Source organism: Cryptotermes secundus, unplaced genomic scaffold (genome assembly GCF_002891405.2).
Source record: "Cryptotermes secundus unplaced genomic scaffold, Csec_1.0 scaffold2359, whole genome shotgun sequence".
In the NCBI taxonomy this organism is placed as follows: Eukaryota; Metazoa; Arthropoda; class Insecta; order Blattodea; family Kalotermitidae; genus Cryptotermes; species Cryptotermes secundus.
This window is the reverse complement of record NW_019743196.1, coordinates 17,781-89,869: the sequence shown is the minus strand read 5'-3', so window position 1 is coordinate 89,869 and position 72,089 is coordinate 17,781. Positions and strand designations below refer to the sequence as shown.

General features: G+C 40.0%; 3 protein-coding genes and 1 long non-coding RNA gene across 5 annotated transcripts in view; all 4 read left to right on the top strand.

Annotated features, from left to right (window-relative positions):
• Positions 1 to 14,779: 14,779 nt before the first annotated feature.
• LOC111874100 (zinc finger protein OZF) lies at positions 14,780 to 22,646 on the top strand. Its single transcript, XM_023869323.2, has 4 exons — positions 14,780 to 15,001; positions 15,354 to 15,506; positions 19,112 to 19,269; positions 20,307 to 22,646. The coding sequence occupies exons 1-4, from the start codon at positions 14,813 to 14,815 to the stop codon at positions 21,091 to 21,093; spliced, it is 1,287 nt and encodes a 428-aa protein (XP_023725091.1). The 5' UTR covers positions 14,780 to 14,812; the 3' UTR covers positions 21,094 to 22,646.
• Positions 22,647 to 37,695: 15,049 nt separating this feature from the next.
• Positions 37,696 to 53,394, top strand: LOC111874099 (cytochrome P450 315a1, mitochondrial). The gene is made up of 7 exons (XM_023869322.2): positions 37,696 to 38,103; positions 46,998 to 47,185; positions 47,955 to 48,158; positions 49,436 to 49,572; positions 50,391 to 50,618; positions 51,575 to 51,787; positions 52,988 to 53,394. The coding sequence occupies exons 1-7, from the start codon at positions 37,766 to 37,768 to the stop codon at positions 53,096 to 53,098; spliced, it is 1,419 nt and encodes a 472-aa protein (XP_023725090.1). The 5' UTR covers positions 37,696 to 37,765; the 3' UTR covers positions 53,099 to 53,394.
• Positions 53,395 to 60,521: 7,127 nt separating this feature from the next.
• LOC111874101 lies at positions 60,522 to 67,668 on the top strand. The gene is made up of 2 exons (XR_002844478.2): positions 60,522 to 60,807; positions 62,885 to 67,668. It is a non-coding gene; the product is annotated as an uncharacterized LOC111874101 (long non-coding RNA).
• A 1,938-nt stretch (positions 67,669 to 69,606) lies between these two features.
• LOC111874102 (myeloid differentiation primary response protein MyD88) overlaps positions 69,607 to 72,089 on the top strand; it is a 13,638-nt gene continuing 11,155 nt past the window's right edge. The window contains exons 1-2 of one of the 2 annotated variants that reach the window (XM_023869324.2): positions 69,607 to 69,887; positions 70,032 to 70,161. In XM_023869324.2, coding sequence (XP_023725092.1) covers positions 70,034 to 70,161 — 128 coding nt within the window. In that variant the 5' untranslated portion in view covers positions 69,607 to 69,887; positions 70,032 to 70,033. Of the gene's footprint in view, positions 69,888 to 70,031; positions 70,162 to 70,493; positions 70,517 to 72,089 lie in introns of those variants that run through there. The other variant, XM_023869325.2, reaches the window with a different exon arrangement.

The window sequence follows — 72,089 nt, the reverse complement described above, 5'->3', positions numbered from 1 at the left end:
TAGTACTTTGGTTTCCCCTGCCAATCTTCATTCCACCAATTGCTCCACAATCACCCTCACCTATCGTCTGGGGCTGGTACAATAGGCCAGAAGTGGCCGCAGTACAAGGGACTTAGCCCCACCCCACTAACAATAAAAATATCCCGAGTGTTATGCAGATTGTCATCAATCTTAAGAAGAGGTTTGACCGGCAATTAACTTGTAAAATTAAATAAGTAAGATCCGATTCAGCCTGTAACTCAGAATCTTCCAGATAATTATGCAATGCAGCAGAATAACGTTTAAAATATTTAACAATTTAACACTGCATGTGAGAGAACAGGGTATTTTATTTATTGACCATGAATTTGGAGATATGCTGTAAATAAAATATATAGTCCGGGTTTTATGAGTGTTAGTTGCTAATGAAACATTGAGCCCAGTGGATAATATTTTACATGAAAGAGTATTTTGAAAGAGATATATATTGTTTAAAACAATTTAAACGGATTTTTAATTCGAACTAAATAAAACATAATGAACGATAGATTTTATGTTTAGTTGAAAATTTAAGGACTATGGAATTTCACTACATTAATTTACACGCTCATCGCAAGGATCGGTTGGTAGAAGAGGAAAAAATTCTTCTTTCACTCATTCACTCATGGAGTTGAGCCCTTCTTGAGAAGCTGCCTCTTGTGCAGCTACTCAAGAACTTCCCAGCATTTTGTGGAACCGTGTTCACAAGAGCCCTCCACTGGTTCCTATAATGAGCCAGATCAATCCAACCCATCCCAGCCTATCTCTCTAAGATCAATTTTAATATTGTCCACCCACATACGTATTGGTCTTTCTAGTGGTCTCTTTCCTTCTGGCTTTCCCACCAATATCCTATATGCATGCCTCTTCTCCCTCATTCGTGCTACATGCCCTGTCCATCTCATCCTCCTTGACTTGATCATTCTAATTATACTTGGAGAAGAGTACAAATTATGGAGCTCCTCATTATGCTGTTTTTTTAAACAACTCCTTTACTTACCTAATTTAGTCATCTTATGCAGGTTGCGTTGCTCAGTCAATTTTTCGTGAAATATTTGATCTTAATTAAATACTTTCATCACTTAACTAATGGCATATGCTTCAATAACCCTACATACAATTTATCATGGAATACCAAGACCTCTACTCTGTTTCTGCGCATGCAATAAGCTCGCTGTGGGAGGTGGAACTGAGTACAAGTATAGAAATTAAGCTTCTGTGTTGACATACAGCAGCGGGTTGGGGTAACATTCTGCAACACAGGCGTCCGCCTTCATAACACGCGACACACGGTAAAAGTAAAGGGAAGAAACAATCACCTGCTTTCCTTTAATACGACATGAACCGCACAGAAAACGACGAGTCCAACTACTGTTATACTGTTGCGTGTATTCGTTGCCACGGTAACATGTTTACCAGGCCGCACCATAGCTCAAGCGGTTAGTCGCTGGCTTCCCATCGCGGAGGCCCGGGTTCGATCCTGGGTCTGGTCAAGTGGGATTTGTGGTGGACAAAGGGGCGCTGGGGCAGGTTTGCTCCTAGTACTTCGGTTTCCTCTGCCAATCTTCATTCCACCAATTTCTCTACAATCACCCTCACCTATCATCTGGGGCTGGTACAATAGGCCAGAAGTGGCCGCAGTACAAGGGACTTAGTCCCACCCCACTAGCAATAAAAAAGAAACATGTTATGAAACCGTTGCGTAGCAACGATAAGGGGATACACACAGAGACACAAGGAATATTGGTAGGGATTTATGAAGCACGCAGTTGAGATGGGCTCAGGTTCCATATTACATAACCAAGTTTCGTAAAGATTGGTTTACCCATTTAGAAATTTATAAGGGCACAGACAGCATGGTGATCGCATAAGCCTACTTTTGTTCCTTTAAAATAAGATAAGTAAGCTAAAAATAGACTTAATGCAGAATCATTCATGTCCATCCAAGTCACTGAGAAGCCTGATTAATTTTATTAAAAGATAAATTACACTAAATGCTTACAAGGTCCACTTTAATTTCTCCCTCACTATACTTCCCCATTTTGGGTTTATTAATATTTATAGAAAGGTCTCATAAAACGAACCACGGGCCGCCAGTTGCAGACCTCTGACACACAGTGATCATTTATAAGATTACACATGCAAAATGTTGTATTATGAAAAGTGTATATGGGTTGTGGATTTCAGACTGTTCAATATAGAATATAGATAACAAAGGGTGGACGTCCAACAGCCATTGCACGGCGAACAAGAGCGATCCATTGTGGGCTGCCCATTATTTACCCTATCAGTTAGGCTTCACCTTTAATAAATCGTATTATTTTGCTAATTGGGACATCCTGATAGGCACTAGAGTTCAATGAATGGTCTTTGAAATGACGGTACCTGAATTCATATCATCCTACTGACATGTTTATTATTATTTCATGTATTCAGTATTAGTAGCAACGATTGGGATCGAACCCATAATCTTTGAATAATAATCGCATGTCGGGGTGTTAAGTGCAACACCACTAACATAACAACACTCACTAACTCATGGAGCTGAACCCTTCTTGAGGAGAAGCCAAATCTGCAGCTATTCAAGAACTTCCCAACATTCTATGGAACCATATGGCTCATTACCGTGATCAAAAGAGCCCTCCACTCGTCCCTATCCTGAGCCAGATCAATCCAATCCATACCATCCCATCCTATCTCTCTAAGATCCATTTTAATATTGTCTGCTCACCTACATCTTGTTCTTCCTAGTGGTCTCTTTCCTTCTGGCTCTCCCACCAATATCCTATGCGCATTTCTCTTGGACACCATTCGTGCTACATACCCTGCCTATCTCATCAACATAACACTAATATTAAAATATAAAAACAACAAAATATATTTGTCAGCATGAAAGCGTATTACCCAAAAATTATGATCTGGGATATGACACCGTGGAGTTTAATATAAAGGTAGCAACGTTTCGGAGGAATTCACTGCCTCCATCTTCACAGTAAAATCAATGAACCGAATGGGAAAATGGTAGGTAATACTGTGAGACGAGTATTTGCACCGGAGTTGTTAGCGGATCATTATGGAAAAATATTAAATGCCGCTTTCCTCCCTAAGCTCACTTCTACCCTAAAGAAGGAGGCAACAGTTTCCTCCGAAATATTCTTTTTTCCTATGTACCGTATGGTACAGCATCGTAACCCACAAATGGTGTCAGAAGTGGGATTCATATTTAAAAACTTGATTTATTACACATCTTTATTAGAAATGTTCCTGTAATACCCAAGAACTTAAAATTCTGTCTTGACTCGTGTTTCTCGGTACAGTAGCTAACATCCAAAGACTTAAAGAAATAATTAATGATCTCTGTGATAGTTATATTCCTCGTTTTGTTGCAGTCATCTTGAAATTTCTTTAATATTGCAGTATTTCGCTCAGACGGCCTCGTAAAACACTTGCCTGTAATTCCGTGTCAGCGAGATCACTCGTTCAAAAGATTATAATATATTGAAACAGGGAGCAAAGAGGCAATGAAAGATTTTAACATGTAGGATATTATTTCACTCGCTCCATGCATTATTTATACTGTCATTATAGGTGCACGCTCTGGCCTTGCAGATGTAGGGCAATAGGTCATGACCAAACTATGGCGTCGGCAGAAAAGCTGTATCAGCCTACACGACTCAGTATTGATACAGGAGTTGTTTGTAGTAACATACGTGTACAAGAAGGCCGCGCCATAGCTCAAGCGGTTAGTCGCTGGCTTCCCACCGCGGCGGCCCGGGTTCGATCCCGGGTCTGGTCAAGTGAGATTTGTGGTGGACACAGTGGCGCTGGGGAGGGTTTTCTCCAAGTACTTTAGTTTCCCCTGCCACTCTTCATTCCACTAAATTCTCCATCATCATAATCACCCGGGGCAGGCTACAATAGGCCAATAAGTGGCCGGCGTGCCGAGTGGACCCAGTTGGACTCCACTCCACCCCCCCCACTAAGCGAATTTAATTTAATATACAAGACTGAAAATGGCATACTCTGTGATGTATTATACAACAGTCTTAACGGCGTTCTTTGCGACTTATTAATCCCAATTTATAATTTGTTTATGAAATTCAGTTCATGATATTTTTCGCACATGAAAAATTTAATTTGCATCCTTAAGAAACGTCCCCTTGTGAGTCAGTGTTGTTGAAATTTGGGTAGATCATATTTGCCGAAAGTATATGGGATGACATTTTTGGCTTATGTAAAATAGGCTTTATAATCTTCATATTACTGAAATTAAAATTTTAGGAATCCAAAATTGTGAATAGATTTCTCTTATCAAATTTGTCCAAAATTTGATTAGTGGTTTAAAATGTACATAAAGAAGAGCACACACGATATTTTGTGAAGTGACCTTTAATATCGATCGATATGTTTTTGAATCGACCTATCGCAGTGGCCGCGCGGTATTAGGCATGAACCGTCTTCGCCCTCTCGAACATTGGGATCGTAGGTTTGAACCCCACTTAAGACATGAATGTCCGTGCGCCTTTAATCTGTGTTTATGTTGTTCTGTAGGTAGCCGTCTTGCGACTCGTTGATCCCTTATTCAAAGAGTCCTACCGACTGTGTATAGGATTAAGAAACGGAAAATCGACGAAGATCCAAATATCTGTAGAGACACAGAGAAAAAGAGAGATAGTTTTGAATCTGAAAATGGTGATTACTTTTTCAAATTTTTTTAGTTTAACATTTAAAAAATCAGACAATTTATACTTTGCTATTAAGTCACAGAAAAACATGACTTCCACACAATTCTTTGTTATTTCGTAAAAATTTAACACTTTCTTAAGTCTGTTTTTGAAATAAAGTAAAGACAGAATTGGTCTATGCTTCAATAATTAAGCACTATGACATGATGACATGTGGGGAAGTGGAGGCATAGCTCCACAGTTCTTGACCTCGGCTCTAGTTGGAGATGAGTGATCAGCTTCACGTCCTGTCCGATTTCCGCCCGGAAAAAGAGCCCCCGATACACTGAGCGAACCCCAGAGTCAGAGTGGACACTATGGAGTAGACAAGAATCTCCTCCTATCTGAAATTTTACCCTGGCAGTCCGGCCCGTTGCCCCTCACTAAACCGACTGAGCTGTCATGGCTACTAAGTCTGACATAAACATGTATAAACAGTTGCTGTTTCTTTCTCCTTAAAAAGAAGGTACAAAGGTAAAGCTATCCGTGTAACAGGCCGTGAAGGCCTATAAGGTTGTGAGACATCGAGGCTTCCACATTTTCTAAACAATCAGCTCACAGATGGCGGTGATGTCAGCCTTACGCGCCGGCCACCAATTTTCACTGACTCTACAACCCCTTTGGATCCTGGCCTCTGATTTTCAGTTTCATGATCATTTCTACAGACAATAGGACTCCTTGTGTGAGTGATCAGCCCGTCGCAAGACCTGTACCTAAATACAGGACAGCACAAACACAGAATAAACACATACACATACCATGGATTTGATAAGCGATTTTAGTCTTTAAAACACAGACGGCACTTTTGACAGCTCTTTGATAATAAGCTTATAGCGGATATCGGGCCAGACTACTTTTGGTTTAGTGCTTGCCTTAAATGTCAAGTATCAGGTTAGCAAAGCTCTCTGCCGTCGTGTCAGAACAGCTGAAATTTCGAGGAAAAGTTAACATGTTGCCGCAATCTGCCCACACAGCAAGAATGGGCCCATGTCGGGTCCCGACTATCTCCATAACCGAAACTTGCGACATGTCGAAGAATGTCGTCTTCTGGGATGTGGCGCCGTGTAGATCTTGGGTGACCCGACGTTTAAGAGGAACTTCGGTTCACACAATATCTACACAGCGCCACATCCCAGAAGACGACATTCTTCATAGTCACCGCTGTGGAAACCTCAAATCTTTCATTATGACATATCGCTTAGTAAGTAGTCTTAATCAAATATTTACTATAATGAGCTTAATTATAATGAAAGGTTAGATTTCTGCAGTGTTCTCCAGAATTTTCCTTTCGCCTCGTGACATGAAACATGTTAACTGCAAATACTAAATGTAGTAGAGTTGCAAGAGGTTCTGAAAATAACAAATCGCCTACTCTCCATTGACACGACAGGTGATCCATAGAAAACGACGCGTCCAACAATTGTACTGTTGCGTGTATTCGTTGCCGCGCTAACTTCTTTACCGAGCCGTTGCCTAGCAACGGTAGGAGGATATACATGTAGACACACAGACTGATGGGAGAGATTTATGAAGTAGGAAGTTAAGATGGGCTCAGGTGACATGATAAATATATACCAAGTTTCGTAGAGAGTGGTTGAGCCATTCGAAATTTGACAAGGAAAGTAGTCTAAAAACACAACACGAGCAAAGTAATTCTGACGTTCTTATGAGTAAGTTATAATAGTGTCGTATCATGAACCGCATGTTTGTTCAAATTATTATTAATTTCTTGTCTAATTAATAACACTTAACCGCCCCCGACAATATAGCTTCTAATTATCGATTCATTTTATTAATAATGAATTGAAACATATGTGGATGAAGCAGCTCTGGTGTAATCTGAGATACTACCTTGGAATCTGCTTAAAAAAGACTGAGGGAAACTAAGAAGAACCTCAGCAAGGAAAGCCAGTATCTTTACCTACACTCGAACCGGTCACTTCCCGAATACAAACCAAAAGAACTACAGATGGAGCCAACCTTCTTGGGTGATTTACTAAATGGATAATTACGCGGCACAACACATAACACCGTCCAGTAAATAGACAGGTCCAGTAATAAGGACAATATTCCTGTGAGCAGGTCACCTGTTTCTTTCTCGGAATCTTGAAACATTTAATTACGGCGAAATCCGCAGAATTGCAGTGCCTCTGTATATAGGGGAATTGCAGTCTGTGAAACACTCCAAAAAAAAAAAAAGTAATCTCAAGTTATCCCAGTCATTTCAGAATATTACAGAAGGAATCTGTTGAAATTGCTGTCTTCATATTCGTTGTACAATTCTGTTTTATAGTAGGCGCCCCGCTCCCCATACTCAAAATCGAAATCTAACCTCTAACATTGAAAAAAATTCAAACATAGTCTTCAAGTTGTTCTTCTAGATAATAAATTTCCATGGAAATTACATTTCGTGACAGATTATAATTAACAGCTGAGTCAGTATAGAGACAGGTTGGCAGGTGTTCGTTTCCCGACAGGGGCAAGATAGTTCTCTCTATTCCACGTCGTCCAGATCGCCTCTGGGGCCCATCGAGTCTCCTATCCAATGGGTACATTGGTTGTTTCACCGTGGGTAAAGCGGCCGTAGAGCGAAGCTGACCATTCACCTCCTTCTAGCTCCGAGGTCAAGAATAATAGAGCTTATACCTCAGCGCACCACACTCCTTCACGACATAGTGCTTAATTAATTAAGCTAAGGACAACTGTACCTTGCTCTATTGTATATATTTGGATTATTTCCAGCTAATGAGAACGATACACACAAGTATCAGCATAAATTTATTTTCACCGAAAGAAAGCCTATAAAGAAATGTTTAAAATGCACCTTTTTTAAAATTATGCGGCCCCAGACGCGCCACCCCAGGGGACATTTCGAGACCACAGAAATGCTTTATAAATCTTCACTGGAAACATTTTACTCATCCCTGAAACTTATTACCATCGTCCCTTGTTGCTTCCTCTCTTGTTCGCTGTTCTATCATTCCACTTAATTTTCTTTCGTTCCTTTATGGGAGAACGAATCCCCAACAACGCTGCTGACGGGTAAAAAATGTAAAGTCATTATTGATACCGTCAAAATCTTCTGAGGAATCTAGGCTCCGGAATATAGTTATGGGATTAATAGATTACGGTTAAATAATTGCATTATATCCAATTCAAGTTTACTTCTATCCTGTTCTTAAAATTGAATTTTAGAAGAACGGGAAATAACTAAATTAGAGAAACTGTAATGATATACTGATACATATTATATTAAAACCTTTTAAAATGTTGAATCCGAGATTAATTCAATATAGAATGTCAGACTTGGTTAAGAAATGTTGTTAGCACAATTAAGTATTTTTATTGCCAGTGGGGTGGGACTAAGTCCCTCGTACTGCGGCCACTTCTGGCCTGTTGTACCAGCCACAGATGATAGGCGAGGGTAATTGTGGAGCAATTGGTGGAATGAAGATTGGCAGGGGAAACCGAAGTACTCGGAGAAAACCTATCCCAGCGCCACTTTGTCCACCACAAATCCCACTTGACCAGACCCGGGATCGAACCCGGTCCGCCGCGGTGGGAAGCCAGCAACTAACCGCTTGAACTATGGCGCGGCCCTACAATTAAGTATTAATACTCAGCTTCTGAAATGGCCTCCAGCTCTTACTTATAGTGTGAGCTGTTTGCACTGAGCTTCTCCCTGAACCAGCACAAGATTCGTTTATACACGTGTAACTGATGGTGATCACAGCAATTGTTGAATTTAAACCCGAATTCGTAACGGAAATACATTCCCTTCATTGCTGCTGGGGAAAATGCATTCGTTAGGTAGCAGCCCAATCACTACGTTCCGCTAGTTACTACTGAAATACGCATTTAACTAAATTTAAAAATTAACCAAAATTGTATTTTAAAACTTATTTCCATTGTTTTCCTATTTTCTTATCCTGTATTGACTACTCTAACAATAGTAGTCCATATTTATTTTCTTCTGTGTTTAGCAATTTAAATATAATATTGTGGCATGTAGACTCATTGCTAGGCAACGACAGTGAAAAAAACAGCTAGAAAACGGCCGTTACTAGACAACGGTCCGTAAACAGCAACAGAAGAACGGTGTTTTTTTCTGTTTTTCTAGATGTTATAAATAGGACAGTTAATTAGTGAGAGTCAGTTAGTGTGGTGTAGTCAGTAAGTTCAGTCTGTAAGGATGAGTTGCTGTAGCTGAGGCACGGAGACAGTTCGGGAACCCAGAGGAAGGGGGTAGGTCCGCCGTTGGAAGCCGTTACCAAATAACAACTGGTGAAGACAATATATTCAATATAAAATTGTACTTCTGATATTTCTAACTAAATTGATTTATAAATTACTATTAACTTTCTGACAGTTCCTTAAAACATAATAGAAAATATTCTGTATGATGTTTCAAACAAAAATTATTAATAATCACTGCCCTAGCCTGACTCCTTGTACTTAATGGAGAGCCGTCACTTTTTCTAACATTTCTTTCAGGCCCCCATACAATTTCACTCTTCAACGAGGCCTTTAATTTTATTTAAAATTTCTCCAAATTTAAATCCACAGTCTCATATTTATAATTTTCAAACATTATCAAATTCTGAAATATAGTAAAACTTCTTTATAACAAAGGATCTGGAATATCGCAGTCGGTACAGCTTCTGGCTACGAGCTGCACGGCAGAAGGGTCTGATTTCGAGTACCGGTAGGGGCAGAATTTTCTCCACTCCACTTCGTTCAGACTGGTTTTGGTGCCCACTCAGCCTCTTATCCAAAGAGTACCGGGGGGTATTTCTCCGGGTGTAAAGCGGCCAAGGCGTGAAGCTGACCTCTCACCTCCAACTAGTGCCTAGGTGAAGAACACCTAGATCTATCCCTCCACTCCCCCCATACACCTTAATATCTTAGTGCTTAATTACTTAAGGAAATGGACGACTTTACCTTTAAAACAACATTCTCTTTTATGTAACATAGCCACGGTAAATCTATCTATCTATGGTTCTGTCTTCCTTTGTTGGGCCTTGACCGCTTTTCCAGTTTCTTAATCCTACACACAGTCGGTAGGACTCCTTGGACGGGGGATCAGCCCGTCGTAAGGCCGCTACCTACACACAGAACACAAGTACAGAATAAACGCACAGACATGCATGCCTTGAGTTGGATTCGAACTCACGGCCCCAGTTTTCGAGAAGGCGAAGAAGGTCCATTCCTTAGACCGTGCCGCTACTGTGGTCGGCAACTACGTCAAATACCACGATTTAATTTTCAAAGAGCCTCGTACTTTTGGTGAACCGATTTCGTTACATTGCCCTCCCTGAACGAGCGTGCAAATGCTGTAAGTTGAAACACTCCAAACGCACAGCCGCCTTGTGTTTGAGAACCATGAAATGCCTGATGAGGGTGAAGGTTGGGGAAGGGAGGGCTGTGGCCAAACTCCCAGACATGTCCCAAAACTTCAGCCATACCGCAACATGATTGAATCATGTCAGTTTAGTTTCTGGGTCGCTTTATTTCTATTACAGTGTTGGCGGAAGACAAGCAGACCGAGTGAAGCTAGGAGTGGAGTTGGAAACCAGAGAACGGACACAGCGCGTTTGGTCATCAAATGTAGCATACAAAGGCATGGCTACTGCTGTATTTCTTTTAAGTTTCAGACCTAAATTCTGAATTACAACTAGTGTTCCTTATCTTTGTGACGAAATAATTTGTTATGATTAACCCTTTAAAACAGGAGACGTTTATGGAGGTAGGCCTAGGCCCACTGGGGCTGTAGTGTCAAGGGGAAAAAGAACAATTTTAAGGCCCAGTGATTACCATACACGTATATACCCACCTGCGTCATCATTCTGCCCACACGGTGTATCTGTATGTTTCATATGGTTCTCACAATAAGCAGCGATTATTTCCCTAAACAGCATTAAGAGTAAAGGCTTTGTGGTGGAGACGTAAAGTGTTTTCTTTGAGGTACGAACTGAATTTATATATATTGATTACATGAAATTCAGTCTTTATCTAATTTATACGTAGCCCTCCCATTGGTAACGTCAAAATTTCGCCCTAATGTTAGCCCTCCCAATGTTATATTAAATTTCGCTATAATGCATCCCTTATAGCGGCATATAAAGATTAATTCCGATCATATGCATTTCCTCTACAAGAAAGACAAGCGGGCACTGCCTGGGATCCTCAAACCTGGAAAAATATTTTATTGTTCCCCCCCCCCTCCCACAATGTAGTGTATCTCACTACCTCGCCACTTTTCTCTTCTTCTTCTTATCCCTCTCGCTCTCGTCATATTTGAGGGTTAATTAAACGAAGTTCTGAAAGGGGGTTGGAGAAAACTGCATAATGACCCCGTTCCATACCCACTACTGCTCAGAAAATCTGGTAGCGTCGCGAATCACACCCAGGACCTCTGGATCTGTAGCCAGGAACTCTGACCACTAGACAACAGAGGCGGTCCTTTTCAACGAATAGGAGATGAATTATAGTTGAAGTTGCCATAAACCATCTTTTCTAGCCCCCGAATTAGAGTAAGTATCTTTAAACTGTGATTAATTATAAGCATCCTTCGATTATTAAGAATATAACCAGGGAGCATGCGCGTATATTTTATTTGTATGCATTTCTGATAATCGTAGTTAATCAGATATTTTAAATTTGTGATATATATGTAACAGAACTTGTTTCGTTGCTTTTTCCACTGAAATCGCCTGCGGATTATCTGGTGGACCGCAGCGGACCTCATTTTCAGGGTAGAAGTCTGTCTGTAGATGGCAGTAGCAGATTTCTCAGGAACGCCGTTAACCATGTAGCACAGCACATGACGTCACAAACTAAAACACCTTAATCTTAGTAGAAAATTCATAAACATGAATGTAATGTGACGTATATACTCATTGCTAGGCAACGGCTCTGTAAACACATTCCAACAACATGCGCGCACGCGACAATAGGACGCCCTTTGCTAGGTAAACGGACCAACAAACACGTATTATTTACAATAGAATGCGGTATTTTCCATGGAATCTGCCTCGAGACTATATAACGAAGATCTCAAGCAGCTAGAATTAGAATTGGGTCTAGTTCTGGAGATGGCAGTCCAATGTGATTGAGAAGAAATGGCAAGAGAGGAATTAGTCTGTGAAAAGAAGACTTCATGTGTGAGTTGAAATACATCCGTTGTCAGGATACGACTAGTGAGGACTGAGAACCCTAGTGCATGTGGAACGGTGGTGTGGAAGTGTGTAGAATAGCGATAGCGCTGTAGTTCCCATAGTCCTGAGTTCTGTGAATGTATAAGGTACAATAAAGCCAATTATCCAATACAAAATCGTTTTGACAAGTCATCCCCACACGTGACAGTATTCATGAGATTGGTGTAATACATGAGCAACTTTATTCCGTTTATTTTAAGGAAATCAAAAGGGGAAAAGTATCCTTTCGCTGGTCATTAATAAAAATTATGGCTTCATTGCCCTGCAAACAAATGTATGTTTTCGTTTACCGAATTAAACTCGGCAATGAACACTTAAAACTGTCAGGTACCCAAGAGCAGTTGCACATTGCTCACTCTGTTAGCACAGAGCTGTCCAAGTGCCTTATAATTAGTTTCATCCACTGATATAAACACGTACAAATAGCCCATATTACAATACTTTGTCATAATAGCATTTAGTAGTCTGTCCATATACTGTTTCCAACTGGTGTGTGACGTCACTACCTGATGGTATCAAATTGTATTACACAACAGTTAAACCATTTCACATCATGTACAGTTTCTAACGTAAATAATCCTCTGTTTTTCGATGTTATTTGAGTGTTTATAATTTCATTGGTTGAAGGGGAATGAAGTTTCATAAAACTCGTAAGTAGACTAATAAAAAGTAAAAGTATCCCTGTAACAGTGGAGGCCCATAGGGTTGTGAGATGTTGAGGTTCACACATTTTTTAAACAATCGGCTCATATATGGCAGCAAGGTTGTCAGCTCTACACTCCGGCTGCCCTTTACCCCCAAGAATATTCCAAAAATATTTCCTTATACTCATTTATGTTAGAGGCTGAGTCGACCCCAGGGCCATAGTGCGGCTGGAAGGATTAGGTCAATTGAAAAAAATCCAATGACATCATCCGGACTCGAACCCGCGACCTTCCATCATAAAACTAGTACAGAGAGTCTGTTGGATGAATGCGTGCATATAAATAAAGTATGAATCCCGTGTATTAAATCATTCAGGGCCAGAGAACAAACACGGAGAAAATGGCTGAACATCCATATTCTGTTGGAGATTGCAAACCGTTATTGAGAATATCTTTAAACCTTCTTTTTAGTTCCTTGGAGTGGGGTGAGACTGGGTCCACTTGGTACGTCGGCCACTAATTGGCCTGTTGTACCAGCCCCGGATGATAGATGATGAGTGTGGAGCAGTCGGTGGAATGAGAACTGGCAGGGGAAACCGAAGTAGTCGGAGAAAACCTGCCCCAGTGCCACTTTGTCCACCACTAATTCCATATAACCTGACCCGGCCTCGAATTCGGGCCGTCGCGGTGGGAAGCAGGCAACTAACCGCCTGAGCTATGGCACGGCCCTCTTTAAACATTTCTATCACAAATTTAATCTAAACAACATTTAAACAAAAACCGCGTTACGCCTACATTACAAAGACCAGCTGATGTCTACTAACTTAATTTTGATTGAAATTAGTAAATTTAGAATGGGACTACCACTTTAGATTAAATAGTAATTGAAATACAACTCTTTAAATCCCTCTTTAGGCGCTCTCGAAGGAACTGCGAAAAACACCTATTAGCTTCGTAATGTCTGTCTGTCTGTCTGTCTCTCTCTTTCCGTCTCTCCGTCAGTCCTTCCGTCCTTTTGTCTGTCCTTCCGTCCTTTTGTCTGTCCGTATGAAACAACTCGGCTCCCACTGGTGGGATTTTCTGAACACTTCATATCAAGGAGTTTTATTGAAATCTGTCGGCATGACTCTGTTTTGGTTTAAATCGGGCAAAAGTGAGAGGCTTTTGACGCGAAGATCCAAAGGCATTTTTTAGTATCTCGCTCTCCCCCCCCCACTACTGTACTGACGTGAGTACAGTGGGGTTGCCATGGAAGCGAAGCCATGGACTTACCATTTAGTAATTTCACAGATGAAATATCTTGAAGCCCCACAAATGTCGCATTTCCAGTTCTGTTCATAATCTGGGTTTCCTGCTGAAAATAAAAATCCCAGAGGGAAATTAAATATTTTGAACCAAAATCGTCACTAGATCGTGGCTATTTGAGTTGTGACTCTGCATAGAATGGTGAAATGTTTCGGAGACGTTTCGGACGTTTCGGAGAAACCTACAACCTTCATTTTCAGGCTAGAAGAACTTCTAGCTCGAAGATGGAATACACGGTTTCATAACCCAGAAGACGCCAAAACCTCAAACCTCATACAAAATCAATGTATGGATTTTGGCGCTGCAATAACATTAGCAATTAGGTTATGGGCTGTATAACCCAGGAGCCCAGGAGTCTGCGTTCGATTGCCGTGAGGAGCGAAGGATTTATCTCATCTCCACAGCTTTCAGACTTGCTCTAGGGACCGCCAAACTTATCCGATAGCTCTCGGGGTGCCCCTTCCCCAGAAGTAAAAAATCCGGGACGTGAAGCTGAACACTCAACTGTATCCACTACAAGATGAGATTTGGTATAAATGGAGCTGTACCTGCACACCACCTTAATCAATTAAATACATTCTGAGTTGTATTTAGAATCGTATGGTTAAGTATTAGGTGTGACATAATTTTTAAAGGTATAATTTGTAGATAAATTTATTCAAGAATCCCGTATATTAAAATTCAGATGCCTGATACTCCTAAGCATATATGGATGTGTGCTACAGGATGACTGAAGCATGGAAATAAACATTATTTGATACGACCTGTGGTACCTGTCCAGAAAGAGTTATGATACGGAAGTGGAAAAGAATTTTTTCACTCCTCTAGGGAAGTTTGATTTCTCTCGCTTCTCGTTGTGGCCAGCCTGTACTGTAACAGACATGGTGGACATGGAATGAAGTGAATGTGTACAATTATTGTTTTGACGTTGTTTAATATATGTTTTAGAAAAATGGGCAGTCCCAACCTGCATAAAATATGCCGGTTATGTATGTCACAAACGGGAGTGATGGTACAAATCTTTGAAACACCTGAAACAAAAGAGCAATCTGTCCCGTTGCCAGTCAGAATAATGATGTGTGTTTCTATTAAGGTTAGTTTACTAGCTGATGAATATGTGTTTTGCTGTAATATGTTTCGACGAATAATGTTCATACTCGTTTAAGTGGCGGATGAGCTAAGAGGTTTTTATTAATTATTCATATTATTAATCTTGTACTGTAGTAATTAATTAAACTGTTATGAACTGTCAAACAACCTAATATGACTTGGGTTTTCATGAAAGAAAACTGGGATCATAAACTTATTCCTTAGTTAAGTGCATGTAATTGTTTGAATGTATAAAATGTAATAAATGTTGTAATAAGCTGGAATACCTTGTTTATGAAACAAAAAAATATATATATATAATTGGTTCATCTGTTAAATCTGATTGCTTTAATCAGGTAATGGCAGGCGATGGCCTCCCTTCGAGGATATGCCGTCAATGTATTCGTCAACTGGACAGGTGGTATGCTTTCAAACAGAAATGTGAGAATTCAGATGTTGCACTGCGTCAGTTTGCCATAAAACTAAAGCCTGAATTGGTCTCTGTAAAGGTGAGGATTGCTTGTAAAATATTACTTACTGCTAAACGGAAGTTATAATCCATTTCAAAGGTATACTGAAAATTCTGAGTTCAAAAGTGTATTGAAAGTCACTGTTGAGAAGTCTGATACATTCTGATGTACTTCTGTAGGTATGCTGTACATTGTCAAAGCATAAAAGCTTACTGCCAATCCTCATTATTTCTTTAAACTGTATTTATGCTCTACATGTAACATGGTATAAAGTAAAAACGTAAAGCTATCCCTGTACCAGGCCGCGAAGGCCCGTAGGGTTGTGAGACATTGAGGGTCCCACATTATCTAGACAATCGGCTCAAGAATGGCAGTAAGGTTGTCAGCCTTACGCGCCGGCCGCGCTTTAGTCCCCAGGAAAATTATTTAATTAATTCCTGGTACTCATTTCTGTTAGAGTCTGAGTTGATCCCAGGGCCATAATGTAGCTGGAAGGGTTAGGTCAATTGAAAAAAATTCAATGACCTCATCAGAACTTGAACCCACGACCTTCCAGATTGTAGCATAGTGCCTCAACCACTACGCTACCGCGCACCCCCCTACATGGTATAAGTAAGTAAAGTAAAGCTATCCCTGTAACAGGCCGTGAAGGCCCATAGGGTTGTGAGACGTGAAGGGTCCCACATTACCTTGACAGTCGGCTCAAAGATGGCAGTAAGGTTGTCAGCCGTACGTACCGGCCGCGCTTCACTCCCCAGGAAAATTATTTAATTAATTCCTGGTACTCATTTCTGTTAGAGGCTGAGTAAACCCCAGGGCCTAGTGTGGCCAGATGGTATGCGTTATTTAATCCTTTTAATGCAAGCTTCCGAAGCTAGCGTATACTAAAAGTACCAAGACCATTTGGCTGAAATTACAAACCTTGAAGAAAAAAATCTCTGCTTACTACAGATTCAATGACAGATACCTGAAATATTTTGCAGTCCTTGACAAGACCTTGCAGAATACATATTACTTCAAAAACGTTTTGATTACAATTCCTGCACACAAAAGGATGTTATGTGTAGAATTTTTGAATCATAAATTTAAGTTTGAAATTTAGTGTTAACTTCCATACACCGAATTTACTTGTAATTGTGTTGTACTAATTGTAAGGATGGTTTTTATGATGTTCCAAAGACAGGAGTTCTGGGATATAACACCATGTAGTCCATTGTATCCATTATATTGCAAATGTTAGAACTCCTCATAACCACTGCCATGAGGACCTCATATCCTACATTTCACAAGACAGTTCAGTAGTGCCACATATTTTTCAAAAGCACTGCACCTTTCCATCTGTTGTTGGTATATAGTATATTTATGCGTTCTTAGTTGTTATCTGTTGAAGGTTTCAGATTTATATAAGTCTGATGATAAAGGTGTCCACACTGTGGCCCTGGGGTCGACTCAGCCTCTAACAGAAATGTGTACCGGGAATTAATTAAATAATTTTCCTGGGGAGTAAAGCACAGCCGGTGCGTAAGGCTGACAACTTTACCGCCATCTTTGAGCCGATTGTCAAGGTAATGTGAGACCCTTAACGTCTCACAACCCTATGATCCTTCCCGGCCTGTTACAGGGATAGCTTTACTTTACTGATGATAAAGGTGTGGAGCTTTTCTCTGAACTAAATACTACCTAGTGACACGCACAGCATTAGAGAAACTTTCAATTAATGTACAGATTTTTATTTTATTTATTTATTTATTTTTTTATTTTTTTTGTAATTTATAACTTAGAGAAATAAATTTTATATTTTTGAAGAGTTCCATACACTGAACTTTGTTGAAACAGAGTTTTATATTGCACTGATCAACCGATGTGTTTCATATTTTTGTAATGTTTCTACAAGACAGATTATGAGTTTCGCAGATTTGGGAGAAGGTCTACACACAGTTGAATGATGGTTTGTATGAATGCATAGAAAAGACGCTCTCTGTGAAGCTTCTTCTTACAGTTAACCACATACTCTTCCATATCTCCTTTTCCCTCACCATACTTAGCATTTTTACTGTACGCACAGAAGTCGTCCTGTTTACTTGACGGTTTCCCATGGCTCAAGTCTGGAATATGCAGAGTTTGAATGGATGAGATGTGAAGGAGACCATTATGAAAAACCTAATCATGAAGAAGCAGAGATAGTTCTCCATTTTCAATAATTTGCACAAAGCACAAGGTTGGCAAGATTTCTTCCATCCAGTAAATGGAAAACTGTAGTGTAACTTGGCAAAGGTTTCTTGAAAAACATATCATGAAACCAAGCAACACTTTGATATTCTTGTATACCAGTAAGATGAAATTGTTGGTCTTACTATGATTTTCATGTTCAACAAACAGGTAACAAAGCTTTCATTTCACCCAAAGTAACAATGGGGTGGGGTCCACTCAGCCTTGTGAGGATAATTGAGGATCTGTTTCAAGGAAATAGTGGCTCCGGTCTAGAAAACTGAAATTAATAGCCATGGAGATTCATTGCACTTACCGGGCGACACCATCCGTCCGCTAAAGTTGGCAGTAACTTCGCCAACAAGCAGCAGTTGCTCAGTCGGTATAGTTTGCTTGCGGACTAAAACCATGGAGTTTGTTCTTATTACTCTTGAATCAGAAGGATCACAGTGGGTTTGAAAGAAAAGCTGTGCATACTCGCAGGGCAACAATCAGATAAAATTAAAGCACAGGGGCAACAGTTGTAGGTTGGGCATGTTTTGGTCACCATAGCCTTCGATACTGTATGAATGTTGGCCTGCAGCTAATTGTCATTGTCACCAATAATTTCTTCACGTTACTATCACATTTTTAGTTATGGCTATCAGTAGTTCCAGTATCAGAACCCACACGGAAAACTCGAACCATCACACCTTGACACACATGATGGATGCGGTCATGTGTGTCCTTTATCTGGGAGGGCTTGGTGTTTTCTAATCACAGTCGTGTGTTAAGTTTGTTATCTTCCACACCCTCACTTTACACAGCACTTATATACAGATCCTCATTTTCCTCTAAAGCTTCATTTCTGTGCTCATCTCTTTTGAAGCCATGAGTCATCTTGCTCTAAATAATATGCATGCACATGTAAATCTAAATGCCCAACTCAGCATCAAACTGCGTGAAGCAAGGTTATCCTGAAATACCAACTACTAGTGTATAAAACAGTGGCCAGTTGAACAACTGATGGCATCTTTAACAGAACACCTGCCATTCAGTACAAAAATGGTTAATAAAGAACAGTTCGAAATATTGATATTCCATCCATTGCACCCTGTTCAAATTTAGTATTCATTAATCATCCTATCATTTGGTACTGTATTGCCTGAGTGACTTACAGCGTCCATAAATAAATCATAAGTAAATAAAAATACATCCTCATATGCACATTTCCTGTAATAATTTTCTGCATTTTTACCTTCAGTGCTCACTCACTGTAAGTGACTGTGAATTGCATTGGATTATTTATCCTTTTGATGTGTGATATGTTGAACTTGAATGCAAGGACATTGCTAGATATCTTGTGGGACTCGTAGAAATGCATGGTCCAAGTCCTGATATTTCACTTATTTCCTTGGCTGTACATAAGGCACTGTTTGCCCATACATTTGTTACAGGATGAATGTGAAGATACAGATGGTATTGGTAATTATAATAATAATGGTGATGATGATGATGGAATTGAAGAGGCTGAAGATAAACTGAAGATAGAATTAAATGAGGAACAAGGCAGTTTAGATATTGATACAGATGATAAATATGATGAAAATGATTCGTAAGTATATAAATTATTTTTATGATTTAGCGACATTATTTTCTAGAAACTTAGTCATTTAAAATATATGTATGATATTGTAACAATATTGTTGCATATATCAGTGACTGCAGATGGGGTTTGGGTTGGTGAATAGATTTATTGCCCACTTACAGGCCATAACTATGAATAATTATATAATATAATATAATAATAGTATTCATAACTATGAATAATTACTGGTTTACACACTCTAAAGATTATTGTTACTATGGCACACAAAATAAAGTCTTCTGTATCTGCTTTCACTAGTCGTTGCTGCGTAACAGGTCTCAACAATGGCTATTCCTTTACGGTGTTTTCACTGTCTGTTTCCTGGCAATAGATTTTAACACAGGAACTATAACAAATCACAATCCAGAGGAAACTGTACTAAAGCACACATTAAGTCTTCACATGCTGACTTCTAATTCTTCTTCCACTACTAATTTCTTGTGGCTATCCTCCCAATGAATGAACTGAACTCCCATTCCTGTATTCTCTTATATAGTCACAGCATGGACCACACAACACAGAAAAAGCAGCCTCAGCACAGACCTGCAGAAAACACCTGTCTTCATCACTTCTTCTATTGTATGACATCACTGTGCACACAAGAATGTATTTAGTGTGCATTGCATAGCAACAGTTGGTTTGCAGACCACAGAAAACACTGCTCTTATATTGTTGGATGCAAGTTTACAGCTCCGTTTCCCAGCAGTGGGTTGATATGTCACAGCATCATGAATCACATATTGCAGTTGGAATCATAATTTATTTAAATTTAATCCACTAATTGTGTTATACAAACAGACATCCAAATTGAATAGTTAGTACTGTTATTTCATATTCTGGGAGTTCTGAATTCAAATCTTGGACCAAATATGTTCCAAAACCAAAATTGTATATGCTTTTCTAATTTCCCAATCTGAGCTCATGTTCAGTCTTACTGATGCTGTGAAAATAAAGCAGTAAGTAAGGTAAATTCTTTTAATTTTAAGTTACCTTTGTATTGGCAGGTTACAATCACAAATGAATTCCTCAGCAGAAGAAGGTGATGGCTCAGGTCCTGGAGAAGAGGTGAGTCCACAAGGAGGGAGAGGCACTGCCAAGAAGAAACGGTCAGGGAATCGTACTCATCAGTGTGATGTTTGCCAAAAAGTGTTCACACAGGCTGGAGACCTTCAGATTCATAAACGCATTCATTCAGGAGAACGACCTTATATCTGCGACAGCTGTGGGAAAAGCTTTCCTTCATCATCAAATTTAGCTCGGCATAAACGCACACATTCTGGCGAACGTCCATTTGCATGTCCACTTTGTGCCAAGCGCTTCTCAGTTCGTAGTGCTCTGCGGGAACATGAGAATGTTCATTCAGGTAAAAAACGTTTTTTATGTCAGGAATGTGGGAAAAGTTTTGCTCAGAAAGGTAATTTGAAGATTCATGAAATGCTTCATACAGGGGAGAAACCACATGCTTGTCAGGTATGTGGAAAATGCTTTGCTCTTCGTGGTAATCTGAAGGACCACCTTAATATTCACTCACGTGAACGTCCCTTCCAGTGTATTCAGTGCTCTAAAAGGTTTACACAACGCTCCACTCTCAAGGAACACCTAAAAGTGCATTCTGGGGAACGACCATTTCCATGCCTTCTTTGTGGCAAAAGCTTTGCATACCGTAAAACATTAAAAATACACATGAACATTCACACTGGGGAAAAACCCCATCAGTGTCATCTTTGCAGCAAGAGTTTCTCTGAGCGCAGTCATGTAAAGCGACATATGAAGATACACAGCCTTGTGTAACATTTTATTTGCTTTTAATATTTGCTGCTGCAGTAATGATGACAGTATTAAGAGACAAAAGGGAGGAAAAGAACTGAGACTGTAAATGGTCATGGCATTTGGAAGGTGCAGGGTTCAAGTCTCTGTCTAGAGATTGGCCATCCTTAGTGCCGTATTTTTTTGGCTGTCCCCGGAGAACCATCTTGCTGATGTGTAGAAACATTTTTCGAAGAAACATGGAAGCAGAAGGTTGGAACTCTGAGACTTCTTTAAATTAAGATGAGCTACAGTTGAGTGAATATTGAGCCATGAAACCTTAGCACCTGCTCTGCCACAGTGTGGGAAGCGTGCTGTAACACCTTACAGCAACAGTCAGAATTACTGGGCTTTTTGTACTTTGTCCATCATCTGGTATTATAAAAACTAGAGAACAAAACGTTTTGGAAACTGGATCTGTTTCCATCCTCAGGATGGAGCATTCTCTGTAGACCACTGCCTGACAATCACTATTATACTTTGTAGGAGTGAACTGTAATTATGTTTCCATCACCATAAGCCCAACACAATAATATAACACCCCCTGCAACATCAACTTTAGTATGAGATGAGAGATCTTTGCCCAACCTGATGGTCCATGTTCTTGAGGAAAGAGCACCTGGTATCTCTTGAATAGGAGGCTGAATGAGGCCCAGAGCTCGTTCCAGACACAGTGATGAACAGAAAATGTACCATTGCCAGAAATCAAACCCTGCTCACCCAGTCTGTAGACAGTCAACTGAATGAGCTGTCATGAGTCTGTATAGATTACAGAAACTAGTAAATATTAATTTAAAATATTTAATTTGCTGTATCCAAGGCAAACAGCCAAGCAGTCAGTGAGGAAGCAGTGGGCTGGTTGAATAGACAACAGTAATGTAATTTAAATGTTCTTAGAACCGTGGTTGTACAGTTTCAGGGGTTTAGTACCATGTTAGTTGTAGCTGTCAAGTGCTTTATATTTCTTTTGGCCCAGAGGGAGCACAGTCTCACAGTGCAGCCTCATCTCTTATCCTCTCCTCTCTCTAGATCCTACCCCAGTCCACTGACGGCCATACTCATGATGACCACAATTCAGGCCAACTCATCTTCATACACATTTCGTGATAGTTTGCCTTGCTACATAAACTTATGTACATAGGGTGAGGTTCAGGTACAGAGTCTACTCATGCGTCACTAGCAAAGATATTTTGTGAGACCATAATAAAGTGAATATTGGTTTGAGATTTGGAGTTCTCACAGCAGTAGCTATTACAGTTACTGACATCTGAGATGTGATGCCATCTAAACTGGTAAGCAGGTACATATCTCCTAGAACAGGGTTTCCCTGGGTGCCCTGAAGCTTTCTTCCACAGGCCTCCAAAAATGCTAAAGGTCTGATTATAATACAAGGTAATTCATAAGTCCCTCCAGAACTTCCAAACTTGGCAGTGCCACAAGGAAGACAGACACACCAGAAAGGAGCATGTAAGTAGATAAGGAATCTCTCCAAGTTTGTTTGGGTAATAGGCACCATGGCGTACTTGCAGGTTTCACCACTAGGGTGCAGTCATGATGAAACATGTCGAGGACAAGGGATAAGAAAGAGTNGAACTTATGAATGTCAAAGGCCCCGGCCAGCCTGTTTGTTTTGCAGTGCGTATGCAGCCACTCTGCTGGAATTTCTTACACCACTCACGAATTGTTTTGTCCATAGGTGGTTCTTTGTGGTACTTGGTCCAAAACCTCCGCTGCACCATCACAGTTGACTGAAGTTTTGGCAAATTCCATGACACAGTACATTTTCTTATCCCCTGTCCTCACCATATTTCATCATGACTGCCCCCTAGCATTGAAACCTGCAACTATGCTGTGTGCTGTGGTGCCTATTATCCAAACATGGGGACATTCTCTACCTACCGATATGCTCCTTTCTTCTGTATCTGTCTTGGTTGTTGAGCTGCCAAGTTCAGAAATTCTTGAGGGACATCCGAATTGCTCTGTATATACAAACTGATAAGAAAAAACTGCATTAAATTATCAGCATACATTGTGACAGGCAAAGAACTTCATAGTTGTATTTAAGATTCACTAGTAATTATTATTTTTATATTGCTAAATCATATTGAAGCCAATTTTTTTTATAGTTTTTGGGGTCTCAAACATTGTTTAACATTTAAAGCCTGAGGTTTTAAAAAAGTCTGGTAATAGAGTACACATCCCAGAAGACCAGCAATCTAGTGTTTCTTGATTTTTTGATGCTGCTTTCTGGTAACAAAATACAGCTGCTTCTGTGGCTAAGCACCATGTCATGAAGGCACATAACAGTGAGTGAAAGTAAACGTCTACATGGTGGCAACCTTGGCTCAAGTGGGAGTGCATAGTCAGCTTCACGCTCCAGCCACTTCCCTGAGAAAGTGCTGCCAGGTACCTGTTGGATGACAGGGCAAGTGAGCCCCAGAGGTGATCTTGACATGACAGTACAGAAGAATATTTAAGGTCCTGCTCTGAATGGATTCCAGATAATCGAGCCCATGTCAGTTAACTGAGCTACCTCAGCTTGTTTTGCCTACAATACAAATGAGAAATACGAATACTGTATTTAGTTCTAATTTTTGTAAATATGATAGAGATTATGTTAGATTTGAGGTTCTCACAGTGATGACTGAAGAATGTGATCTTACGGGTTGTAACACTGTATAGTGTGGTACAAATCTACAGACATTTCAGAGAAACATATTACTTCCATCTTCAGGGTCAAAGAGTTGAGTGAAGCAAGAATCAGACAGCAAGCAGAGCTGATTTCTTTCTTGGCTTACACTTCAACCCTGAATATAAAAGCAGTCCATTCTGTGAAATTTTGGCAGACATGCACATGGTGTTATGACCCAGAAGATGGTACTCCACATGGTAGAAACTGTTTTAAAGAACTAAAGCTGTACAGTAATGAGTACTCATCCTTGAAGGATTTTGCACTGACTATAATAAACAATATGGGGAAATACAAATAATGTAACAAAGATTTTTTAAATCTGATTATTATAATTGTTCATGCTGAAGTAGTTTGTGCCGTTGTCAGTATTTGACATTTTGTATGGTTGTGTTATTACAAAGATTCTTTGTCATGAATTCCTTCTAATTTGTTTTAACAGTAAGCTGTAAACATGACAGTCTTTTTTGAACATTGCCATTGCTTTAAAAGAAATATATTACATATTTACACTGTTGCTACCAGGGCTGGCATGAGTCTACATGTATGCCACCTCAGGCAATGAGAAATCCCCCTCTACCAGTTAGAAGCAGATCATGTTTCTCCAAACTTCATCATAGTTAACAACAGAAAATTTTCAGACATTTGCATAAACCACCATTGGCACAGTACTTCTTAAAACAGCTTTATTTACATTATTGCATAATACATAATGGTCATTGTATGATCAAATGATCATGATAAATGTTCATTTAACACACACAGTCTGTAGAATGTTCTGCCTCTACAAATGTACTGCCACAGGTGTCCGCTTGGTTCACCCACGCTGTTAGGCCAGCTCTGGTCATACAGTCGTGAACTGTGAACTTATGGATATTCCTTTAAGTAATTCCATAGTAAGATGTTTTGTTGAGTATTTTTCAACTTTGAAATATATTGTTTTAGTAAATATTTAAATGTTTAATACTGAAAATCCTATTTTCATTTTACCTTCCTGAATTCCATATTCCCATATAGATGTTGCAAATTCAGTCTTCTGAGTTTATAGCATCTTCTTAATAACTGTAGTTCCTAACCCCTTCAATGTAAGCTCAGTTATATATGCTAGGTATGCAACTCTGTGTTGTGTTACCCCAAGTCCAGTCTTGGCCCCAGTATATAATTTATTTTAATGCCTACTTTAGAGACAATATTTTGCATGTGTTTTATTTATAATTCACATGACATTATAGGCAGTAAGATAGCTCTTTATTTTGTAACAGAAATATTTCAGTTATTTCTTTCATGATACTTTCAAGTCAGAGATTGTCAGATTGTAACAGAAAGAATTATGAACCTTACATAGATTCAAAGACACAGGCAATATGGACGCATGATGTTACACTGAATCTTCAAACTGTGTTTGAGATGGTCTTATAATGTGGTCTTTTAGAAAACTGCTTGCTTCTTGGTACTATAGACATCGTAAAACCTAGGCCTCCTTTTGTGACAACTGCCCATTCATCCATATTATTTTCCTTTTACCTCCATCATTCACTTTCAGCTGTCATAGAACATTGTCTGCATCTTCCAGCCACCAAGAAATCTGTCTGAAGTATGAGTAATACTTTTGAAGGTAAAAATATAAAGTCCCTGTACTGAATTAATTAAGCACCATGCTATGAAGTCATATAGGGGAGTGAAGGTATAGTGCCCCCCTGTTCTTGGCCTCAGTGCTAGACGTTGAGTGGTCAACATCATGCCCTGGCCACTTCACCCCTGGTGTCCAGTGGATAGGAGGCTGGCTGGTCCCAAAGCCCTTCTGGACACTATGGAGAACAGAAAATCTTGCCTCTGTTGGAAATCAAACCATGGTTGTCCAGTCCATTGCTATAGGGACTGAGTTGTATGACTCTTTGTACTTCAAGAGATGCCTGGTTCAACCTTGACCTGGACAGTATCATGACTAAGGTCCTTTGTGATTATCCCCACTTCTATGTAAACATCAGGACAGTGCCTTAAAATTAAGCCAAAAAAAGTGGGCATTTGTCACATCTCAACTGCATTCTGGTTTTAATTGTCTTTAAATATTACTGGCTTGTAACCAGAAGATTGCCAGTGAATGAAAGTATTTTTTGTTCAAAGATCATTAATGTTGATCCCATACATTTTGCTTCCAACTGTGTTTAAACAGTAACTGCATATGTTATAGTCTATTGCAGATACAAATTTGATATTGTCACCACACCGATCATTGAACTTCATGTCAGTAATAATTTTTCTCCTTTTGCTTTCTTAAATATACGCCATGTCGAAATATGTAGGTCTAAATATTAACGGGGTTATTTTCTATTTTGTACTAATTTTTCTTAGATAAACTGTTAGAAAGCCAATAACGTTCAATTTAGGTTTCACGAAAATGAAATCTGAGTCATCGATACAAATTACATTCAACAACATTTTAGTGTATATTCCCAGCACCAAATTTAATCAAAATCTGTTTAACTAACTAATTAAGCACTACACCTTGATGACGTATGAGCAAGTGGATGTACAGATCCATATTTTCTTGACCTCAGCACCAGTTGGAGGTGAGTGGTCAGCTTCAAGCCCCGACAGCTTTACCCCCGGGAAAGAGCCACAGGTTCCCTTGTATAGGAGGTGGAGTGAACCCAAGAGCCGATCTGGACAACATGGAGAAGTGAAAATTCTTGACCCTACCGGGACTCGAATTCCGACCTTTCGGGCGTCCAGCCAGTTGTCGAAATCTGTTTAGCGATCACAAATATGTAATCTCTCAGTTATGCATTTGGTTTGCGGACTTAATACAAAGACGTATGCAATGTCGGTGAGTGTTTGCTGCCGGACTATATATACGTATTTCACGAAACTCCTAGTGGATAGGCTACGGCCTGGACAACTGAAGAACTGGGGGTTTCGGGAAGGCGCAGATTTTTCTGTGTTACTCTGCCCAGACCTGCTTTATTGTCGCCTCCAGCTTTCTGTGCAGTAGCTACTGGGGGCTCTTTACTCTTGGATAAACTAGGCGAGGCGTGTAACTAACCACTACATCCCGTGCGGAAGGTTTAGAGGGGCAACAATTGCTCTGTACGTCATTTCAGACATGTTGATTGTAAGATTTCTTGTTTCGTACCTTACAAGAAACATATTAGTCTCCATTACAGAAATCAGTCAGTTAACTCTGTTTATGGGGCACTATGCTACAAGCCGGAAGATCGCGGGTTCGAGTCCCGATGAAGTGATTTTTTTTCCATTTACGTATGTGACCCCAGGAAGTTCAGCCGGCCAGGGACTGCACTTCACTAAAAACTGGGTAATGTCAGTTATTCCTGCTAAGTCCTATCCATACTACGTCCTCGTCGTAGTCCTGGGGCAACGTTCATCGGAACGGCAAAGTATGGAAGGGTGAAAAGCGATTTTCCGGCGCTTTAATTGGAACTCACTGGCTAAGGGAGTAAACCCCGACAGAAGATCCTGGGTCCTCCACGGTAGCGGGGGTTAGTCGCAAGGCCAGCTCCCTTGCACTGTAAAAAAATCAAGTTGCTAAAAAAGCTCAACAAAGGATTGCCGGACAGATCAAACAGAGACATCTTACGGACATCAACCGACGAAGATGCCATGATTACAGATGGTACGAGAGCCGTGGTGAGACTCGCGCGGTTTCGCACGAGAACTGAGACCGTCCCAACCGAGGGTCCTCTTCCTTTCAGCACTTGCGGTAATAGAAAGCTACCTCTGTAACAGACCTTGGAGGCCCATAGGGTTGTGAGACGTCGAGGCTCCCATATTTTCCAAACAGTCGCTCATAGATGGCGGTGAGGTTGTCAGCCTTACGCGCCGGCCGCCCTTTATCCCCCATGAAGATTCCTGGTACTCATTTCTGTTAGAGGCCGAGTTGACCCCAGGGGCCATAGTGCAGCTGGAAGGATATGAATCCATGGGTAAACGTATGAAGAAGAAACACGCGTAGTCCCAGAATTCGCCGCTAGATACCGGTAACTGGCATGAAAATTAAACGCTTTGCTAATGAGGATAAGGAGCGAGCTCGACTCTGCAATCTTGGATATGCTGATGTGCATATTTTATGCGAATAACGTCACTGCTTACTCAGAACTTCTATCAGTGTTTTCATTGATATGCTTCTTTCAATAAAAGTAAGTCAGCAGTTTTGCTTTTACTTGTACATTCTACACAGCAGTTTGGTGCTAGACAAGTAGCTATTAAAACGAAAGAAGAATAAAATGTGCTGTTGTAGAGGTGGATAAATGGATGTACAAGCAGAGAAAGAGAGAGACGAGCAAGTAGATGATGGATGTGAGGAAAGGAGAAATGAAAAACAATTTCTCAAGAGAGAATGTAGAAGGGAGGAGTCCTTCTTACCATGTGTATCAGAAGTGACGTAAAAAGGACCACTTAAGAAGAGGAAGCATTGGTCACAAAGCGAGAATATATGTCACAGCGTGACTAATAATTTTGCATGGCTGTACTCACGTATTGCAGAAGCCTACGTTGAGTGCGGCAGATCGCGGTCGGTGCCAAAACTTGCCAGTGAGATTCTTTACGCGAGCAAAACTAAATAGAGGGTACGCGGTAGCGTACCTGGTTGAGGCGCTATGCTACAAACTGGAAGGTCGCGGGATTGAATCCCGATGAAGTCATTGGATTTTTTTTCAATTTACCTAATCCTTCCTGCCGCAGTATGGCCCTGGGTTCGACTCAGCCTCTAACAGAAATGAGTACCAGGAATTAATTAAATAATTTTCCTGGGGAGTAAAGCGCGGCCGGCGCGTAAGGCTGACAACCTCACCGCCATCTTTGGGCCGATGGTCTAGATAATGTGGGACCCTCAACGTCTCACAACCCTATGGGCAATCACGGCCTGGTACAGGGATAGCTTTACTTTTATTTTTACAGGGACTATTCTACTCTTGCATTGAAGGTGTCATTTCGCCACGTTGAAATATTTGGCTGGAATGCACGACTATATACATTATTTGCACAATTAGCATAAAATGTTCGCATAATCAGGAGGTCATATATGTCGTGACTTCTACGCGGATATTTAATTTCCTTACAAGTATTAATTGAAATTTGAGAAGATTTTACATTGAAAGCTGGTTGAATTTCATTTTGATTTGTCTAATATAGGGGCACGCGGTAGCATAGCTGGTTGAGACACTATGCTACAAGCCCAAACGTCGCGGTTTCGATTTCCGATGTGGTCATTGGACTTTTCAATTGACGTAATCCTTCCAGCCGCACTATGGCCCCGGGGTTGACTCAGCCTCTAACAGAAATGAGTACCAGCAATCTTCCTGGGGGTAAAGGGCGGCCGGCGCGTAGGGCTGACAACCCCACCACCATCTGTGAACCGATTATCTAGAAAATGTGGGAGCCTCGACGTCCCACGGCCTGTTACAGGGATAGCTTTACTTTTTATTTTGTCTAATACGTCGTATATATAACCTCTACATAACGTAAAGGAGAATTGACGGACCACTTTAACTATACGTGTCTAAGGATTAGAACTTCGTTGGAAACGTTTTCGGTATGTAACTAAGTACTGAATAACTGAAGACATGCGCAGAAGCAAGTTCATAATGCTGCATCCTGTTTATGTAAAATTCGCAGATGGTTAGAATGCACGGGGACACAAACTTTATTTTGTTAGTCTAATCAGTCCCCCCCCCCACCATGTTTAACATACGTCCTGGTGAATATCACACGTGACGTCATATGGCAAGATACGTGCGCAAAACGCCATTTGAGGAGGATTCAGGTATTACGTTCATTCATTCATCAACAATCTGTCAGACGACAGGTCCACAGTCTCTTCCAAAACAGTTCCTCCACTTGATGCGATCTCAAGCTTTCTCCTTCAATTAAAATATCCTCTTCTGTCCCCAAGGTCATCCAGCATCTTCTTACGTCTTCTGGACACNATCGCAGTACAACAGCCGTTCAAACCGCTCTGGTCACGCCTGTTGCTATACGAACTTGAACCATCTCGAGCATCATTTGCTCTGTGCTTCAAGTCGCTGCTGATGACGCTGCTTCCGGCATCAGTTTTTGGTTTTTGGTGTCCCTCTTCGTCTGATGCCTACCCTTTGACCTGTCCAGCAAGGGAGGCACTGCCAGTAGCTACACTACCGCTGGTATAGCTCTCAGGGTCCTTGGCATGCTCAAACCCCCTCACCACGATAAGGTGGAGACACCAACGGGTGGGTCAGGTATTACATATGGGAAATTAATTAATCTGATGGTCATGGCAACTCCATTGTGCTCTCGTCCATGGAGGAGGGTACAGAGCGGGGAATTTTTAAAAACGCATTTGGGTCTACGTGTAATTTGTCCGTTGTTTTGCCCGATTTCCACAAAACTGAATTTTATCAACAGATTTTAGTAAAAATCCACCTGTCACGAAAATCCATGCAGTGAGAACCAGATGTTTCATGCTAACAGACAGACAAAGATGAAGCCAGCAGGCATTTTTCGCAAATCTTGCGAAAGAGCTTAAGCTATCAAAACTCTAAGCATCATATTATGAAACTAAAGATGAACGCAGTTTTGGAATATGCTGTGACGTCTTTGCTGAAAGCAAGAACTGTGGTGCCAGATAAACAGCCGTTGCTATGTAATGCCCGAACGCAACAGTAGAGGAATTGTCACGATACGACACATAACACATACAGCCGTTGTTATGGAGTGATTGTGTAAGCACGTACGCTGTGACGTCACTCAACAATAGAAGAGATGTTGCAAGCGGAGTTCTCTGTGGGTCCGCTCCGAGGCTACATGACTCGACCAACCGAGTTCAGTTCAGCCAGTGAGTACAGTGCAGTTGAGGGTTCAACTGTGGAGTGTTAACCAGCGGGAAACGGAAGCTGAAGAGTCTCCATTGTTAAGATTCGTTACCAGGAAACGTCTAGTGAAAACACTGCAGAGGAATACCCATTGTGGAGAGCTGTTAGCAAATCAAGACTAATGAAAGTAAACTGAGAAGACTTAGTGCTGAGTGATTCGTAGTGTGGAAATCAGCAATAGTGTTATAGTTACGGCCTGTAAGTGGGCAATACATCTATTCACGAAATCCAAACCCCGTCTATAGTCAGTCACTAATACACGTGACAGTATATATGTATGTATATATGTAGGGCCGCGCCAAGCGGTTAGTCGCTGGCTTCCCACCGCGGCGGCCCGGGTTCGATCCTGGGTCTGGTCAAGTGGGATTTGTGGTGGACAAAGTGGTGCTGGGGCAGGTTTTCTCCGAGTATTTCGGTTTCCCCTGCCAATCTTCATTCCACCAATTGCTCCACAATCACCCTCACCTATCATCTGGGGCTGGTACAATAGGCCAGAAGTGGCGGCAGTACAAGGGACTTAGTCCCACCGCACTAGCAATGTATATATGTAGGTGTGTAAGTATTTTTAGCCTACTTTCCTTATTTTGAAAAACTTATAGTACGTTTATCTTGTTCCTTTTTAACGATACTGTATCAAGACTATATAGCGTCGATGATTAATGAATGTGGAGCAGTTGGTGGAATGAGAATTGGCAGGGGAAACAGAAGTACTGGGAGAAAATCCGACTCAGTTCCAGTTTGTACTCCACAAATCCCATATTATCTGACGTGGGATCGAACCCAGACTACCGTGGTGAGAAGCTGGTGACTAAGCTTGGAACAAAGATTGAAAATAATTGTCCTCTATGAAGTTATGTGTTCCTTATAATTTGGTTTGTTTTTCATGCAATCTTATGTGTGATATCTATGTTATGTATTATGAATATAAATAACGTTGTTGTTTCAATTAAAAAATCTATTAGTGATTGCCTCATTTCAGTTTGTATATATTATCATGGTTCGCGAAATAACTAACTTAGATGTAAAAGAGTTAAAATTTGGACGATTTTTAGTATTACCAAAACACGCTGTGAAATTTATTATTTATTAAATTAATTAAATACAATGGGGGCACGCGGTAAAGTAGTCGGTTGCTAAAAGCCGGAAAGTCGCTGGTTCAAGTCCCGATGAAGTCACTGGATTTTTTCAATTGACCTAATCCTTCCAGCCGCACTATGGCCCTGGAGTCGAATCAGCCTCTAACAGAAATTAATACCAGGAATATTCTTGGGGGTAAAGGGCGGCCGGCGCGTAAGGCTGACAAATTTTCCGCCATCTGTGAGCCGACTGTCTAGAAAATGTGGGAACCTCAACATCTCACAACCCTATGGGCCTCCACGGCCTGTTACAGGGATAGCTTTACTTTTTAATTAAATACAATGAGCGGGATAGCGTAATTGGTATAGCGAATGGCTAAGGGCTGGACGACCGAAGGTTCGGAGTTCGAGTCCCGGTAGGTTCCAGAATTTTCTCCTCTCCATGTCGTCCAAATCGGATTTGGGGTCCACCCAACCTCCTATCCAATGAGTACCGACGGATCTTTCGCGGGAGGTAAAGCGGCCGGGACGTGAAACTGATTACTCACCTCCATCTAGTGCCGAGGTCAAGAAAACATGGGTCTATACATCCACTCCTCCATACGTCTTCATGGCGTAGTGCTTAATTACACCATCCTTGACTGTGAGAAGAGTGGATTTGCTGCTTTCGGGTGTGGAGGAACCGAAATTAGTTACAAGGTCTGAACATTTGTCAGGACCTTTAGGTAAGTGGGAATGATTGTGTTAGAGGCTCATTTCTAGAAATGTATTGCTACACTTTTACCTGCAAAAGGCGTAAAAAGCACCCTTGTTATGCACCCTGCCTTGCAGAGGTTGAAAAGACACCTCATCCCCACCGCATACTTCATCTCCTGGGGCAAAGGAGGGAAAAGTTTTGAAGGTCAAGGCTTCTTGCCTCGCCTAAGGGCACGGACCGGCTCTCGAATTTTCAGGTTTGTGAACACGAAAGGAATGTAGGTACAGTAAGCCCTTGCTATAAGGGGCCCAGATGTGATTAACAGAATCTGTGGTTATGCAGCTGTGAATTTCTGGAGATGCTGAGGCTTTGAGAAAGTTCTGTAGTTAGAAAACTATTTAAAATTAAAATAAACTCCCATATGGAAATATTTACGCAATCACATTGTGTGTTTCTATAATTATTGCGTGTCTTGATCATATATCCTATGGTGAACTTCCGTGAATACCTCTTTATCTCGGTTATAGAGGACATCGGCGATAATATGCCCACATTAATCCGTCATAACGAGTGTTTACTGTTATGTACAGAGTGATTCTTATTTATTGTCGGGGTTTCAGTGGCCTATAATTTTCAAATCGGAAAGAACAAAATAAAATTGTTTATGGCATATAGAAACGTAACTCAAAAAGATTTATTTTATTAATTCTATAAGTAATAAACTTTNTTTTGAGTAACACTTTGATATTGCATCAGCAGTCTCGTTTTATTTGTTCCAGTTTGAAAATTATAGGCCACTGAAACCCCGACAATAATTTAGAATCACTCTCTATATATTTTCAGCGCTTTTCTGTCTACATTCCCCCTAATATCTTCATGGCGTGGTGCTGTATTAACAAGGATAAATTTACCTCTACTTAATATTCCGTACATGCGCTTTATCTTCTGTGATACATGGAGCTCTGACTCAGACATAGGTAGCTTCATAATAATAATTGAATTCAACTCGCTGTTTATTTACTTGCGGAGCGCAACAGCCAATGGCCAATTACAAATCAGCAGGAATACAAACAACAGCAATATGATTGCACAGGACAAAACAAAAAAGAATCAACAAAAACAAATAAAAATTAATCAGTTTAGGCTTTTGAGACTCAAACAAGATTTACTAAAAATATATGTGAAGTTGCATTTGTGTTTGAAACACATCTACCTGAAGAACAACTGAATGTGTTGAAGTTATGAACGCTCCGAGTAGGAACCCAAAGGCTGACTATTTCGAAAACAGAGGAGCCATATTTAGTGCCACTGGAACGTCAATTGAGAACAAAGCATCGAAGTGACGATTCCTATTATAAAATGAGAACAAATTTAATCTTTCCAATAAATTATTATATAAATGTTCCATATCTTTGAAAAACACTATCGTGGTAAAGGGCTGCAATTTTCTTTGTGTGCCCTCAAGTTTATTGGAATCAGTAACCGTAACAGATTGTAGCTGCCCTGGGTGATTATGATGATGGAGAATTTGGTGGAATGAAGATTGGCAGGGAAAAAACGAAGTACTCGGAGAAAATCTGCCCCAGCGCCACTTTGTCCACCACAAATCCCACTTGATCAGACCCGGGCTCGAACCCGGGCCGCCGCAGTGGGAAGCCAATGACTAACCGCTTGAGCTATGGCGCGGCCGAGTTTAGATCTTACTAGAACAAAATACAGCATAAGTAGATGTTCTAAGGTGGTAAAAAAATGTTACGAGTATTTTACGAATTTTTTTTGTCTCATTTCCCTGGCACTACAGCCCAGTAGGCCTAGGCCTACCTCCATGAAATTCTCTGTTCACATTTTACGAATTAGCCCTACTAATTTCCTTGCACATGATGAAAGAAAATCGACATGACAATAAAAATTAAGTTTACATCAATATGCAAACCCAAATCCTTAATACACTCTGCTCGCTACATAAAGGAAGTTCCAAGTGTGTACAGGTCATTCAGAAAGTTCGTCTTCCTAATGAAAGAGATAAATCTAAATTTACTGAAATTAGGCTTCAAAAAAATTTCCAAACACCATTTATATACACAATCAATATCTGACTGTAGAAGTAAACCGTCACTAGGCGAACTAATTACTTGATATCCTTGAAGGTCATCAGGGAAATGAAGACAGTTAGAATGATTAATTACGTCACATAGACCATTTATAAAAATAGTAAAAAGCAAAGGCCCTAAAACTGACTCCTGATGTACGCCTCACTGCACGACAAAAAGCAAATAAAGTAAAGTAAGTAAAATAAAGTAAATGTATCCCTGTAACAGACCCAGAGGGTTGTGAGATGTTGAGGTTCCCACATTTTCTAGACAATCGGCTCATAGATGGCGGCAAGGTTGTCAGCCTTACGCGCCGGCCGCCCTTTAGCCCCAAGAATATTCCTGTTATAGGCTGAGTCGACCCCAGGGCCATAGTGCAGCTAGAAGGTTTAGGTCGATTAAAAAGTAATCCATTGACCTCATCGGGACTTGAACCCGCGATCTTCCGGCTTGTAGCATAGTGCCTCAACCAACTACGCTACTGCTTGCCTCCGGATAAAGAAAGTATACCAGAGAAACGTACGCGATAATGTCTGTCTGTTTAATAAATGAGAAACTAGGTTAAGTTACCGGAAGATAATCCATAGTTACGGAGTCTGTGGTGAAGCAGTGCATGTGGAAGAATGACTAAGGCATTACTAAAGTCAAAATCCCCGAGCAAAATCACACTATAATTTAGGTATCTAATCTATTTTCTAAAAAGCTGAAGTAATTTTTAATAATATCAACCTTGATGCCGGGAACGAAATAACGATTGTCAATAAGTTGTGGCCATCAGGTGCAGTAAATTCTATCCATATACAATTCTTCAAAATATTCAAGGTCATATCTACGTTTAGCGCCAAAAACAGCTTCAGAAACAGCAACCAAAGCTCTTACGCCACGCAATTTAATGCAACATTATCTGTCAGAGCAATATGCAGTATAACTTTCAGGGAAAAAGTTCTAATAATTATAAAAAATCAAGTAATAATTTGGAAGTGGATAAGTAAAATATATATGCATTTACAACTGATACACCTGAAAATCTTCTGGGTGGTGACGCCGTGTAGCCCGGTATGAGTTCATCGATGTTTCGCAGGCATATACTACTTCCATCTTCAGGGTGGAAGAGAGCCAAACAATCAAGCAACACGAAGTAAATAGCCGCCAATATAACCTCATATCCATCCTTAGCAATAAATATGACGAATGAGTTTGACTGCATAGAAAGGGCAAAAAAAGTACGCCGCATTGTGATGTGTAACTGTTTTTATGTCTCTTTGAACTATTCTTAAATCAGGACGCGACCTTGGTCTTATCAGCATACGTATAATCAACATTCTAACGCCCTTCACTCTCTCCTTAAAATTTTAGGCATAAATATCACTGAATGTCATTTTTATAGTATATTTAACCACGTTAACTACGCTTATGACCTTTGTATGGCACATATTTTTAACATAAGTTCTCCTTCAAGTCAAAGAAGTTGCCTCGTTGAAATAATCTTTAGGCAGCTCAGTAGCTTCAGGGAAGTGAAATTCATTCGATGGACACAAAACTGATTCATAAATTCCTGGCCTTTTATAGAATCCTAAGGATTATCACCGTAAAGACTACTGTCTTCTGCAGGACTGCATGTAATGGGAGAAATATTCTGCTCCCATCTTCAGGGTAGAAGAAGAATCATTACGCTTCATTCTTCTAAAATAATAAGAGATGCAGCACTGTCCTCCGAAACGTCTGTAAACTTACACCAGATCACACTGTGTCACATCCCAGAAGACTGTAATCTTTGTAGTTACCGCTGTGATAACCTCAAATTTCGCTATCATTACTCGCCAGAGCCAGAAGAAACAAATCCCACATTTCAGCAACCCATTTCTTCTAGAACCATTTTAAGATTTTGAGATCTATTTTAGTATATTATCTTCTTACCTACCTAGTTCTTCTTAATTGTTTCTTTCTTTCTGGCATTTCCATCAAAACTTTGCATGCTTTCCTCTTCTCTCCCATGTCAGCTACATGCCCTGCCCATCACATCTTCCTTGCTTTCGCCATTCTAATTATATTTCGGAAAGAGTAAAGTCCTCATTGTACAATTTTCTCCAGTCTCTTATTATTTCATCCCTTTCGGTTCCAAATATTCTCCTGAACACCCCGTTCTCAAATAACTTCAGTCTTCGTCCTTCCCTTAATAACAGGGACCAATTTTTACACCCATAGTGGATTGATTTGTTCGGCCTCATAGTATGCACCAGTTTCCGAAATGCCGAATTTGCTACCCACTGAAGTAGGTCAAACTGTGAAGTTTACTGAAATAAAGTTTTTTTTTTTTTTTTTAAACTTTGTGTCGTGTCATGGTCAGCTGCTTGTTCACAGACAAGGCCCTACTCACGACTGAACTGCGAAAATGCCGTCTTACCCAGCGAATTCAAGGAAGTACAGTTGGCAGCTCTAAGCTCGACCTCTAGAAAAGTAATTGTTAATTTTGTTTATTACGCCGTGTAAGAGTACCTGAGTCGATCTCGCTGGCTCCGTAGTCTTGGCAGTACACTGTCTTCGTCCTGTCAAACACTGGGATCGTAGGTTCCAATCCCGCTTCGGGGTATAGTTGTCCCTGTGCTTAATTAATTAAATACTATATCACGATAATGTATAGAGGCGTGGAGGTATAGCTCCAGCATTCTTGGCCTCGGCATTAGATGGAGGTGAGTGGGCAGCTCCACGCCACGGCCGCTTTACCTCTCCGGGGAAGTAGCCCCGGTACCCACAGGATAGGAGGCTGGGTGGGCTCCAGAGTCGGTCTTGACTCTGTGGAGAAGAGAATATTCTTGACCCTGTCGGGATTCCAACCCCGGTCACATATAATGAAACACCGTTTTTAACACTCCGGGGTGATGAGAAGCTAACAAAATGTGTATCTTTTACTCTTCTTGGTTGTTGCACCGTGCAGAATGGTTGCTTAGTTTACTCTTCAACTCTGAAGATAGAGGCAGTTCTTTCTTCCGAATCATCTGTGAACTTATACCGGACTACAAGACGTCATATTCCATTACACTTAATACGGATCTTCACTGCCGGGAGAGCTTCATGAGCCTGTCACTAGAATTCTTTCTCTTGCAATGGGCATGCCCATGACAGTGGCATTCTGAAAATGGCCGTCAGGAGGCACTGAACTTTATGCGGCAGCAAGCAGCGGCGGCCGCGACCGCGACGGCCACTGTGCGCTCACTGATCACTTCTAAACAGTTCTAGTAGCTATGTGGAGGCGAGCGGTATCCAGCTGGCTCGCCAATGCACCGTCGCATCCAGCTACAGAAATTCCTTCACCTCGCGGTTTGCCGATCATTGGGACGACGTTGGATCTGATAGCGGCGGGCGGTGCGCCGAGATTGCATGAGTACGTGGACGCCAGACACCGTCAATTAGGGCCAATATATCGGGAATCTATTGGTCCTGTAAACGGTGTGTTTGTTGCTGACCCGAATGAAATGAGACGTGTGTTTACTCTTGAGGGTAAATATCCTAAACATATATTGCCTGATGCCTGGGTACTCTACAACAAGATGTACGGTTCTAAGCGAGGTCTATTTTTCATGTAAGTATCTATCACTTGTTTTGTATGGTTGTGAAAGATGGTCTCTTTTTTTTTTATTGCTAGTGGGGTGGAACTAAGTTCCTTGTACTGCGGCCACTTCTGGCCTATTGTACCAGCCCCAGATGATAGGTGATGGTGATTGTGGAGCAATTGGTGGAATGAAGATTGGCAGGGGAAACCGAAGTACTTGGAGAAAACCTACCCCAGCGCCACTTTGTGAAAGATGGTCTCTTTTTTTTTATTGCTAGTGGGGTGGAACTAAGTTCCTTGTACTGCGGCCACTTCTGGCCTATTGTACCAGCCCCAGATGATAGGTGATGGTGATTGTGGAGCAATTGGTGGAATGAAGATTGGCAGGGGAAACCGAAGTACTTGGAGAAAACCTACCCCAGCGCCACTTTGTCCACCACAGATCCCACTTGACCAGACGCGGGATCGAACCCGGGCCGCCACGGTGGGACGCCAGTGACTAACCGCTTGAGCTTTGCGCGGCCCAACCGGTCTCTTACTCTGAGGTAAAAGTAAAGTTGTCCCTGTGCTTAACTAATTAAGCACTACGCCATGAAGGCATATGGGGGGGTGGATATATAGATCTACATTTTCTTGACCTCGGCACTAGTTGGAGGTGAGCGGTCAGCTTCACGCCCTGGCCGCTTTACCTCTGGGAAAGAATTCCCGGTACCCATTGTATAGGAGGTTGTGTGGACCACAGAGACGGTCTGGACGACGTGAAAAAGGGAAAATTCTTGACCCTACCGAGACTCGAACTCCGAACTCTCGGTCATCCAGCCCGTAGCCAGTCTCTATACTGACTGAGCTATCCCGCGGAGAGTACAGACCTTAAATGGCATAGCCAGTGCAATCGAAAACATGAGGAAGCTGCGTAAACTTCTCTGTCACAAGTTTGAGAACAATTGATAGGTAAGAACAGCCCCTAACGTGACCATACCTTGTCTCTTTGCGCACGTTTTATGTTCTGAGTTGAAACAAGATCTTACCGGAAAAATCCTGGACCCGCGTCGCTTAGACACGGTAAGTTATCAGCAGGGTGTACCACTACGTGAAGTGCGTTCACCTGTGCAACCAAACAGGAAGTCAGCCAGAAGCTGAGAGGCGGTTGGGAGTCCAGTGATCGGCCTTTGAAATTCTAAAAAAGCAAAATCATCTTCTTAAAAAAACTGTTGAAGAATTTAACAGTTCTGTGCAGAAAAATCTGGAGATGCAGTAGATCATCGAGTTAAAAATTTAATAGGAACAAAATACCTTTCTTAAAATTTTTAATTTAGTAAATGTGTATCGAAGGAAGCTGACAATCAGTGTTCGATTCCCAGCAAAAACAAAAAGTTTCCTTTAGCTACTACATTTAGACATCTCTGGGAAAAATTCACTCCCAGATGTAGCGATACCGGAGGCTCTTTGCTCGAGACAGAGCGGTCGAAGGAAGAGTTCAGCTGACTCCATCTATCGCTGAAGATATGACAGCTCACTGCCTGCCTCAACCTCCCACACTTCTTCATGGCATCATGCTTAATTAAACACAAGGATAAGATTAAATATACCACAAAGCACAATCACTATTTCCTGTGCTTGTTTGAATTAAAGTAATACTGATAGAGATAAGTTAAATCTGTGTCATTGCCAGTAGAGTTTCTAGTCGTGAGTTCTGCATCTACAAGAAAAATGACAATCGTGGCTTATTTTTTTTATTGCTAGTGGGGTGGGACTAAGTTACTTGTACTGCGGCCACTTCTGGCCTATTGTACCAGCCCCAGATGATAGGTGAGGGTGATTGTGGAGCAATTGAAGGAATGCAGATTGGCAGGGGAAACCGAAGTACTCGGAGAAAACCTGCCCCAGCGCCACTTTGTCCACCACAAATCTCACTTGACCAGACCCGGGATCGAACCCGGGCCGCCGCGGTGGGAAGCCAGCGACTAACCGCTTGAGCTATGCCTCAGTCGCGCCTTACTTTATGTTCTAATATTACATACCAGAAAAGAACCGCGATAGCTCAGTCAGTATAGTGACGGGCTACTGGTTGGACGGCACAGGAATTGTTTTTTGATACCCAGCAGGGTTAAGAGATTCTTGTCTTCCTTACAACATCCAGACACGTCCTGAATTCCAGCCTCCTATATAAATGGTTCTCGGGGGCTATTTCCCTTGGGGTAACGTGGCCGGGGCTTGAAGCTGACCGTTCACCTCTATCTAGTGCCAAGGTCAAGGACAGTGGAGCTATACCACCACTCCCCCATATGTCTATATGTCTTCATGGCGTGGTGCTTAATTAAATGAGCACAGGGACAACTTTGCCTTTTACCTTATAGAATCATAAAATTCGCCATAAATTATGTTCTTTTAATGCTTACTGATACTGGAGAGTGTAGAGTTTTATAGTTTATACAGTTCAGCCGCTAGCCACTAGTCCAGACCTAACACTCCGCGCGAGTATGACCAAGGTCAACACCCTTCCTGCTTTTATGGTGGCTCAGACCTCCTTGTAAACAGTGCCAAGCATACTCCATATTTTGGACTTTGAAAATTACGTCAAGAGGAAGACAAAAAATAAAGAATTCTACACACTATCTGCATGTAATACCTTAGATGCTTACACAAGTCAATAAGGGCATTCTAACATAAAAATACATGCAAGAATTGAGGTTTTCACGGCGGTGACTATGAAGGAAGCAGTCTTCAGGGATGTGACACCGTGTAGATGTGGTGTTAACCGACGTTTCGGAGTTGCCACATTCCAGAAGACTGCTTTCTTCATAAAAATACATTCTTAAACTGATTCTTATATGCCGGGATAGCTCAGAAGGTATAAGGACAGGCTGGACTGCCGAGATTCGATTCCCGATAGAGCCAAGGGATTTTTCTCTACTCATAATGTCCAGACCGGCTCTGGGATTCACCCAACCTGCTCCTCAGTAGGTCCTGGGATGTTCTTCCCCGTGGGTAAAGCATCCGGGGAGTGAAGCTGACCTCCATCTAGTGCCGAGGTCAAGAATGTTAGAGCCGTACCTCCACCCCTCCTTACGTCTTTATGATGTGGTGCTAAATTTATTAAGCACAGGGACAACTTTAATTTTAACTTTAAATTGATTGTAACATCCTGATTCTAAACCTAAGTACACATATTTTCCATTGCCTTGTAGTATTTTTTAATAATTGAACCAGCGCATGTCTTCTTTCCCCTTTCGTTTTTCTTCTAAGGTCCTTATAATTTTATTAAACCATAACGTGAGAAAATATTTTATTTTCTTCCTCTTCTTCCCACTTTGGAGCAATGGGCTGATTTTTCAGTTTCATTAAAATTTTACAGACGGTAGGACTCCTTGGACGGGTGATCAGCTCTACCTCAACACAGGACAACACAAACACAGAATAAACACACACACCAAACATCTATGGCCTTGTATGGGATTCGAACCCACGTACCTGCCTTAAGACTGCTCGGCTACCGTGACCGGCAAAATATTTTATTACTGATCGAAAATTATTCAAATTTAAATATCACCATTAACATAAATTGCGTAGTAAGTGGCATATATGCCGCGCCATAGCTCAAGCGGCTAGTCGCATGGCTTCCCACCGCGGCGTTCCGGGTTCAATCCCGGGTCTTGTCAAGTGGGATTTGTGGTGGACAAAATAGTGCTGGGTTTTCTCCGAGTACTTCGGTTTCCCCTGCCAGTCTTCATTCTACCAAATTCTCCATCATCATAATCACCCGGGGCAGGCTACAATAGGCCAATCAGTGGCCGCCGTGCCGAGTGGTCCCAGTTGGACTCCACTTCCCACTAAGCGAATTAAAAAAATTAAGTGGCATATATATCCATATTCAAACAGTGCCGTGTAACATAATGCCTGTACGTGTCACTTTTTTTTTCGTTTTTGTGATCGGTGTACCAGATTTAATAAAAAATCTTATTTCTTACACTCTATCGGATAAAACAGTGGAAATTTGTTTCTCTGTGTTATTATAAAGTAAAGAAATGACAGCAGTTGGAACGTATATACCAAATATGGGCCTCACATAAGTTCTAGAAGAATCCATTTTTTTTACTTTGCACACCTCAGATTCTTCCAGCCGCACAATGGTCCTGGGATCGACTCAGCCTCTAGCAGAAATGAGTACCAGAAATCTTCCTGGGGGGGTAAATGGCGGCCGGCGCGTAAGGCTGACCACCTTACCGACATCTGTGAGCCCATTGCCTAGAGAAAATATGAGAGCCTCGACATCTCACAACCTTATGGGCCTCCATGGCCTCTTACAGGGATATCTTTATCTTTTTTACCTTTAGACCTCAGTATCTTTGACTACAGATGTCTCTGCTGGAGTGTCACAGATTAATGTTCCTTATCTCCTGTTAAATATTCACCATATAATTGTAATCTATGCAGTTTATTTTGTTAAGCAAATGAACATGGTATTTCTATAGCTCATATAACTCCGACAGATGCTTCCTTCTCAATGTGGAGACTCTGGTTCAATCCCGGGTGACTTCGTGTGAAATTCGTGCTGTGTGAAATGTCACTGAACTAGTTTTCTCTCTGAGTTTCTTAGTTTCCCCCCGGGTAATCATTATTCTATAATTGCTGTGCACTCATCAATGGCCGGCGTCTGAGGTATGCGCTAGCCTTGCTGAGGCAGCATATTGTCAGTACCTCGGTATTTAAATTTGTGGTTACGCCCTTGACCCAGCATTTAACTGGTTACAGCAGTGTTCCTCAGCCTTCTTCTATAAATTATCTCTTTTAATAATGTTTTTGAAGTACCCCAGTTGCTTAAAATTTTCAGACACATTTGTTTCCACCTCTGCAACATACTTGTTTAAACAATTTGATCTTAATTTGTTATTTGGAACAAATTGCCTATTAGCAATTAACTTGTCACCGTACAAAAATCTTTAATCAGTTACAACTTAAAACAAAAATTCTGGCATTTCTGTTGTCTTCACGTATCCCCAGACTTTTTTCGCTCGCCCCTAAGGGTACGCGTACCATCGAGCGAGAAACACTTCGGTACAGAGTATGGAAATTCGTTTTTAGGACAACGGCGAAGAAGAAAACGTAAGATGAGGCTACGTACATGATTAAATCAAGACTGATGGGGTGGGAACGTAGCATGAATAAGGCATGTACGAGTACACAGAATCTTGGTTGAAAAATATCAAGTATGCAGGACACATGAAAGATCGTAGGGTACTATTAAAATTAATTTTACAAAAACATTATGTATCTTTGAGCACGGATTCTATAAAAGTATGGGATTTTTGACGACCTAAGCAACTATCAGCTTGTCAAGAAAAGCTATCTGTTGTGTGGTTAACTTTTGGTTTGTTTGTTCAGGAAAAATTTCGTGGTTTATGCAAGTCAGTTAATATTTTCTTGGGGGTGAGGGGGGAAATTCAAGAAAATTATGTTGGACCTGTCATGTGGCTAGGATGGAGCGCACGAAGGTTGCATACGGAAATTGGGTAGGAGAAACGTCCACATGGAAGAGACGGAGAAAAAGATGGAAAGAAAACATCAAGATGGCTGCCAGAGGTACATGTCACTAGACTGAGAGGTGGAACTTGCCCGGAATCGTGTCCAGCCTCGAACTTTGTTATTAACCGCGTTGAACTTTCGTATGCCCTTGTTGATAAGCAAGTTCATGTAACAAAATTATGGGCCTATCTCTTCAAAGAGATCAGGGTGTTAAATTAATATTTAAGGTTTAACTAAATCGTTTTATCTGAAGGTTTTTTATTTGGTGTTGAATGTGGATGGAAATATGGCCGTCAAAGGTGTCGGGTCAGGATTTATGTAGTGATGCTAGCTTATTTCACGCACTATCCAGGCGTGTACTGTAGAGACAAGAAACCCTGTCACGATAGAAGGTAGCTTGGACGAAATTCGAACCAGATTCCTCCTGGTTAGAAGACTGAAGAGTCAGCCCTGCAACGAAATAGCAATACATCTGGCAGGACACCAATACGTGGTGTGTAACACCGCGTTTTCCTTACACTGAAACATCCGGGGTGCCCTATCCGATGTAGTGGCCAGGCTAAGGATTGGACCATCGATGGGTCGGTGTTGAATTCTCGGTAGGAGCGTCCAGACAAATTGTGGGGCACACCCAGCCTCCTATCCAGTGGGTAAAGTAAAAAAGAAGTAAAGGTATCCCTGTGACAGGCCGTGGAGGCCCATAGGATTGTGAAGTGTTGAGGTTCCCACATTTTCTAGACAATCGGCTCATAGATGGCGGCTAAGTTAGCCCTACGCGCCGGCCGCCCTTTACCTCCAATAATATTCCTGGTACTCATTTCTGTTAGAGGCTGAGTCGACCCCAGGGCCATAGTGCTGCTGGAAGTATTAGGTCAATTGAAAAAAGAAAAATCCAATGACCTCATCGGGACTTGAACCGACGACCTTCCGGCTTGTAGCATAGTGCCTCAACCAACTACACTACCGCGTGCCTATCCAGTGGGTACCAGTGCCTTTATCCCTGGAAGTAAAGCGGCTGAGGACATTAAGTTGACCACTCTTCCGCCACCTGGCGCCGAGGTTAAGAATCCTTTAAGCTGTACCACCACTGTCCCGTACGTCTTCGTGGTATGGCGATTAATTAAGCACAAGACACAATTCTATGCCATGTATTCTGAGATATTGACTGCGTCGTGTAGTAAGTCACAGATAAATCGACATCTGTCTTCGAGGTATCGATGAAATATAATATCCGTTTATATTACGATCAGCAAGTCCGATATCAGTGTCTCCATATCCTGTGAACGCGAATGTGAAGTGTGAATAATGCAGTGAACCATCGTAGCTCTTCTTATACTCATGGGAATTGACCTACAGCGGTCAAGGTGACCCCAAACATGTAAAATAATATTAATGCCTTCTACTGTGAAACATCTGAATTTATAAAACAATAGTTAATATTAATACAGCTATTTTAAAGGGGTACGAGGTAGTGTAGTTGGTTGAGGCACTATGCTACAAGCCGGAAGGTTGCGAGTTCGGTTCCCGATTTCAATAGTTGTTTTTAAATTTACCTAACTCTTCCAGCCGCACTGTGGCCTTGGTTCCCCTAAGCTTCTGACAGACATGAGTACCAGGAATCTTCCTGGGTGGTAAAGGGCGGCCGGGGCGTAAGGCTGACAAACTTACCGCCATCTGTGAGCCGAATGTCTAGAGAAAATGTGGGAGCCTCGATGCCTCACAATCCTGTGGGCCTCCACAGCCCGTTACAGAGATAGCTTTACCTTTTACCTTGAGCGTTATTTACAAAAATGTAGAATTATCTTAGACAACTGATTTTGAGGGAGATGAAAAATGCTCGTCTCTCAAGGAAGGGTGTACGGACCTTCAGTTATTCCTCGTTACTATTTCACAGTAAGTAAATTAAGTTGACCCAGGTAATTAATTAATTAATACCATACCATAAAGGCGTATGGGGGAGTGGAGATATAGCTCAACCATTCTTGATCTCGGTACTAGATCGAGGTGAGTGGTCAGCTTCACGTCTTGGCCGCTTTACCCCAGAGGAAAGACCCCCCCCCTGGCATGCATTGTGTAGGCTCCAGGGCCGGTCTGAATGCTGTGGAGTAAAGACAAATCCCTTGCCCCTTTCAGGAATTGAACCCCGGCCGCCCAGCCTAAAACCCGGCGCTATACCGGCTCTATGACGTATAAACACTAAAACTGGTATTAAGGAGATACTTACTCGCTAAATATACTATCTTAATTTGGGGTACTTGTTGTACTCTCCGGTTTATTTCTCGATGTGAACCATGGCTGGCACTTCGAGATACTCTTTGCCTGCTTCCTTTGAATTCATACGGCTGAGTATGCATGATACTGTGTGATCTCTCGTTTGAAACACCGCTGGCTGTTACTCCTGTAACACAATGCCATGAATTTGTATTTTTTTAAATTATATTTGTAGAATTCAATGCAAGTTTATGTTGTAATCTCAATGTTCCTATTGTGAGTGCAGACATCCACGTAATTTATGGCCTTAACGCTGACTGTTGAAAGCTGACAGAGATAAAAATGAATACAATTGAATGCAAGCCAGAAACTTGTTCTCTAATTTCGCAGGTCTTATTTCTGTTCTTTGTATCGGCGTGAATGTTTGTATTGTTGGCAGCCTTTTTGTATTATTTTTTATTCTCTATCCCCCCCCCCCTTTCCTACAACCCTATTAGGTCTTCGTCTCGTTTTCCGGAACCTCCGTTCCAGCGCCTTCGGCGGTCAAATATTGGCTTTCGTTAATTTTCCATTTTTAGGTTTTTTTTTCTGTACTGTCAAGACTCCTGACTTTTTGTTTACCTTGGCACCTTCTGTCTTGCAGCATATCAAAGAATAGAAGTAAAAAGGTAAGCGAAACTGATTGGAAATTTGGGAAAATATGGAATTCCCCATCTCCAAGCATCATTAAGCCTGGGGCCACACGAGCGGACAAAAAGCGTCCCTTGTAACGAACGTCGTGACGTCCGTTGTAGAAATAAACAAGAGAGTCGAATGCTACGCTTTCTTTTGGCTCCATTTCAGACAAAAAACTACGCACCACACCTACGTCCGTCATAAAGTACGTTCTTTGCAACGGACGTACTTCGTGCGCTCGTGTGGCCCCAGCCTAACATGTACTCGTATGTGAGGAACGACGAACGAACTCAATGCTATTCTTAACCACGGCAGGAGAGCAAAAGTTAGTGGTTAGCTTTACGCTTCGGCTCCTTTTCCTTGTTAACTGACATGTCAGTTCGTACAGGAATTGCACAGTTTTGCAGACATGTTGATGTTTAATATATTAGCACAGTTTTACAGAGTGACGTTGATTTTTGCAGTGTCCTTGTTTCGCAATCGATTTCACGACTTTAAGCTTTGACTGTTGGCAGGAACGGTGAGGAATGGCTACATTTCCGACGTATCATGAACAGACACTGGCTAATGCCAGGCAGTGGATACGAAGTGATTGGACCGTGCGACTTCGTGGCCACCGAACTCGTTGACCGATGGACGAGGAAGTACAACGGCCGGGAAGTCATCGGCTTGGAGAGCGAGTTGTACCGATGGGCTATCAAGAGTGAGTTTCTTATTAAACGCAGATATATTGTGCTCTCATGCCATGGTAGACACCAGGGCCTTCTTCAAAAGGGTGGTGCAGCCAATTTTCTAAGTAGACAGCCGGTGGGCCGCGCCGTAGCTCAAGCGGTTAGTCGCTGGCTTCCCACCGTGGCGGTCCGGGTTCGATCCCGGGTCTGGTCAAGTGGGATTTGTGGTGGACAAAGTGGCGCTGGGGCAGGTTTTCTCCTAGTACTTCGGTTTCCCTTGCAATCTTCATTCCACCAATTGCTCCACAATCACCCTCACCTATCATCTGGGGCTGGTACAATAGGCCAGAAGTGGCCACAGTACAAGGGCCTAGCAATAAAAAAAAAAGTAGACAGCCAGTTTTCCAAGAGGAGCAGCCAGTTTTCTAATTGGGGCAGCTTTCCAAGTGGGGCAGCCAGTGTTCCAAGTGGGACAGCCACCCGCCATGGTGGGAAGCCAGCGACTGACTGCTTGAGCTATGGCACAGCCATACATGGACCCTTAGATAAAGTGATACATAGAACAAACCAAACTAAGCCAAAATCAAAATGGCTTGATAAAAATTGGTGCACAATACCAAATTATTAAAGTTGTTATTACGGGACAGACTGGCATGAAATAATGTATGGTTTTCAAATTCCAGTTTTCTAGAGTTTATATGAATGTGTTTAGAAATGTTTACTTCTACATGCACCTATTTCCTGTAGCTGAGAATAAACTGTTTTCACAACCTTATGGCAAAGCACCTTTATGTTTTGCAGTAACAGTAGCAGTGCTGATGGGAGACAAATATTCGAAGAATCAGCAGCGAATTGAAGACATGGTGGAACATTTCACATCCTTTATTCGCCTCATTTTCCAGGAAAGTGCACGCTTGTCCCTCATCCCAGCAACAGTCGCAGAGTTCCTTAAAATTCCAGCATGGAGGAATTTTGTTTCAGCTGTTGATGAAGCCCTTGCCGTAGGTGAGAAGTTCAGCAGTTTTACATATTTCTGTACTGATATGTGTAATACTGGAACACACCTGTTCGTCTTTTCTATTTGTGGGAAGAGAAATAATTTCGTAAATGTAAAGCAAAAATAATTGTGTTGCATTTTTACATAATAAGCAAAATTTGTAATTGATTACCAGTTTTATATTTAAAATTTGAAGTTCTCAAGATAGTGGCTATGAAGATTATAGTCATCTGGGATGTGACGCCTTGCAGTTTGGTACATAGGTACTACTGTTTCAGATGAATCATCTGCCTTCATCTTCAGGGTACAAACCCACTGAAGAGAAAGGCAGCAGTTTCTCTGAAACGTTTTTAGATCTGACCTCTGGCTTATGTGCCACTAGATGTGTTACTGGAAGCAGCAGCATATTGCTTGCAGCGTATTGTCGGAAGAAGGGAGGGTAATGCGCTTAAGGAAGGTCACGTTATATATGACCAACAGACACTACAATCCTTATCTCAGTTTACTTGACCTCACCCACTTCACAGAGTATTAAGAATGGTTGGCCAAGTCTGAAAACGTGGATGGTAAAAGATTACATGGCCAGATCTAAAACACAAACACTAAAAGACAATATGGTGTCACAACTTAGAAGTACACAATCTGAACAATAACCACTGTGTATTTAGCATCTCTTATTCACAGTCTTATGTGCAACACCACTCCCCACAGAACTTGTTAACTTTGAAAGTGTTAAAGGTTTAAAAGCTCACTACATGTTTAGGCCAATGTGGCCTTCATCAGGTGTTAAAATCTTTTTGATGAGGAAAGTGCTGTCTTCTGTTGTTAATAAATATGCAAGTCTCTTTGATGTGCTCGTGTGTTTGTAACATGTATGAATTTCCTCTTAGGATTCATGTATGTGAAGTTTTCTATATGTCATGTGATTACCTATTTGTGTACTTACTGAGTTGGTGCAGTGTGTTCTTCCTTTCTGTGCGTTTTGCTGTGTGTATGTATAACAAGAAGAACCAGTCAACTCAGCAGAACATTCAGGAACAAGACACAGCATACTTAAGATTTTACTGTACAGAGGGATGTAATTTGGTATGGTTCATGTGTGTTTTGGGATATGTTAATGTAACTGTATAGCATTTTCCTCCAGCATGTGAGTAATCTCTTTACTGACTGGGCTGTCCTGCTTTGTACAAACTTCTCCAGTGAAATATAAATGGAAGTTTTAATGTGTTTCATCTGATGTAGTTTTTGGAAAGGTATCATAAAGAGAAATATTTTATGCTTGCAGCAAACAGTCTGATCTCTGTGCTTATGCCTGAATGTCAGAATGGTGAAGGATTACTGGGTGCCCTGTTGGCAGAGGAAATAGAACACAACGATGTTGTCCGCATTATGGTTGATCTCTGCATAGCAGCAGGAGACACAGTAAGTGACTGGCAGTGACAGATTTAGGGCTAAACAGCTAATTGGGATCATTTATGGACTTGCTTGCTTACCAGGCTGTACATAGTAATTATTTTTGGACTTCTGGCTTGACTGCATATTAGACTAGTAAATATCTCTATATAACTGTATTTTATAGACTAATTTACTCATTTTAAAAGAAATTAAGCAATCATAAACTCTGCAATTATGAAATTTGAGGGCTGTCTGTACCTTTCTTTTGCAGTGAATTATTTCTAAAGATATTTTTGCTGTAAAAGATAATTTTTGATGTGTGGTATTTTATGAGGAATATCAAGATTCTCAGAACTCTTAGCTACATGTACGTCAAATTTCATAACTGTAGAGCTTAAGTTACTTACAGATGTATGTTTAAATTTTATGAGTGATTAAGTGAATTTTTGTTTCAAAGATATTAATGCCATTTAATATCTGATTACTATTATTCTAGGTATATTTTAATATCTTTTGGTTGTACTGTTTGTCGGAGTAGGAGAACATTTTGACACTCAGTACAAAATATTTAATGTCAATGGTGTCTTGAAGGAGAATGAATCCTTAGAGATGAAAATAATTTCACATAGACCATTTTCGTCTGGTTTGTTCCATTTATCTCAAAATTGTCAGTCCATTGGGATATAAATATGATATAGATAGATATAGATATCATATAGAATTGCAGCATAATATTTATCAAAATTGTAATATTCCTCTTTCAAACAACTTGCCTTATTTCATACCTTTTTTGCCTTTGCATAACTGTTCTCCCTGTTTCTCTTACTCATGGTCTGTTCCAACAGATTGCCAGCAGCATACAATGGATGATGTATTTGCTTGCCAGAAATCCAGACTTGCAAGATGAATTGAATGCAGAGTTGCTGGAAGTGCACAGACCTGAAGACATTGTACAACTTCCCCTGGTGCGTGGTACGATGAGGGAAGCTCTCCGTCTTTATCCTGTTGCTCCATTCCTCTCACGATATATGCCTGAGGACAGCATGATTGGAGGTTATCGTGTTCCATCAGGGGTTAGTATAAGCACTTTATATGTACCATAGTTTTCTTTCACCAACTTCCATTATTCTACACAAGAGAAGACTCCAGAAATACAATTTATTTCTATTAGGCACTTGACAAACTTCAGTCACCCATAGTCCTGCAGCATTCTTCAGGGAAGTGTTATTAAAATATTAAGAACAAGGAACAACTGTTCTATGCTACTGAATTTGTTTCTTGCACCTCACATATGATAATAAATATTTTGTTTAATTCTTTAAAAACTGAATCTTGAAGGACCCGAAGGCACTGTCAGAATGAGTTATTTTTCACAGTAAGCTTGTGAGAGTCATGATCCAAAGAAAAATAAAGATTTGACATGCCTCCACACTTTGCAGGGGCATTCAAAGTGGAAAACACTGGGTGTATTCATATTTCATGAAGAACTTGTGACAATGCACAAGTACTCCACACTCAAAAAGAGGTTAAGTTTTTAATGGAACAGAAGAGACTATATTTACATTCCCTAGATCCTTCATAGTGCCAAGCCAAGGATGTCAACAGTGTTATACGATTGCAATACTTAACACTAATACAAATGTAATTACTTAGCTGTTACAGCTATTTACAGAATCTTGTTAGAATATTGTATTATACAGAGAAAAATAATGATACCAAAGAAATATTTTCTTCATACATATTGACAGTTTTCAAGTAAAGAAATTCTTCTACAAACTGAGAATTAGAATTAGGCTTATATTTTATTTACATTTACATTTACGTATACATTTACAGAGTGTGGCTAAGCCCCAGAGATGTAAGACCTGTAAACCAAGACTAAAAGTCTGGCTGCAATTACTTGACAGAGACAAGTGGGCAGTCACATTTCTGAGGCATTTTAAAGTATATGAGCATTGACGATGTAAACATAATTCACTACTGAAATATTTATGGAACTAGTTTCAGATCTTCTTTATTTTTCCATTAGGACCTCATCTTACTATCAATATACACAAGTGGCCATGATGCTAGGAATTTCCCAGAGCCAGATAGGTTCTGGCCCCAGCGTTGGACCCGTGATGCTGATGGTAACTACAAGGGTGTCTCTAACCCATTTGCTTCTTTGCCATTTGCTATGGGTGCCAGATCCTGCATTGGACGCAGAATTGCAGAAACACAACTCACACTCACTGTGGCAAAGGTGAAGCATACTAATAAAAAGAACAGTAAAATTTTACCTCTACATTTAACACTATTAGTGGTGAGACATAGGTTTCAGCTCATCTTGAATACATAAATAAACTGAGGAAGTAATAGAGTGACATCTGCTAATATTAATGTGTGACCTTTCTGCAAAGTGCATAAAAGGAACTCATAATGGGGAGTAGAAATCTGCCCATCTACATTTTGTTTCAGAAATCATGAGATGCTTACCATAATATTTTACATTACAAGAAGTTCTCATTCAAATGTAGGTAATTGTGACTGATACCAATCAGTTGTGTTCCCTGCTTTACATGAAGCCAAAACCGAACTGTATCAGATTTCTCAAAAATGGGTAGTCATAAAAAGAATTTAACACATGATGTAATATATATGTTTCATTTAAGATCTACAGCTTTTATACGAACGATTTTTTTATGGTGAGTATTTAATGAAAAAAAAATCCCAACTTCATGTAGTTTGCTGTTTGTAATGTGATTCGCTTTGCAATAATAGACTTTTATCTGCATTCACTGAACACCAGTGTCAGTGCAGTATTCTAAGTTTTGTTAGGTTTTATAATTTTTGTTAGGAACATTGATTCAATTTCTATTTAACAAGAAATGTGAGAACTACTTGTAGAAATTCTGGTATAGAAGTTGATAAACATTAAACTAAAATCATGAAAGTCTGGTTCTTATATAACTGAAAACATAACCACATATATGTGTTCTGACTATAATTCAGCTAATGACCAACAGGAAGATCGCCATTGTTTACTTTAGGAAGCAACTGAACCTAAAAAATACTCTGTTTTGACAATTTGCTGAATTTTTAATGCTAAAAAAAGTGGCATATATGATTATTGAAGGGTTCCAAAATTTGTATTTTCTTCTTATTATATACAGTATCATATGAAGTTGCAGCAAAGTGTGACAAATACTAAAACCTGCCTAAAGATTCACAAAAATGTGTTATACAACACTGCAGATTAGTTACAGAAATTTTTCAGCAAATTCAGGAGTAATTAGATTGGAATTTGTGCATAAAGTGTAAAAAAAATTACTGTTTTAATTTCTGGGATTTTAAGCCCCATAAATCACATAAAAATGCTTCCAAAAATATAAATTCTATATTCTCTTATCAGTTTGCATGTTTTGAGATATTTTAAATATATTTGGTTATTCTGTTGTTACAGGTAATACAAAAATTCAAGCTGGAGCTGATAGAAAAGAAACCAGTTGATATGATGTTACGTCTTGTAGCAGTGCCATCACGCCCTGTTAGACTCTGGCTTACAGAACGATGAAAGTTTTAAAACAGACTCAGCTGGCTAGAACTGTACGAGTATAAACCAAAGTTACCACAATCTGCATCCAGCTGTTTGAGAATAGCAGTTTATTTCAGAGAGAAAAATTTCAAAGGGATTCTAAAAAGTGCTCTTGTCTGCTTTTTTAAATTTTAAATGTGGTCAGTTTCATGAACAATTGGTCACTATTTGTGATATTGATTTGATACTCATAAAATGCTTTATACAGTATATACAACAGAAGTCATGGTGAATGTACATGTATTATAGATCTTTAATAGAAAGAATTATACATATATATTTTATTTAATAGCTGTAGGAAATATTTTCTTACACAATATAGTTTTTATAAATAAGTACAAAGAAATCTATAGGCTTCTGGGAGGGACACATGCTCTTCGTATCAACTTCATCGAGTATGTTCAGACCCACAGCACAACAAACAAGCCCAGAGGCCAACAGATCACAAACAAAAGGCCCAAAATCACAGCCAGTGTTGTAAATGCTCCATGTAGCAGCCTCCGTAGTCTAGGGGTAACGTTCCCACCTCATGACTCAAGGTACGCGGGTTCAAAAACCCGGCGGAGGTCATGGAATTTTTAAGGGCGGAAAAATTCAGGGAACAAGTCCTCCGGGAGGGACTTTAAGCCGTGGGTCCCGTGTCGTAGATTTACGCCACGTAAAAGAACCTCATGTCTCTAGGAGACCTCTGAGCAAAATTAGGCCAAGTTTCCCACCCAAGCAGTTTCCAATTCCTCCGGTAGATTGGGGGAAGTATCAGGTACAACTGCCAGAGGAGGGGGGGGCCTCTCTGACAGAAAGGGACTAAAGTATTAGATACCACTGCCAAGTAGAGGGTAGAAACCTTGCTGGCAGATAGGGACTTGGAACCCCTGCCAGAGGAGGGACAACCTCGCTGACAGAAAGGGACTAACTATTAGATACCACTGCTAGTAAGAGGTTGGAACCTCACTGGCAGAAAGGGGCTGATAGTAAGCACCAGAACCGGTAGGGTATGGAGACAGTAGAAATTAAAGGGGGACGCACAATGGACCAGTAACCGGTCTAAGTGCATGGGGAAACCCACCCCCTCAATACGGAATACGGAAATACTCCAAGTTGTTACACACACATTCCTGGCACCTCCATGAAAATAATGAACTAAGGTTCCTTTCCAGAAATAACAGCAAATCTTGAATACCAACAGAAATGTGTGCCACCATTTTCTCATTATTTTTCACATGACTATCGTGCAAGACCACTGATTTCAATATGTAATGCTTCTGAGACATTGAACGCAAGAAATGTGACTGAATGTTTAATAGAGTGGCAGATTCTTAGGATTAAAGTCATTGGGCACATAATATATAACCTTGCTTTTTGGTAGCTATTCAATAATATGTGAGTATTAGGGCAGTGTTGTGCAGAAAGTGTAATATATATAGGTTAATGGCCTGTCAACTATGCCATAAGTCCGAATGTGTGTAGAAAACTCGCTGTGAGCACCATGCGTCCTTCCAACCAGACCAGCCTAACAGTTAGTGGCAGGCTCTCAGGTAATCTCCATGCTGTATCATTCAGCTGTATTCACATCAAAGTCCCACTCTATTATGAGATATTCAAACAAGCTATGCAAGAAATGTTAAGTGTAACAATGATCACATCACAAGAATAACCGTTTTTACTTCAGTAATGATTCTTTTTGTTAAATGGAAGGCGACCCCTTCTCAACCTCAGAACAATGTCACCAGTTCATATGTTAAAAAGTATTTTGTGAGATGTACATCCATTTTAAAAGTCATCCTATATGTGACTTCATAATTTTCATTCCTTCAGTATGCAACAATTTGACAAAATTGTGAAAACTTTGGCCATTATATACACAGCATTATTCCATATTGTATGAAGGAAGTTGGGGAGGGCACGAGTGCGCATTTCACAGTGTTCGACTAGGTTCATTATATATTAGGTAATAAATGAATTTAAAGTACATGCCAAGTTTTAGCCATTCATACAGGAAGCTGCCAACTCCTTACAAACTTGAACAATCCACATGCCACCATTCCAGACAGTTTTCACGCTGGATCCAGTCACCCTCAGAAGTCTCTCCACATCCATACAAGCAGCTGATGAAGATGTTGAGATAGATGGCATCGGAAGGCTCAGTTTTCTCCTTGCCCTATTTTTTGACTTCAGACCTCCAGATATTTTTCGTGCTGCTTCCAGTACTTTCAGTTACCACTCTTCCCTTCCTTTCATTTTACTTTCTTCTCTTTTTATTTACTTTTGATAAACTTTTTTATGATGTTCCAGGCAAAATTTCTGACTCTTGAGATTTTCTCTTGCATTATTTGCCTTCCACAGAAGCTTTTTGCGGTGGGTTTAATTTCATCTATGCTAGTGCAAGTATTACTTTCTGGTAGTAGCTATATTATCGGGTGTTGGTAGAGAAGCAGTTGTAGGCAGATGAAGGCCATCGACACAAAGGGGAGAGCCAATATTTGAATGCTCATTTTCGGTCCTTTCCAAAGTTTCATCGGGCATCTTATCTTGGCTAGTGATCTCAGGTGGACTTAATCTGATATATTTAGACTGTAAGGGTAAATTCCAGTAGCTGCAAAAGCATGTTCGGCCCTGATAACCAGTGCTGCATCCATGCTCTTGGTCACCCTCCTCATGTGCACTCTTTGCCCCTTCTGATGTATTTCATGAAATCAGCCCTGAGTGGCAACACACTTCAGATCCACAGCTTACCACTGTGAGGTTAGAGACTATATGAATCAAACTTTACATTGTATGATAATATGATTTCCTGTAATACTGCATGTTTCAGTGTCAAAGCTAATCTAATTCTCCCAGAATATAACAAAGGAAATCAGGGAGGAAAAAACCCTGAAATTTACATCATACATACACACATGAAATCTTTACAACAATTGTGTCACAATTCTTTGTAGCAGCAGACCAGCCCTGAATAGCTACACTTTGACACTCTTCCACCTCAAGCTGCCAGCAGGTGAAAAACTGTCCTCAACACTGTTACATGCCTCGCACTTTTTGACACTTGCCCAGTGGGTCTAATAAAACAAAAAATGTTTGAAGAATGATGTTTTGTTAACATAAAAAGATTGAATAACTGATAAATGTATAAGTAAGAACATGAAATATATTTCATAAAATATTCACCATCATTGGAAATTTAATGTCTTAAGTTTCAGTTAGTAAAAATTCCCCTGTATATTACGGAACCCTAGCTTTCATTATTGGCTTCATGTGAGCGTGCCACTGGACCCTGTTTTGAACCAGATCAATCCAGTCCACATCTACATATCCCATTTCCTTAAAGTCTTTAGTATAATCCTACCATATGCTTGGGTCCTTAGGTCTTTCCAAAGAATCTGTTCAAACTTAAGTCCTAACTAATATTACATAAAATCCTTTCTCATGCCATGTGCAGCATTTTGGCGCATATATTATCTACCATTAATAGCTAACGTTGATTGTGCTCACGATATATCAACCGGTTTTCGTACCGCAAAGTAGTATGATATGAAGGTTGATATTTTCCGATTTCCATTTTCAAGTTAACAGAAGCATTAAAATTTTGCGCCTAGATTCTATGTAACGTGCCGGGATAACAAAATATTTTGAGAGCTTTTCAACAAAGTTTATCACATCAACGGAACTACAATTTCCATCTTTCTGTACACGGACGAACCGGTGCTGTCATCTATTGGCAGTAGGCGGTAATAGTTACCTAGAAGGCAAATGGTATTAAGGGTTATAGGGGAAAGTTTTTATTGTAGAAAAAATATTGTAAATACAAAAAGGCCTAGGCAATACCTATCCGGCCTTCTGTAGTACATGCTTATTAATATCGTATTCTATAATAGCGGTAACCCCGCGATTCTTAATATAAATCTTAACTTAAAGCTGAGATTCATAGGTTTTTTTTTCTTCCTATGACTCCCAGAGCACAAAGGAACTTCTGCCATCTCTACGCCTTCGGATGGAACTAGATAGTCAGAACCAATCACAATACAGCTATTGCAATATATCGAATCGCATATGTGGCCTCTAATACGAATCCTTTCGGATGACAAGACGGGTCTCTATCCTTTCTCACTTGTCACAGTCAATTACTTTCTATATTTCGTCCTTCCACCTCTAAACTACATGTCACAACCTTTACAACTATACATATATACTGCACATGTCTTTATTGTCAATATTTATAAGCCCCCTGTCAGTCCACAACAGATCTGTCTTATTTTCATTCGCTCACGCTAGACCGATAATTTAGTCACCTCAACGATCATACACAGTGTAATCTTCACCGCCGCAAAATTTTAGCCTCGCTTTTTGTTGGGTTTCGCCTTATCCAGTATTCCGAACATTTGCATTTTCACGATCTTCTGTGGCTTCTGGTTGCTGGCCGCTCTACGCCTTGGGATATTGCTGTTGTTGCGGGGAACCTTGTTTTCTAAGCGCTCCACTTTCGAAACTTAGGTATTTGCCGCAAATCCCAAGGCAAGCATACGACATTTCAGACACAAATAATGCTCTGTGGACGGTACATTTCATCTTAGAGCTTAATCGCTCACTTTTCAATGAAGTACATGCTCTAATAAATGTTGTGAAGGCATTGGCTTCGAAAATTTATGTATCTAATCCTCTTACTGAAAATTATACAGATGTTCTACATACTCACGAAGGGGTTCTTCGTCCGTTCAATATGAGATGACACTCAACTGATCTAACTCTCTTGACATAATATTTCATTTCTTTTGTTCCAGCTCTCACACTGCGTCTCAATCGCATCCAGACCTCGCTGCAGCGTTCTAAGAACATACCCTTCTTTGCTCTCAGTCGAATATACATAGGTGTCAGCAGCAAACACCTAGATATACACTAGTATTTTTGAGGGGGGAGGGGAGGTTCATTTATATACATACGTTGTACAATGCATGGCACCCCTTTTCTCTTGGTGTAAACGTTTTGCCTTTGACCGAAACTCTGAATTTTCTCGTGGCACTAACAGACTTCATTATACGTACTAACGGAAGTTTTAATTTGGACTTATACGCACTGTTGTATGTTGTATGGGCTGTAGAGAAATCTCTACTGTGTCTTATAGCCGCCCACCTGTAAATTTACGGCCATGAAATTCATTATTGCCTACAGGTACCGAACCTTACCGCCATCTTTGAGTCAATTGTCTAGATAGTGTGGGACCCTCAACGTCTCACAACCCTATGGGCCTTCACGGCCTGGTACAGGGATAGCTTTACTTTTACTTACCGAATTCTACATTGATGGCACACATCAGGACCAAGTTCATTGTGCTGACTCCCTGCAAACAGCCGCTCAGTGCCCAAAGAAATTGCCATTTCATGGAACCTGCAACCTCACTGCATTGTTTTCACAGAAGTCATTGGCCTTTCTTCTCAACTACACGACTCCTGCACTATCTTCCCGGGCCTCATCATGTGGGATTTGTGGTGGACACAATGTGGTGCTTGGACAGATTTTCTCCAAATACTTCGATTTCCCCTGCCAATCTTCGTTCCACCAACTGCTCTACAATCACCATCATCTAGGATTGGTGCAATAAGCTACAACTAGCCAAAGTACCAAATGGTCTCTCACTCCAATAAAAATAATAATAAAAGAATCCTGTCCACACCACGCCCCCTTGGCTCCATTTCTCCCAACATCCATCTAAATATTCTATTTGTATCCCCAACAGATCCTTCAATTTATCCTACCAAAATACCCTTTGTATTCCTCTCCTGTGACTAACATGCCCTTGGTTCTTTACTGTTGTTATCTTCAAGTAATTGAATTTCAATCGAGAATTGTGTGGGAAATTGTTTTCTGATACACATGTGTCTTGTTTATGTGTAGGTAAGAATGAAGAGGCATTACTTTATAATTGACTCGCAAAGTTCAGGCTATCCACCTCAGTGTGGAGCAGAATCCGTATCAGGATTGAATGTGGGTACGACTATTTATGTAATTTCTCTACCTGTTTCATTTTTGTTACATTGTTATTCACTTCTGTTGTTATAGGTGTATTCTTTCTCTTGCTTTTGCCATATAATGCTACCTGTACTGAACTGGTGAACATGAACATAAGATTTTCAATAGTAATTGCATTTCTTTAACATATATTATTAATTTTTGCTATATAATTGTATCCAGTACTGAACTGGAAGATGAATAGATACCAGATTTTCAGCATTCATTATATTTCTTTAAGATATGTTATTATTTCCTCCATATTATTCTACCCAGTACTGAACTGGTGAAGACGAATATATCAGATTTCCTTATTCCATTAAATGCAGTCTTAATCTTGTTGACTAGAGTGTATTTCACATTCTTGAATTCCATCATTCTAGTGAAAATATTAAATTGGAACATGAGTATTGTTGCTTACAATACATGATTTATAATATTTAAATGTAACGGAAAAACTGTGTTCTGTATGGCTTTCAAGTGTAAGTTATGAGGAAATAATGGGGTTTAATACATGTATCTCTGATGGAAACAGAATTATCTTTCAAGTTTCCCCTCCCTCAGCTTTCCTAAATACAAGTATTCCATGTATGTTACAGTTCACAATGTTCAGTGCCTTTGGTTAAAGAGGTGTTTCATGTGCAAGAAATGTTATGACTTTCCAGGCACTGGTGACAAACTTTCTCCAGATAAATACGTAATTTGCAACGTAATCTCTTGTACTCCAGAGCTGCAGAGGCTCCTATTCCGTTGTTATGTTTTTTTTTAAAAGGGTGGGGACCAAGTTTAATGGCACTTCACTCAAATCGAACCCAAAGGATGTGAGTGAAGTGATACTGAACTTACTCATGGAGCTGAGCCCTTCTTGAGAACCCGCCAATTGTGCAGCCACTCAAGAATTTTTCAGCCTTTTATGGAACCTGAAGGTTCACTACTGTGTTCACAAGAGCCTTCCACTGGTCCCTATCATGAGCCAGATCAATCCAATCCATACCATACCATCCTTTTTCTCTAGGATACATTTTAATATTGTCCACCCACCAACACCTTGGACTTCGCAGTAGCCTCTTTCCTTCTGGCTTTCCCACCAATATCCTATATGCATTCCTCGCCTCCCCCATTCGTGCTACATGCCATGCCAACTTCATCCTCCTTGACTAATGATATTAAACACAGTTAAAAAATAGAAATAGGTTGGGGGGGGTACCTTTGTAGTACAAGAGATCTGGTTGTAAAAGTATTTATTGCTATTCTAGCGAACAAGGCATTGTTTGGGGGGGGAGCACTCAAAATAGCATACTTTCTTACCGATTGTACTCTCGGCCCTGTCGGTCATTTTAAATTTAGTTAATGTAGCATGTAGAGATGGCAGCAGCATATCACCATGGTGTCATGGCGGCCATCTTGCCCACGAGAAACATGGGAGTTTCACGGGGCAGCTATGAACCGGCAGGGAAATCTCTAGTAGCGAATAATAGTGCTTCTTTATTGTTTTTTCTTGTCAGTTCAGTTCGGGGAATATTTCTGTCGGTTTGGTGTGTGTTGGACGATTCATATTGGGTATCATTATCACCATAGCGAAGAAAATACGTGCTGTCAGAAACGTGATGATTTTTGAGCTGATTTTATAGCTATATAAAGAAACAAGAATCAACAAGTTGTTACAAACCATTTGTCCATCGTGATAGGTACGTATTAGATCAGAATTTTTTTCGTAATATATGTAGAATGTACGAAAATGGGAAGAAAAAGTTATTTTCATTTACGTCCCTTAGCCTTTATATTTAGTTATTTATCCATCCATTCAAATATTTATTTTGCGAATGAATCAGTGACATGTGTAGATTGTTGGTTCTGAAATAAACCTGGCTGGTGAAAATGCAACCTTCTACCGATGTGGAGCAGTTCGTATTTGAGCCTTTTCACAATACCATGGAAAAATACATTTAGCGAATTTAATTGCGGAAGAAGAAAAGGTAGATTCGTATGAAACTGGATATTAACGGTACAGCATTGAATGACGGTTAAACTTGATTTTCGTTCTCGTACAATAGTAACAACATGGGGGATGGACGAAGTGGGGGTTGTTAACATGAACACACACATGCCCCCCGAAAGTTCTCACAGACAAGTCGTTTGGACGATTAGACGATACCCACAAGAAGAATGGGATTTAACTAAATGTTATTCAGGTTTCCCTATTTTCATTTTTTTAATTTTGATATGAAATTGTAACATACCATGCAGTGCAGGGGTTTAGCTTAGTGGTAGACACCTGATGATGGACGTTAAAAGTTACGATTCCAGCTGTCAGAGGTCCGAAACGCAAGTTTCGAATCGTAAGCTCTTAAATTCGAAGTGTTGGTATGATGTTTGTTTATTTAATTGGCTTATAAGTCGACAAATGATAGGTATGACTGCATATCAAAACAAGATCTCACCCACAACTAGGAATACACAACAAATTGATAAATTATAACCAAATAAAATGAACATCAGTATAATAAATGTAATAGTTAATAAACAAGAAAGTAGGTGTAAAGTTGTCCCTGTGCTAAATGAAGCATCACGCGATGAAGACGTACTGGGGAGTGAAGACAAAACTCCACATATTCTGAACCTCGGCACTAGATGCAAGTGAGTGGTCAGCAACTGTACCCCCAGTGAAACAGCCCGTGATACCTGTTGAGCAGGCCGCAAAGTGGGCCCCAAATCTGGTCTTAACACAGTGGAGAAAGAAAATAATAGTCTCTTGCCCCCGCTGGTGTTGAACCACAATTCCTCTGTTGTCCAGCCCATAGCCTCGTCACTATACCGACTTTAGTAAACGAAATAATCACAACAGTACAGTAGGCCATGTCTTATGTTCAGGGAATTTGGTTGAAAAATGCACAAAAATCTCCAAATGACGTCATTCGTTCACTGCATTCTGGCTTGGCTGGAAAGCGTTTAACTCGTTCTAACAAACAGTTTCAGTTAGATATGCAGACCATTCGGTTTTGAGGGATAATTGGCTCTAATTGTCTGATTTATTATTTTAAAATATTGCTGATTCACTGTCAATCTAAGCACGGAGAAAGCTAGTGCAAACCCCTCTTTCTATGGTTTTACTATTATTACAAAGAAATTAATTCACGCTATTGAGTGAAACTACCTGTTGAACATAATACAAACTCTTGGACATTTTATTATTTCTTTATGTTACACTTTTTTTTTTGTATGAACTGGTCATTAGACAGTTGTGCGGCATTGATTTGTAGTTATTTAACACCAATATTTAAACTACATGGATTTCTAGTATCGATTGACCAAGAAAGTTGGCTGAATCAGCAGTGTATTTGACCTGTATTTTGGGAGCCCACGGTTTGAATCTCGATCTAGAGGTTTTCCGTGATTTTCCTCCATCCTCCAAGCAAGTGCCGGAATGGTGCCCCGAAATAGGCTACGGTTGTTTTTCATCCACATTCTTTCCATTTGTTAAACATCCTGAACTATTAACAGTGATTTTAAATAAACTATACATAAAAGTTATAAGTATCAGATTTAATGAAAAGATAATAGTGAATGGTAGGGTCCATCAAAATATTTCTTGACCAAATGAATATAACTATTAACTTTTCAAGTAATATTATATATTATGGATCATTCTTAGCTGGTAAGCCTTTTCACAATCTTGGTATGTCACTCAGGTATAAACACATCATGCAATTTGTGAAGTGCTGACCAGTAAGAAGCGTTTCTCAGACATCTTGTGCCCTGTTTCAGCCACACCCATGTCAGAGGAAAAGGTAGAGCTGACCCGAGTGGGCAGTTTGTGCAGTCCAGACCCACAAATCCAGCTGCTAGATGCCTGGACATCCCGGGACTTCTCCACATTCTGCAACCTCCTGGAGAAGCCAGGTGTGTCAGCTGACCACTGGTATGATGACCCCCATCTTGCCACATGCCTGTACCTGACCAGCAAGGAGGAGGATGGGGCTGAGTATGCTAGAGCTCTTCTTCAAGCTCGTGCTGAACCAAACAACATGAACGGCATACGTATGAAAGCACCCATCCACGTTGCAGCTGCAGCTGCAAATGTCAAAGTGCTCGAGGTGCTTCTCTCACACCCACAAACAGATGTTAACATAATGGACAACTGTGGGAAATACTGCTTTACATTTAAGTGCTAAACAGAAACTTAAGGATGCATCTAAAGACATAGTAGATAAGTACAAAGACTGTATTCGGCTTCCCCTGAATCATAGTAAAATCGACCCAAATCTGGCTAATAGGAAAGGTCATAGTGCTGTCCATTTTGGAGCTCTAAATGATGCTAAAGAGGTGGTGCAAACAATTCTGGAGATTCCTGTAGATTGTATTCACGTTGATAATGCTACATGAGATTGCCTGTGTATTTTTCAGATGTAAGTCTAAATGTGCTGTAGGAAATTCAGCACTTAACTGCATCAGTGAGATCGAGTGGATGTCTAGAACAAGTTTTACAATGCTGATCTACCTCTGGAAAATGTAAGATTCATCAGTGGTTCTGTGTGCAAATGTTAATCAACAAGAAATTGTTGTTACTGAAAAGAGTACTTGTATTTGTCATGAATCATGTTGTCTGGTCGTTGCAATTAGTTATATTGCAGTATCAGACCCTCCAGATTTTGGCATGTGATGTAAAACAAAACTTCATAATTTTCAGCTGTTAATGTACCAAAGCAGTTAATAGATTCCATGTTTGAAGGGCTTAAAGGTGCAATAGCTGAAAGAAGAAAATCACCAGATACATGCTGAAAATCAAGACTGAATACCCAGCAGGACGAGAATTTTTTTCTCCTCCTGTGCTCAGACAAATTGTGGGTCCTAAAGGTAAGGCATTTAGAATGTTAAAGTGACTTCTTACCTACTATCTGGCACCAAGGTCAAGAATGCACATTCATGGAGTGATGATCAGTAATAGGAATAACTTTCCCTTTACTGGAAAAATATTACAACCAACTTTACAATAAAGTTTGTTACGGTTCCTAAATATAATGTCAACGGTTTTTGTGTATCAGAAGTAAATTACTCCTTCCAGCTCCATAAGTCTCTCATTCATGAACTGAAAACAACTGTTGAACGCTCTAGCATACTGCCTCTGGATTCTTTGTATTTATTGAATTTTTATCCCTTCTATTTGACATTCTTGAAAATTAATTAAAACTGATAAAGCATCTGAATTCAAGGTCTAAATATTTAGTGAAAATTTAGAAATTAATATATATCATTATTTTAAAATTTTACTGCTATATGAGCAGCAGAATCTGCTAGAATATGTGAGAGTTACTTGCAAAAAGATAATAAGTTTACAATTTTTTAAATTTTGTGTTACACAACAATAGAGCAGATCATAACATACAAGGTATGTCAGAAAGAATTACTGGATTGATGGAGTTTTTCCATCATTCAGAATTCTAGGTAATAGAGGACACAGTGTTTTGGAAACTGGATCTGTTTCCGTCTTCAGGTGAGAAACGAAGATACCTACTCAGTTGGGCCCCTTATAAAGAGCTAATCTCAGTCACTCAATCACTTTCTTTTGGCTGGCGGTAAGTAACGTCTTCTTCACTTACTCCGTCTCTGAAACGTTACCACGATTGTTTATGATCCCTATTGCCCTTTCCAGAATCAAGAGTACAGGCTCTGCATCCATCCAGACAACATCTGCTTCTCTCTTCCTCTTCCTGACACTTCTTCTGATGGCTAGTAAAAATAATCCTTGACCCTTGATTAGCAAGGACTCATATCTTATTTTCTGGGACTTTGTCTGGAAAGAGACATACTCTCTTGTTGATGGATTTAAAAGAGTTGCTACCTGTTGGTCAGAAACAGCACATACATTTAAGAGGCTCAAGAAATGGAGAACTCAGTGGAGAGTTCAAGACACCATGGAATGCTTTCAAGTTCACAAGTTGAGGATGTTTGCCTATGAGGAGTTTAATGATGGCTGGGCATCCACCATAACAAGCAAGTAAGGCAGGATGACGAGGTTCTACTGGACACATAGCATTGCGATCAACTTTTCTGTCCAACAACGCCTTACCTTGCTTTTTCAGTCCATTTTCTGAACAATACTGAAGCAACGTATGACTCCAATTGTTCGCGTGGAAGCATTTCAATGGCATCAGTGAATTCACCAAGTTTCTGATGATACAAGTACTGAAACAGGGTGCTACTATCTACAGTTTCTGTATCCCCATCTCTTCCATGTTCTGGTAAAAAGTCAGCAAATTCTGGGTATTTCTTATCTATAATGTCCCTGGCACTCTCAGATAGCATTCTCTTATTATCAACGTCAATACAATCTCCAGAATGTTTGCGCCACCTCTTTAGCATCATTTAGAGCTCCAAAATGGACAGCACTATGACCTTTCCTGTTAGTCAGATTTGGGTCGATTTTACTATGATTCAGGGCAAGCCGAATACAGTCTTTGTACTTATTTACTATGTCTTTAGATGCATCTTTAAGTTTCTGTTTAGCTATTAAATGTAAAGCTGTATTCCCAAAGTTGTCCACTATGTTAACATCTGTTCGTGGGTGTGAGAGAAGCACCTTGAGCACTTCAACATTTGCAGCTGCACAACACAACAATACAGTTCTTTTAGTGCATTTCATCGTTAGTAAATGCGATGTCAGTCATATTGATCGTACGTCCAACACTTGGCGAATTCTGCTTTGCAGTACTAGGAAGAGCCGACATCAAAGGATCAGAAAGCGATGTTGCTATGAACGCGTGGCCGCCACAAGCCAGTTATCCCTGTGGACACCTATTGCTGGAAACTCTCGAAGCCAAAAGGATTGATAGGCCATGCTTTCACAGTTGCTATGCATACTGAACATCAGGATCAAGCCAGCTTTTGTCCATTCGCTCCATGCGAGGTTTCTGTCCTGAGTGAGCTGGCCTTAGGACACCTGCATTATCCTTTGAAATGTTCATACATGAACATTCATTTACAGTTTTTTTTTCTAATATAAAATTTAACTTATGCTTACATTTTACTTAAGCATTTGCGTCTTCTTGTACTTAATCTTTCACCATCACTTCATAAAATCTCAAATCTGAACTGTAACTGTTCACCTTTATTTATTTAATGTTCAGTTTGTCACCCCTTACAACCCTTAATATCACTGTGAGGTAAAGCGAAGTTGACACACAGGATTACTGGGATTTTGGACTTTTTCCATTGTCCAGAATTCTAGATAATAAAGAGGACAAAACGTTTTGAAAACTGGATCTGTTTCCATCTTCAGGTGAGAAAGGAAGACACCTACCCAGTTGGGCCCCTTAGAAAGAGCTAATCTCAACCACTCAATCAGTCCATTTCCTTGAATCATCTAGTGTCCTCACAATAAAACTAAATATTTCTTTTAAAATGGTAAAAAATAATACTTATTGCAGGAAACACCTGGTCTGCATTATTTATTCAGTTCTTTAAACTGTTGTTGAGGGACTAAATTCTTGAAGTGTATTCAAAATGCTTCTCAGCATACCTTCCATGCTGTCAGATTTTATCTCATATTCTTCTAGTTTCTTTAGATTTAGGGTAAGGAATGTCTTCTATTTCCTCCATCTCTGAAATCTTACAGTTATTTATGATGCAAATGGTGAAGAGACCTATGGGTTTGAATTCCACCTTAGGTGCAAATGCAACTCATTCTGCTCGTCATTTTAACCCCTATATGGCTTGGTCCTGTTGTCCATGCAGACTTAATGTCTATAATCCACGTCCAGTTTCAAAATTTCAGCATTTGAATAAGCAGCATGCAACTATTCACATGCTTAATCCCGATTAGGTCATGATAACGTTGATAATGTTGAAGGTAGTACATATTTGAATACTAATGTTAAATAATATCAATCTTTTTAAGAAGACATTGCTTCAATTTCTATATCTTCACTCATTTTATAGCATTGATGAATTTTTTAAATATAAAAAATAATCTTCATACTGAATCCAATTGATAAATCCACCTATATAAATACTTCTGTTGTCTACCATAATTTTAAATATCTCTTAAAATTTATTACTCATTTATGCAGATATAAGCATGTAATAAGACCCCATTTGAATGTATTTGTTAGGTTGTTAATTTTGTGACACTTGTGTATTAAGTATGACATGTATATTTTCATGTTTATCTGTAAGTTTGCAATAAAAATTTAATTCTTTAAATTTTAACTATACAAATATGGTGTGTATACAACTTAAACTTGTTTCTTATTTATGTTCTTATATTTTGATAAATTAGCTTAATTCATATGATTTCATATTAAGATATGATTTTGGAGTTTCTTGTGAGGTTCTTATTATGACCAGTATACGTTTTTATTTTCATGTTGTTGTTTTTATTGACAAATGTGTTTTACATGTATTATATTTGTATTTTCTACTGTTGTATTGTGACAGTCTGCTTGTTTGTAAAGCAATGATTTTTTATCTGATGGTTCCTATATCCAATGGTTGTTCTCACAACATTGTAAAGATCTTATGGAATATAAATAAACCAGTAATCAGTAACTTAATTTTTTTTGTACAATTGAATGTTTCATATATACAAAGCACTGAAAATTAAACTTAATATATATTTATAAATACTTCCTCACATATTCTTCCACAAGAATTAACCCAAAGGAAATTTCTATAGTTCTGTTGTGAGTTCAGTCTGGTAAAGAAATATATAAACTAATTGAAAAATATTGTACCTAAATGAAAAAGAGTGAAAACACTGCCAATGAATCACCATTGTTGAGAGATGTTACCAAATCAAGACTAGTGGAAATAGTGTGGAAGTCAGCAATAGTGTTAGAATTACTTGTAGTTATGATCTGTGAGTGCTGAATAAATCTATTCACCAATCCAAACCCCGTCTATAGTCACTAATACACATGACAATATGTATATATTTTTAGCCTACTTACCTTGCTTAGGAAAATGATAGTACACTTCTGTTGTTCATTTTTAACAATCCTATATCAAGATCATAGAGTCAATGAATTATGAATGTGTGTTTCATTTTTATCCACAACATTTTTCTGGAACATCTTTCACTCAGACAAATATTTAAAGAGTTATGCTCAAGATACATGCAGGAACACATGTAAGTATTCATGTACCAGTAAAGTTCCCATTTTGTTTGCCCAGTTTTAACATAAACCAAAATGTGTCAACAAATTGTATTAAAATTCCTCAGTATCAAATTTCATGCAAGCAGATTCAGTGGTTCTCAAGTTGTTCCACATGTGCAGATAGACACATGGCCAGACAGACCAAGTACCAATTTTAACTGTTGCTCAACAGGGTTCTGAATACACCTAAAATGGACTCATTTCAAGTGATATTTTACTTTTCAAATAATTGCCTAATTTTTAAAAATACTTAATAATGCTGCCAGTTACCAACAGCTTTGGCAACTGAAGCAGTGATGATTAAGGTGATGAATTTTGAATTGTGGGATAGAAAATAGTTATGGCTAATATTTTACACAGCTCTCGGATTGCCTTGAATTATTTATGAGCCAGGATGACCAGTCCCAGTATTTAACCCAGAGATTTTCTGGCTACAGTACAAACTTGTCACATTATAGCTACTTTAGTGTGCAAGATTGTGTCCTGTCCATTTTATTGCAAATCTGTCAAATAATGATTTCCATGTGAATTTCTAAGCAGCATAAATTCCACAAATGTAGTTGGACAGTGTTGAGACTAGGAGTCTAAAAGGTTTCATGCAGACACGAAAATCCTAATTTTGCTATTTATTATTTCAAAGTAAATGGGCCAATCGGGCTCATTAAAATAAAATTATTTAAATGTATGCTGCATTTTATACTACTTGTTTCTTTATGAAAATTTGATATTGAACATGGGCATGCAGTCTCAGATGTGAACACTTTGACTTTTACTCAGCAACTTCGTATGCATGATTTCAAGACGAATATGAATAAAACAACTGTGATATGGATGGTACTTGTGTCATTTTAAAGAGCTGCACGATAGAAAGGGCACAAATGAAACAGCAAGTGTTTAAAAAAGCATAGCTTGCTAAGGCCATTACTTCAAATGGGATGGCTTAAGTGCAATATGTCAAACCTTCAATGGATAAATTCATGAAACAGTCAATTTTTTGGTCTGGCATTTTACTCTTACGCAGGACATCCTTTCTCATGCCAATGAAGTATTTTCGTGCTTATATTATCTCTCACAAAACGCTAACGTCGACTGTGCTCACGATACATCAACCGATTTTCGTACTGCGAGGTAGTATGTGAAGGTCGATATTTTCCGATTTTCATTTTAAAGTTAACAAAAGCATTACTTAAAATTTTGCGCTCAGATTTTGAGTAAGGTGGTGGCATTACTGAAAATATTTTGAGAGCTTTTCAACGACGTTTATCACATCAACGGCACTCCAATTTCCGTCTTTCTAATTTTTAATTGTAAGAAAAAAATGTAAATACAAAAGATGCCTAGGCAATGCCCAGCCGGCTTTCGTCTTTCTGAACACGGACTAACTGGTGCTGTCATCTATTGGCATTAGGTGGTAATAGGCAATAATAGGCACTTATCAAGGGAATCGATGTGTTTGTGGTAAATATAGGACGTATATTATTGTCAGAGATCGGGAAGGTTTACGGACATGGGCTATTGCAATGGCAGAGTGATCTGATTACGTAGCCCCGTGGTCAGGACTTCATGATCTGGTGCTGAGGTACTAGAGTTTTTGTCAGGTCAACAAGAAATACACGGTATGTTGAACACAAGGTCATTGACAAGTCACTTAAAAACAGTTTTCAGCCTTTTGACATTGTTAATGAATAGCAGCAGTAACCTCATTAAATATTAGCACAGTTTAAATTCATGAAGTATACTGTTTGCCCTTTTCATTGCAGACATGGCAAGTGTTGTTGATCCTGATATGTTTCAAGTTCCCTTAGCTGCGCTTTGTAACTCCACAAGGGAAGCACTTTCCACACATTTGAATCCATTGAAAGTTCTTCCAACAGATGAAGGTCTGCTGAGGTAAGTGGCTGGTTGTAAATGTGTCGAAGAATACATTGTATGGCATCAGGTTTTAATCTTGCTTGGAGCATGGATGTTTCCCCCGTAATTGCTCGTAATACCACTTGGTTTATTTGTAATGAAATATAAACTTATCTTCAAGTATTTTCTGATTGGAAGTCATGTTCTGATAGGTCTGAGAACATGATTAATTTCCAAATGCAGAACTTCTGGCCAAATTGGAGGCAGCAGTGTGATTTAATCCAAGAATGATTCTCAGAACAGTCACTTGGCCAGTATCGTTTGAGATTGAGTATTGCAAAAATTCATTGACACTTTTTATTCTGTTGCAGTGTTACCATATGGAAACACAGAGGTAAAATGTAGAATTGAACTGGAAAGTAATGCATTTACTTGTAGTTTTTGTTTAGATTTGAACTATTGGGGGCACGTGGTAGTGTAGTTGGTTGAGGCACTGTGCTACAAGTCAGAAGGTCGCGGGTTCAAGTCCCGATGAGGTCATTGGATTTTTTTCAATTGACCTAATCTTTCCTGCCGCACTGTGGCCCTGGGGTTGACTCAGCCTCTAACAGAAATGAGTACCAGGAGTATTCTTGGAATATTCTTGGGGGTAAAGGGTGGCCAGCACATAAAGCTGACAACTTTGCTGCCATCTGTGAGCCAATTGTGTAGAAAATGTGGGATCCTCAACATCTCACAACCCTATGGGCCTCCACAGCCTGTTACAGGGATACCTTTACTTTACTTTTACTTATGAACTATTATGTTTAGTGCGTAGTCCTTTGGGTTATAAGATCATATTATGCTGGATGGAACTTCTGTATATTTGAAGAGTACAGCTTCTGTAATTTTGAATGGTGAATCAACATTTCAGAGGAACATATCACTCCCATGTTCACGGTCGAAGAGTATGCAAAGCAAGGAACCGACTAGACACAGGCAGATAGTAGAACAATATGTTCCTCCGAAAGATCAGCTTTTTTCAAATTACATGATGCTACAACCCAGAACCCTTCATAGAGAACCTCAAATTCATCTTCCATATATTTCTTCTGCTTCAGTGCGAGGACTGTGAACCACATATTGGTTACCATGAAAGCCTTAGATATTGTATAATAATAGGGAGGAGCTGTCCTTCAGATATGATTTGCAGCAACAAACATATTGAATGAGCATTCCCACAGAGCTGACATGGTGCGGGCCTCCATGATGGAGGTTGGTCAGGTAGTTGACAGTCTATTAGCATGAATAGCTAGTATGTTACAAAATGTTACACAGGTCCCAGGAAATGTGGGCTCTTGAGGACTTGGTAATAAACCTTCAGGTTGTATAAAAGATGGGAAATTCATTGACTAGTTGACTGATTTGGCTTCTCAAGAAGGACTCAGATTCATGGATTTAGCCAGTAAATATGTATTTATTCTGTTAAAGTGTTCAGTTTGCTTCATATTTTCTTGTATCTTTTCATAAAATTTTAGATTTTTATGGCGTGAGTGATAAAAGCAATTGTCTGATTATCAGGATTTTTATTTGTTCTGTTTAAACTGTAAAGATTATATGACATTGAATGCTTCAGAATGATGACTGTGAAGTATGTGTGGATATGGATTTGGAAGGAGGCAATCATGGCATATTTCAAGGTGTTGTTGTGGGATATGCTTTGGAAGTCTGAGAAAAACCACAAAAGAATCGTAGAATAAGTGGGAACCTGGCTGAGATTAGAACCAGGTCCTTTATAAATATAGATCTAAAGTGTTACTGCTACGGCATCCTTTTCCATAGTAGAAATGTAATTCTGTCTTTCATTTTTCCCTGTGTTCAAGTTTTACACTCTGTGACAATTGTTAACACTGCCTGAAAGTCAGATGCACTGCATCTAGCAGAAGGCAAAACCAGACAACAGATGACTTGCTTTTATAACTGTTACC

Bases quoted from the DNA above. Each gene is read 5' to 3' on its own strand.
- LOC111874099 (XM_023869322.2), top strand. From the start codon at position 37,766: ATGTGGAGGCGAGCGGTATCCAGCTGGCTCGCCAATGCACCGTCGCAT. The intron at 49,573-50,390 runs GTAAGTGACTGG...CTGTTCCAACAG, and splicing joins GCATAGCAGCAGGAGACACA to ATTGCCAGCAGCATACAATG. The intron at 51,788-52,987 runs GTGAAGCATACT...CTGTTGTTACAG, and splicing joins TCACACTCACTGTGGCAAAG to GTAATACAAAAATTCAAGCT.
- LOC111874100 (XM_023869323.2), top strand. From the start codon at position 14,813: ATGTGTACAATTATTGTTTTGACGTTGTTTAATATATGTTTTAGAAAA. The intron at 15,002-15,353 runs GTTAGTTTACTA...TGCTTTAATCAG, and splicing joins TGATGTGTGTTTCTATTAAG to GTAATGGCAGGCGATGGCCT. The intron at 15,507-19,111 runs GTGAGGATTGCT...CATTTGTTACAG, and splicing joins CTGAATTGGTCTCTGTAAAG to GATGAATGTGAAGATACAGA.